The sequence below is a fragment of the Salmo trutta genome, chromosome 5, assembly GCF_901001165.1.
Source record: "Salmo trutta chromosome 5, fSalTru1.1, whole genome shotgun sequence".
Taxonomy (NCBI): domain Eukaryota; kingdom Metazoa; phylum Chordata; class Actinopteri; order Salmoniformes; family Salmonidae; genus Salmo; species Salmo trutta.
The window spans coordinates 64,527,271-64,599,359 of record NC_042961.1 but is presented as its reverse complement, the minus strand read 5'-3'; the positions used below and the strand labels follow the sequence as shown (position 1 = coordinate 64,599,359).

Genomic DNA, 72,089 nt, shown 5'->3' with positions numbered 1-72,089 from the left:
AAAAGGGAGTCCTTTGTTCCAGGAACTTTCAACAGAACAAAACATTATGTCAATAAAACCAGACATTTGAATGTGATTGCCATCAACCGAAGTGTGGAAAATGAGTACAGTTGTCGATATTGTTTGTCATTAAAAGGTAAATGAGGAAGTTGTAACGGAAACATTGTAACTTGAAGAGTTTTCATGATGTTTACATGCTGTACGTTGTGTAGAGAATGTTTTTGTAAAGACAAACTGTGAATTGAGTTGTCTTAACCAGATCCTGGTAAGTTCTGAAGATCTTGCCCTGTGACGAGCTACACCCTAGGGTACCTAAAGACGGGAACGCCCTTTGTGACCTGAGGGTATAAAGCATTTGGGTTAACAATTAACATACCAGACTAGAGACCACACGCTGCAGCCTGGGTCTTATATTAGTCAACCCCAGAAATTCAACACTTAACCCCTACTCAACAGCCAGTGTAATCCCGTGGCGCGATATTCAAATACCTTAGAAATGCTATTACTTCAATTTCTCAAACATGACTATTTTACACCATTTTAAAGACAAGACTCTCGTTAATCTAACCACACTGTCCGATTTCAAAAAGGCTTTACAACGAAAGCAAAACATTAGATTATGTCAGCAGAGTACCCAGCCAGAAATAATCAGACACCCATTTTTCAAGCTAGCATATAATGTCACATAAACCCAAACCACAGCTAAATGCAGCACTAACCTTTGATGATCTTCATCAGATGACAATCCTAGGACATTATGTTATACAATACATGCATGTTTTGTTCAATCAAGTTCATATTTATATCAAAAACCAGCTTTTTACATTAGCATGTGACTAGCATGTGACTGGCATTCCCACCGAACACTTCGGGTGAATTTACTAAATTACTCACGATAAACTTTCACAAAAAACATAACAATTATTTTAAGAATTATAGATACAGAACTCCTTTATGCACTCGCTATGTCCGATTTTAAAATAGCTTTTCGGTGAAAGCACATTTTGCAATATTCTGAGTAGATAGCTCGGCCATCACAGGCTAGCTATTTTGACACCCACCAAGTGTGGTACTCACCAAACTCCGATTTACTATTAGAAAAGTTTGATTACCTTTGCTGTTCTTTGTCAGAATGCGCTCCCAGGACTTCTACTTCAATAACAAATGTTGGTTTGTTTCAAAATAATCCATAGTTATATCCAAATAGCAGCGTTTTGTTTGTGCGTTCAAGACACTATCCGAAGGGTAAAGAAGGGTGACGCGCCCGACGTGTTTCGTGACAAGAAATTTCTAAATATTCCATTACCGTACTTCGAAGCATGTCAACCGCTGTTTAAAATCAATTTTTATGCTATTTTTCTCGTAAAAAAGCGATAATATTCCGACCGGGAGTCTCATTGTCCTCAGATCGACCACTTACAAAATGCGCTAATGTTTTTCAGCCAGGGCCTGCAAAGCCACCATTCATCGTTCTGGCGCCTTCTGAGAGCCTATGGGAGCGTTAGAAAATGTCACGTTATGCCAGAGATCCCCTGTTTTGGTTAGAGATGATCAAGAAGGCCAAGAAGTAGTCAGAGAGAGCGCTTCCTGTTTGGAATCTTCTCAGGTTTTGCCTGCCAAATGAGTTCTGTTATACTCACAGACACCATTCAAACAGTTTTAGAAACTTTAGGGTGTTTTCTATCCAAATCAAACAATTATATGCATATTCTAGTTACTGGGCAGGAGTAGTAACCAGATGAAATCGGGTACGTTTTTTATCCGGCCGTGCAAATACTGCCCCCTATCCCCAACAGGTTAATATCCTCTCTCTCTCCTACGGTTGAGTAGCTGTATCTACAAATATCTGTATCAAGCCGGTTATTCTCTCCAAGGAATTTCATTTTTACGCTGGAAACCCCTAAATGGCTGATTAGCTCTTCAGAAGATGGTAACTCATTAAACAAACTTATTCCGTGGTGCCCCTAGATTCCTAATGAGTTAATTATTATTTGATTAATTTAACAAATTAATAATTTAACCTCTTGGGGCTAGGGGGCAGTATTTTCGTGGCTGGATGAAAAACATACCCAATTTGAACAGGTTACTACTCTGGCCCAGAAACTAGAATATGCATATTATTAGTAGATGTGGTGTCACACTTCTTCGTCTGAAGATACAGAGAAATCATCGTCGAAAAAAGTGGACCAATACACAGCGGGGTTATGTGTACTCATCTTCTTTTTATTATGGATAAGAAGGCAAACCGAAAACAAAACACGTACACAGGAATAACACAACAACGACAACTAACAGGCTTGTAAGGCACAAAGCTATACACAGCAATTAATCTCCCACAACTCACCAACCCAAACGCATACCTATATATAGGACTCTCAATCAGAGGCAACTAGAAACACCTGCCTTCAATTGAGAGTCCAACACCCAAACATAAACATAGAAAACTAAACTATACAGAATGTAGAAATACAAACCTAGAATATACCCAAAACCCAGAACTAACAAGTCAAACACCCTAATGCACAACAAACCACATAAAACAAATACCCTCCTGACCAAACTACAATTACAAATAATCCCTAATACTGGTCAGGACATGACATGTGGATAGAAAACACTCTGAAGTTTCTAAAACTGTTTGAATGGTGTCTGTATGTATAACAGAACTCATATGGCAGGCAAAAACCTGAGAAAAATACAAGCAGGAAATGAAAATCTTGTGGCTGTACTATTTTCAAGTCATTGCCAATGGAACACACAGTGAGTTAGGACTCAAATAGCAATTCCTAAGGCTTCCACTAGATGTCAACAGTCTTTAGAAAGTTGTTTGAGCCTTTTGCGGCAAACACAGACCGAAGGAGAACGCTGTTGAAACAGGTCACTGAGAAAACCACTTCAGTTCATAGGGTGCGTTCATGTGAGAGGATACCTGTGTTCCAAAGCTTTTTTCAAGACATAGGGTCCGGTTGAAATATTACTGAAGCTTCACGTTCTAAAGGCCCTAAAGTTTGATGCTATACAACGTTTGACAAGTTTGAACGAACGTAAATCGATTTTTTTTTAAACTTTTCATCGTGAAATTTTGGGCGCGCTTCCTACATTTGGAGTAGCTAACTGAACGCGCGAACAACAAGGAGCTATTTGGACATAAATTATGAACTTTATCGAACAAAACAACATTTGTTGTGGACCGGGGATTCCTGGAAGTGCCTTCTGATGAAGATTATTAAAGGTAAGTGAATATTTATAATGCTATTTATGCGTTTAGATGACTCCAAGATGGCCGGTGTCTATAATTGCATGCTGTTTTTTTCTGAGCGCAGTACTCAGATTATTGCAAAGTGTGCTTTCCCAGTAAAGTTATTTTGAAATCTGTCAACGCGATTGCATTCAGGAGATGTTAATCTATAATTCTTTGAATAACAGTTTAATATTTTATAAACGTTTAGGAATAGTATTTTTGGAGATTGTTGTGCTGATTCACCGGCAGTTTTGGGGGAAATATATTGCAAAAAAAAAATAAAGGGAACACTTAAACAACACAATGTAACTCCAAGTCAATCACACTTCTGTGAAATCAAACTGTCCACTTAGGAAGCAACACTGATTGACAATAAATTTCACATGCTGTTGTGCAAATGGAATAGACAACAGGTGGAAATTATAGGCAATTAGCAAGACACCCCCAATAAAGGAGTGGTTCAGCAGGTGGTGACCACAGACCACTTCTCAGTTCCTATGCTTCCTGGCTGATGTTTTGGTCACTTTTGAATGCTGGCGGTGCTTTCACTCTAGTGGTAGCATGAGACGGAGTCTACAACCCACACAAGTGGCTCAGGTAGTGCAGCTCATCCAGGATGGCACATCATGTTTATCTTTAAAATGATGTAAAATAGTTGATTGTTTGAGAAATTGAAATTATTAGATTTTTGCTGTTTTGAATATGGCATCATGTATCTTGTCAAGCTACCGGGATCCGAACGGGAAGGGGTGTCCCCAAGAGGTTTTAATGTAGTAGGTAATTATTCGATCAATAGCAGTCACCACGGTATTGATTATAACGTCAAGAAGGGATGGAACTCACACCACTCTACTGGCTACTCCGTCAGTAGTCTACTGTTTCCTCCTCTAGGGGATCTCAGTGTGTCAGAACAGGAAGGAGGAGGAGGGTCTATAAGTCTATAACTGGAGATCACAGTCTCACTCAGCATCAAGACAGGATGGAACTCACACCACTCTGCTGGCAGCTCTGTAAGTACTCTCTACTCTCTCTCTGTTTGTGTGGTGTCTTTGTCGCGACAGGTGAGATGGAACACATCTGTCTTATGCTCTGTTAATATCTCTATAGTTTAATATCTGTATTGTTAATATCTATATATTATTTAATATCTGTGAAAGATTAGTGGGATCTGTGTGGGTAGCTGGACAAGTAGGATGACTGACACTGAGGGTGAACAGGTGATCCCGGGTCAGGTGACAGAGGAATGGATGAGACTGAGGCAGGAATTCCTTTAACCATAAAGTGGTATATTTACTGAGTAGTTTGTCGGTACTGCATAACAAAGGAAACAGAATAACATGTATCCAATCAAATTCAAATAGGAAAGTCAAATCATAACAATCATTGTCATTATTAACAGAATGAGGTAATTCAGCAATAAGGTTCCATAGGAATTCAATATGAAGCAATATGAAGAGTCATTTAGGATCATAACCATTCACCATAATCATGAGTGATAATGCAAATAAATAGATCAGTTATTCAATCTATAATCTCCATCAATTTGATATCAGAATTGATCAATTCAGCAAATTATTACATTTCATATTTCATCCTTCTAGGTTAGTCTTAATATGTACACATATTTTCACTATATTTTAACCATATATCAATGTTATAATTGGCCTGTGATGATCTGTAGGGCAGTGATCATTTCCATTTAAATAACACTATAGGTTTGAATCTCCAAGTCAAGCCTCTATCCTGATCACAACAGATAGTTCAGATGAAAGGCAAAATATTCGGTGGATTTACGTTGATTCTTGGACTCCTAGAATGTCTGCATTAGACGGAGTTAAGGAAGAGAACTCAGTGAGGTCAGGTGATGGCGATTTCCTCCTTTTATTGAGTTGAGATCTGTCGGACAGTTCCACCTGATCTAATTAAAGCGCCTCTGACCCAGCTGAGCAAGTGGCCATGAATTAAAGGACGATTCCAACAACTCCATGGGCCTTTATACAATCTGTATGGTCTAATATTTATATAGTTTAATATCTGTATGGTTTAATATCTATATGGTTTAATATCTATATGGTTTAATATATATATGATTTAATATCTGTATAGTTTAATATCTGACTGGTTTAATATTTGTATGGTTTAATATCTGTATGGTTTAATATCTGTATGGTTTAATATCTGTATGGTTTAATATTGATATAGTTTAATATCTATATGGCTTAATTTCTAAATGGCTTAATATTTATATAGTTAAATATTTATATGATTTAATATCTATATAGTTTAATATCTGTATGGTTTCATATTTATATCGTTTAATATCTATATAGTTTAATAACTGTAGTTTAATATCTATGTCGTTTAATATATGTATAGTTTAATATCTATATGGTTTAATATCTGTATGGTTTAATATCTGTATGGTTTAATATCTATATGGTTTAATATCTATATGGTTTAATATCTATATGGTTTAATATCTATATTGTTTAATATCTATATAGTTTAACATCTGTGTAGTTTAATATATGTAAGGTTTAATATTTAAATGGTTTAATATCTATATAGTTTATTATATCTATGGTTTAATATCTATATGGTTTAATATCTATATAGTTTAATAACTGTAGTTTAATATCTATGTCGTTTAATATATGTATAGTTTAATATCTGTATGGTTTAATATCTGTATGGTTTAATATCTATATGGTTTAATATCTATATGGTTTAATATCTATATTGTTTAATATCTATATAGTTTAACATCTGTGTAGTTAAATATGTAAGGTTTAATATTTAAATGGTTTAATATCTATATAGTTTATTATATCTATGGTTTAATATCTATATGGTTTAATATCTATATAGTTTCATATCTATATCGTTTATTATATGTATAGTTTAATATGTAAATGGTTTAATATCTATATAGTTTGATATCTATATAGTTTAATATCTACAGTTGAAGTCGGAAGTTTACATACACTTAGGTTGGAGTATAAAAACTCGTTTTTCAACCACTCCACACATTTCTTGTTAACAAACTATAGTTTTGACCAGTCGGTTAGGTCATCTACTTTGTGCATGACACAAGTAATTTTCCAACAATTGTTTACAGACAGATTATTTCACTTAAAACTCACTGTATCACAATTCCAGTGGGTCAGAAGTTTACATACACTAAGTTGACTGTGCCTTTAAACAGCTTGGAAAATTCCAGAAAATGATGTCATAACTTTAGAAGCTTCTGATAGGCTAATTGACATCATTTGAGTCAATTGGAGGTGTACCTGTGGATGTATTTCAAGGCCTACCTTCAAACTCAGTGCCTCTGCTTGACATCATGGGAAAAATCAAAAGAAATCAGCCAAGAAAAAAAATTGTACACCTCCACAAGTCTGGTTCATCCTTGGGAGCAATTTCCAAATGCCTGAAGGTAGCACGCTCATCTGTACAAACAATAGTATGCAAGTATAAACACCATGGGACCACGCAGCCATCATACCACTCAGGAAGGAGACGCGTTCTGTCTCCTAGAGATGAATGTTCTTTGTGTGAAAAGTGCAAATCAATCCCAGAACAACAGCAGAGGACCTTGTGAAGATGCTGGAGGAAACAGGTACAAAAGTATCTATATCCACAGTAAACGAGTCCTATATCAACATTACCTGAAAGACCGCTCAGCAAGGAAGAAGCCACTGCTCCAAAACCGCCAGAAAATGGGGACAAATATCATACTTTTTGGAGAAATGTCCTCTGGTCTGACCAAGACAGATGAAACAAAAGTAGAACTGTTTGGCCATAAACACCGTGTTTGGAGGAAAAAGGGGGAGGCTTGCAAGCCGAAGAACACCATCCAAACCATGAAGTACGGGGTTGGCAGCATCATGTTGTCAGGATGCTTTGCTGCAGGAGTGACTGGTGCACTTCACAAAATAGATGGCATCATGAGGATGGAAAATTATGTGGATATATTGAAGCAACATCTCAAGACATCAGTCAGGAAGTTAAAGCTTGGTTGCAAATGGGTCTTCCAAATGGACAATGTCCCCAAGCATACTTCCAAAGTTGTGGCAAAATGGCTTAAGGACAACCAAGTCAAGGTATTGGAGTGACCATCACAAAGCCCTGACCTCAATCCTATAGAAAATGTGTGGGCAGAACTGAAAAAGCATGTGCGAGCAAGGAGGCCTACAAACCGGACTCAGTTACACCAGCTCTGTCAGGAGGAATGGGCCAAAATTCACCCAACTTATTGTGGGAAGCTTGTCGAAGGCTACCCGAAACGTCTGACCCAAGTTAAACCATTCAAAGGCAATGCTACCAAATGCTAATTGAGTGTATGTAAACTTCTGACCCACTGGGAATGTGATGAAAGAAATAAAAGCTGAAACAAATCATTCTCTCTACTATTATTCTGACATTTCACATTCTTAAAATAAAGTGGTGATCCTAACTGACCTAAGACAGGGAATTTTTACTAGGATTAAATGTCAGGAATTGTGAAAAATGGGATTTAAATGTATTTGGCTAAGGTGTATGTCAACTTCTGACTTCAACTGTAGGTAGAGGTAAAATGACTAAGCATGGATAATAAACAGAGAGTAGCAGCAGCGCAAAAATATGGATGGTGTGGGGACAATAGTCCAGGTAGCCATTTGATTAGCTGTTCAGGAGTCTTATGGCTTGGGGGTAGAAGCTTTTAAGAAATATTTTGGACCTAGACTTGGCACTCCGGCACTCCTTGCCGTGCGGTAGTAGAGAGAACAGTCTTTGACTATGGTGGCTAGAATCTTTGGCAATTTTTAGGGCCTTCCTCTGATACCACCTGTTATAGGTCCTGGATGGCAGGGAGCTTGGCCCTAGTGATGTACTGGGCCGTACGCACTACCCTCTGTAGCGCCTTGTGGTCGGCGGCCAAGCAGTTGCCATACCAGGCAGTGATGCAAACGGTCAGGATGCTGTCGATGGTGCAGCTGTATAACCTTTTTAAGAATCTGAGGACCCATGCCAAATCTTTTCAGTCTCCTGAGGGGGAATAGGTGTTGTCGTGCCCTCTTCACGACTGTCTTGGTCTGTTTGGACCATGATAGTTTGTTGGTGATGTGGACAAAAAAATAATATCTGTGGTACAGGTCAGTGTTTACATCATGTACCATAGTGATAGTTCTCTGTATGTTTCAGTGTTTACATCATGTACCATAGTGATAGTTCTCTCTGTGCGTTTCAGTGTTTACATCATGTACCATAGTGATAGTTCTCTCTGTGCGTTTCAGTGTTTACATCATGTACCATAGTGATAGTTCTTTCTGTGTGTTTCAGTGTTAACATCATGTACCATAGTGATAGTTCTCTCTGTGTGTTTCAGTGCTGTTGAGTACACTGGTATACTGTAGCCTCGGACAAGGTGGAGGTGAGTACATTTCTCTATATTCATCACCTGTTCTATAATAGTATCATTTATCTATATTCATCACCTGTTCTATAATAGTAACATTTGTCTATATTCATCACCTGTTCTATAATAGTAACATTTCTCTATATTCATCACCTGTTCTATAATAGTAACATTTCTCTATATTCATCACCTGTTCTATAATAGTAACATTTATCTATATTCATCACCTGTTCTATAATAGTAACATTTATCTATATTCATCACCTGTTCTATAATAGTAACATTTCTCTATATTCATCACCTGTTCTATAATAGTAACATTTCTTCCTGGTCTCTTCATTGGTTCTTCATGTCTCCAGTCCTTATTCTCTTAGTATAGAAGGTTCCATAATGGATCTCCACCTGTTCTAGCTGCTCTCACCTGCAACACATCACAGGGTAGAAAGTGTTACTCTGTGATGTGAGATACAGACTCATATAGCTACATAATGACTATAACTCCATACAGACTCATATAGCTACATAATGACTAACTCCATACAGACTCATATAGCTACATAATGAGTATAACTCCATACAGACTCATATAGCTACATAATGACTATAACTATAACTCCATAAAGACTCATATAGCTACATAATGACTATAACTCCAACCCTGTGGGGATGTCACTAATCAGGTCTACAGTACAACAATAGGGCAGTGATCAGGTCTACAGTACAACAATAGGGCAGTGATCAGGTCTACAGTACTACAATAGGGCAGTGATCAGGTCTACAGTACAGCAATAGGGCAGTGATCAGGTCTACAGTACAACAATAGGGCAGTGATCAGGTCTACAGTACTACAATAGGGCAGTGATCAGGTCTACAGTACAACAACAGGGCAGTGATCAGGTCTACAGTACAACAACAGGGCAGTGATCAGGTCTACAGGACAACAACAGGGCAGTGATCAGGTCTACAGTACAACAATAGGGCAGTGATCAGGTCTACAGTACAACAACAGGGCAGTGATCAGGTCTACAGTACTACACTAAGGCACTAATCAGGTCTACAGTACAACAATAGGGCAGTGATCAGGTCTACAGGACAACAATAGGGCAGTGATCAGGTCTACAGTACAACAATAGGGCAGTGATCAGGTCTACAGTACAACAACAGGGCAGTGATCAGGTCAGGGCAATGGTCTGACACCAACTCTCTATTTCTCTCTCTCCCCTCTCTCCTCTCTCTCCCCTCTCTCCTCTCTCTCCCCTCCCTCAATGTAAATAGTCTGGTAGCCATTTGATTAACTGTTCAGCAGTCCAATAGTTTGGGAGTAGAAGCTGTTCAGGAGCCTTTTAGTCCCAGACTTGGTGCTCCAGTACTGCGTGTGGTAGCAGAGAGAACAGTCTATGACTTGGGTGGCTGGAGTCTTTGACAATTTGAAGGGCCTTCTTCTGACACTGCCTGGTATAGAGGTGCTGGATGGCAGAAAGCTCAGCCACATTGATGCACTACCCTTGCGGTTGGAGGCCAAGAAGTTGCCATAGCAATGATGCAGGATTTAGGATCACCGTGGCAGATGTGTTGTTGCCTCACCACATGGGATCGGCCTGTCAGGAATTCTGGTCATGGTCATGGGTGCACCTCAGCCACGCTCAAGGTCCTAAACGACGTCGTAACTGCCATCGATAAGAAACAATACTGTGCTGCCGTGTTCATTGACCTGGCCAAAGCTTTCGACTTTATCAATCACCACATCCTCATCGGCAGACTCAATAGCCTTGGTTTCTCAAATGATTGCATTGCCTGGTTCACCAACTACTTCTCTGATAGAGTTCAGTGTGTCAAATCGGAGGGCCTGTTGTCCGGACCTCTGGCAGTCTCTATGGGGGTACCACAGGGTTCAATTCTTGGGCCAACTCTTTTCTCTGTATACATCAATGATGTCACTCTTGCTGCTGGTGAGTCTCTGATCCACCTCTACGCAGACGACACCATTCTGTATACTTCTGGCCCTTCTTTGGACACTGTGTTAACAACCCTCCAGACGAGCTTCAATGCCATACAACTCTCCTTCCGTGGCCTCCAACTGCTCCTAAATACAAGTAAAACTTAATGCATGCTCTTCAACCGATCGCCGCCTGCACCTGCCCGCCTGTCCAGCATAACTACTCTGGACGGTTCTGACTTAGAATATGTGGACAAATACCTAGGTGTCTGGTTAGACTGTAAACTCTCATTCCAGACTCACATCAAACATCTCCAATCCAAAGTTAAATCTAGAATTGGCTTCCTATTTCGCAACAAAGCATCCTTCACTCATGCTGCCAAACATACCCTCGTAAAACTGACCATCCTACCAATCCTCGACTTTGGCGATGTCATTTACAAAATCATCCCGCTCCTCCGCTCTCTCCACTGGCTTCCAGTTGAAGCTCGCATCTGCTACAAGACCATGGTGCTTGCCTACGGAGCTGTGAGGGGAACGGCACCTCCATACCTTCAGGCTCTGATCAGGCCCTACACCCAAACAAGGGCACTGCGTTTATCCACCTCTGGCCTGCTGGCCCCCCTACCTCTGAGGAAGCACGGTTCCCGCTCAGCCCAGTCCAAACTGTTCGCTGCTCTGGCACCCCAATGGTGGAACAAGCTCCCTCACGACGCCAGGACAGCGGAGACAATCACCACCTTCCGGAGACACCTGAAACCCCACCTCTTTAATAACCTCTCTGGGCTAGGCGGGACGAATTCGTCCCACGTACGTAACAGCCAGTTGAATCCTGTGGCGCGATTTTCAAAACCTTTGAAATGCTATTACTTCAATTTCTCAAACATATGACTATTTTACAGCTATTTAAAGACAAGACTCTCGTTAATCTAACCACACTGTCCGATTTCAAAAAGGCTTTACAACGAAAGCAAAACATTAGATTATGTCAGCAGAGTACCCAGCAGGAAATAATCAGACACCCATTTTTCAAGCTAGCATATAATGTCACAAAAACCCAGAAGACAGCTAAATGCAGCACTAACCTTTGATGATCTTCATCAGATGACACACCTAGGACATTATGTTATACAATACATGCATGTTTTGTTCAATCAAGTTCATATTTATATCAAAAACCAGCTTTTTACATTAGCATGTGACGTTCAGAACTAGCATACCCCCCGCAAACTTCCGGGGAATTTACTAACAATTTACTAAATTACTCACGATAAACGTTCACAAAAAGCATAACAATTATTTTAAGAATTATAGATACAGAACTTCTCTATGCACTCGATATGTCCGATTTTAAAATAGCTTTTCGGATGAAGCATATTTTGCAATATTCTAAGTACATAGCCCAGCCATCACGGGCTAGCTATTTAGACACCCGGCAAGTTTAGCCTTCACCAAAATCACATTTACTATAAGAAAAATGGTCTTACCTTTCCTGTTCTTCATCAGAATGCACTCCCAGGACTTCTACTTCAATAACAAATGTTGGTTTGGTCCCAAATAATCCATCGTTATATCTGAATAGGGTCCTTTTGTTCGTGCGTTCCAGAAACTATCCGAAATGGTAAATAACGGTCGTGCGCATTGCGCATTTCGTGACAAAAAATGTCTAAATATTCCTTTACCGTACTTCGAAGCATGTCAACCGCTGTTTAAAATCAATTTTTATGCAATTTATCTCGTAGAAAAGCGATAATATTCCGACCGGGAATCTGCGTGTCTGTAAGAAGAGGGAAAAACAGAAAGACGGGGGCGGACCGTGCATGCGCCTAAAGCCCTTTGTCCCCTGATAGACCACTTAGCAAAAGCGCTCGTGTGTTTCAGCCAGGGCTTTGAATTACGTCATTCAGGTTTTTCCCGGGCTCTGAGACCCCATTGGAGCTGTGGGAAGTGTCACGTAACAGCTAAGATCCTGACTCTTCAATAAACAGAGACAAGAAGAACGACTCCTTGTCAGACAGGCCACTTCCTGCATGAAACCTTCTCAGGTTTTTGCCTGCCAAATGAGTTCTGTTATACTCACAGACACCATTCAAACAGTTTTAGAAACTTTAGGGTGTTTTCTATCCATATGTAATAAGTATATGCATATTCTAGTTACTGGGTAGGAGTGGTAACCAGATTAAATCGGGTACGTTTTTTATCCGGCGGTGTAAATACTGCCCCCTAGCCCTAACAAGTTAAGGAATACCTGGGATAGGATAAAGTAATCCTTCTACCCCCCCCCCCTTAAAAGATTTAGATGTATTATTGTAAAGTGGTTGTTCCACTGGATATCATAAGGTAAATGCACCAATTTGTAAGTCGCTCTGGATAAGAGCGTCTGCTAAATGACTTAAATGTAAATGTAAAATGTAAACAAAATAGCCTCTCATACCCTACTCAACAAGCTGGATGCAGTCTATCACAGTGCCATCCGTTTTGTCACCAAAGCCCCATATACCACCCACCACTGTGAACTGTACGCTCTCGTTGGCTGGCCTTTGCTTCATAATCGTCGTCAAACACACTGGCTCCAGGTCATCTACAAGACCCTGCTAGGTAAAGTCCCCCCTTATCTCCGCTCACTGGTCACCATAGCAGCACCCACCCGTAGCACGCGCTCCAGCAAAGTCCCCCCTTATCTCCGCTCTCTGGTCACCCCCAAAGCCAATTCCTCATTTGGCCATCTCTCCTTCCAGTTCTCCGCTGCCAATGACTGGAACGAACTACAAACATCTCTGAAACTGGAAACACTTATCTCCCTCACTAGCTTTAAGCACCAGCTGTCAGAGCAGCTCACTGATCACTGCACCTGTACATAGCCCATCTATAATTTAGCCCAAACAACTACCTCTTCCCCTACTGTATTTATTTATTTTATTTATTTTGCTCCTTTGCACCCCATTATTTCTATTTCTACTTTACACTTTCTTCTACTACATATCTACCATTCCAGTGTTTTACTTGCTATATTGTATTTACTCTGCCACCATGGCCTTTTTTGCCTTTACCTCCCTTATCGCACCTCATTTGCTCACATTGTATATAGTCTTATTTTTCTTCTGTATTATTGATTGTATGTTGTTTTACTCCATGTGTAACTCTGTGCTGTTGTATGTTGTCGAACTGCTTTGCTTTATCTTGGCCAGGTCGCAATTGTAAATGAGAACTTGTTCTCAACTTGCCTACCTAGTTAAATAAAGGACTTGTTCTCAACTGGCCTACTTGACCTCCGGTGGAGGTCCTGATGAACCCCGTCCAGATAAAGCATCCGGGGTGAAAAAGTTGAGCGAGAGAAAACATAAAAATAAAATAAAAATATAAAACAGTAATTAAAAAGTAAAAAACCTAAAGTTGGCGAAGTGACAAAGCACGCAGCACGTAAACAAGTCCAAAAGTTTAATTCATTATGCTACAGAAAACCTTTCCTAAGTTACTACTAAAAGAGATGTCTAATTCATTATGTTACTGTAACAGCTGTCGTAGAGAGGGGACCAAAGCGCAGCGTGTTGCTCATGATGAATATTTATTATAACTCAAAACACTACAGGAAAAATAACAAAGAGGGAAAACGAAAGCACACAGTTCTGTCATAAACTACACAGAAGACAACAACCCACTAAACACAGGTGGAAAAAACCCCTACTTAAGTATGATCTCCAATTAGAGACAACGAGGACCAGCTGCCTCTAATTGGAGATCACCCCCAAAAAACAACAACATAGAAATAGAAAAACTAGAACCTAAACATAGAAATCGAAAACATAGAACCTAAACATATATATATACAAAACATAGAAAAACACAAAACACCCCCTGTCACGCCCTGACCAACTCTACCATAGAAAATAACATCTTACTATGGTCAGGACGTGACAGTTACAGAAAACCTTTCCTAAGTTACTACCTACCTTTTTTATCTAGGTGTAATAAAGCCTTGTCTCCAGATCTCAGGATAACCTACCCTCATCACCAGGTTAAACAGCTAGAGAATAGCCTCTCTCTGCTGTGTTTCAGCATCTCTGTTAGAATATAAAGCCTTGTCTCCAGATCTCAGGATAGTATCCTACCCTCATCACCAGGGTAAACAGCTAGAGTATACTAGAGTAATCTCTCTCTCTCTCTCTCTCTCTCTCTCTCTCTCTCTCTCTCTCTCTCTCTCTCTCTCTCTCTCTCTCTCTCTCTCTCTCTCTCTCTCTCTCTCTCTCTCTCTCTCTCTCTCTCTCTCTCTCTCTCTCTCTCTCTCTCTCTCTCTCTCTCTCTCTCTCTCTCTCTCTCTCTCTCTCTCTCTCTCTCTCTCTCTCTCTCTCTCTCTCTCTCTCTCTCTCTCTCTCTCTCCTCTCTCTCTCTCTCTCTCTCTCTCTCTCTCTCTCTCTCTCTCTCTCTCTCTCTCTCTCTCTCTCTCTCTCTCTCTCTCTCTCTCTCTCTCTCTCTCTCTCTCTCTCTCTCTCTCTCTCTCTCTCTCTCTCTCCTCTCTCTCTCTCTCTCTCTCTCTCTCTCTCTCTCTCTCTCTCTCTCTCTCTCTCTCTCTCTCTCTCTCTCTCTCTCTCTCTCTCTCTCTCTCTCTCTCTCTCTCTCTCTCTCTCTCTCTCTCTCTCTCTCTCTCTCTTCCAGCCTGTCTTACTGTCAGTCCTGACAGATCTCAGTTCTTTAAATATGAGTCTGTCTCTCTGAGCTGTGAGGTTCAGGGGAACTCTGCTGGATGGAGACTGAAGAGACACAAAGTCTCTGGGGAGCGTTCAGATTGTGGAGGAAACTGGGGAATACCACAAGGGTCTTCATGCATTGTGTCACTAATACCATCAGACAGTGGAGTGTACTGGTGTGAGTCTGGGTCTGGAGAACACAGCAATGCTGTCAACATCACAGTACCTGGTATGTCCACAAACACCATCTACTAACATTATAGTGTTTAGTGGTTCATCTGGTTTCAGAGAGCTGATGTTATGTTTATATATTATATACAGCTGGAGCTGTGATCCTGGAGAGCCCTGTTTATATATGATGTTTATATATTATATACAGCTGGAGCTGTGATCCTGGAGAGCCCTGTTTATATATGATGTTTATATATTATATACAGCTGGTGCTGTGATCCTGGAGAGACCTGTTTATATATGATATACAGATGGAGCTGTGATCCTGGAGAGCCCTGTTTATATATGATGTTTATATATTATATACAGCTGCTGCTGTGATCCTGGAGAGCCCTGCCCTTCCTGTGACTGAGGGAGATTCTGTGACTCTGCACTGCAGATATCAGGGAACTCCCTCTGACCTCACAGCTGATTTCTACAAAGATGGATCCCTCATCAGGACTGAGACTACAGGAGAGATGACCATCCCTGCAGTATCCAAGTCAGATGAAGGACTCTACAAGTGTACCAACTCTAAAGGAGAATCACCAGAGAGCTGGATGACTGTGACAGGTGATAATATGAGAAACCTTGACATTCAGATTATCTGGTCCTTCTTTACACCGACATCAAGAGTGAGACATTACATTCATAATAGTTCTTATAATCTCTTCAATAGAAGTAATTCATACTAGAATATTTAATATTAGTCATCTAGGTACATTAATACAGATCACAGTTTCTAACTATTTCCTGTGTTGTTTTCTCTTGTGTTTTTTTTTCAAGATAGGGGCTCTACCTCATCCTCCTCTCCTCCCCCTCCTCTCCTCCTCCCTCTGTCTGTCTCTGGGTTGGTGGCTGCTCTCTCCATCTCTCTGATCATTCTACTGGTCCTGTTCTGCAAGAAGAGGAACAAACATGTAGCAGCTGAACCCAGAGATGTTACGTATGCTGACGTTAGAATCACACAGGACCCAGAACCCAGGAGAAGGAGAGGTGTACACACACACACACACACACACACACACACACACACACACACACACACACACACACACACACACACACACACAGTACAGTGTCTTTAACCCATTGTCTCGTCTCCTCCAGAGAAGTCTCCAGGAGCTGATCCAGTCTACTCTGCAGTGAAGACCTCCAACACCACAGGTACTGTAGTACTGTATAACACTATAACACCACAGGTACTGTAATACTGTATAACACTATAACACCACAGGTACTGTAATACTGAATAACACTATAACACCACAGGTACTGTAATACTGTATAACACCACAGGTACTGTAATACTGTATAACACTAACACCACAGGTACTGTAATACTGTATAACACTACAACACCACAGGTACTGTAATACTGTATAACACTACAACACCACAGGTACTGTAATACTGTATAACACTACAACACCACAGGTACTGTAATACTGTATAACACTACAACACCACAGGTACTGTAATACTGTATAACACTATAACACCACAGGTACTGTATAACACCATAACACCACAGATACTGTAATACTGTATAACACTATAACACCACAGGTACTGTATAACACTAACACCACAGGTACTGTAATACCATATAACACTATAACACCACAGGTACTGTAGTACTGAATAACACTAAAACACCACAGGTACTGTAATACTGTATAACACTATAATATAACACTTCAACATACAGCTGTTCCAGTCTGTGTTAATATCCTCTCTCTCTCCTGTGTTGAGTTCCAGGTGGATCTGGTCCAGTCTGTGTTAATATCCTCTCTCTGTCCTGTGTTTTGTTCCAGGTGGATCTGGTCCAGTCTGTGTTAATATCCTCTCTCTCTCTCTCCTGTGTTTTGTTCCAGGTGGATCTGGTCCAGGTGATGTGACCTATGCTGACATCAACCACACAGAGAAGAGAAAACACAACAGGAGGAGAGGTAGGAAGAAGGGAGAGACCAACAACACTCCCCTCATCTTTCTGAAGTAAATAATATGTTTTTACCGTGTATTTAACAATAGTTTTAACCTGTTTATATGTTTCTTTCAGAGAACGTCGTTCCAGACCCTGTCTACTCAGCAGTGAAGACAGACAGACAGAGATACAGGTCAGAAGGCCGTTCCAGACCCTGTCTACTCAGCAGTGAAGACAGACAGACAGCGATACAGGTCAGAAGATCGATCCAGTCCCTGTCTACTCAGCAGTGAAGACAGACAGACAGACAGACAGACAGCGATACAGGTCAGAAGATCGATCCAGTCCCTGTCTACTCAGCAGTGAAGACAGACAGACAGACAGACAGACAGACAGACAGACAGACAGACAGACAGACAGACAGACAGACAGACAGACAGACAGACAGACAGACAGACAGACTCAATGATGATGATGAAAAGTAGAGATCATGGCAGCCATTTTGTGCCAGAGGGCTCAGCAACACCCATCAGTTTCTGTGCATAGTGTAGAGAATCATTGTACCATCAAAACCACTGTGAAATATGTATTCTATAACCAAGAATATTGTTGTTTCAGCTGTTTCTAAAATATGCAAAAACAAAACATAAGGGAACGTATATCATTGCTCACATAGAACAGATCTACTGCTACTTAGACATGCTTTAAAGTATAATTACAGATCTATAACACACATTTCTATGTGAATTTTGTCAGGTCGCCCCAAAAATAACATATTGCCGGTTTAACTAATTAAATCTATGTGTCCTATAGGTAGAGATGTATCTGGATCCAGGGACGTAATGTACAGACTGAGGTAGGTCCATATCACTGTATCACTAACCCTAATGTACAGACTGAGGTAGGTCCAGATCACTGTATCACTAACCCTAATGTACAGACTGAAGTAGGTCCAGATCACTGTAACACTAACCCTAATGTACAGACTGAGGTAGGTCCAGATCACTGTATCACTAACCCTAATGTACAGACTGAGGTAGGTCCAGATCAGTACTATGTTGTGTTATGAATGATGTAGCATGTTGTGTTATGAATGATGTAGCATGTTGTGTTTGTTATGAATAATGTAGCATGTTGTGTTTGATATGAATGATGTAGCATGTTGTGTTATGAATGATGTAGCATGTTGTGTTATGAATGATGTAGCATGTTGTGTTATGAATGATGTAGCATGTTGTGTTTGATATGAATGATGTAGCATGTTGTGTTATGAATAATGTAGCATGTTGTGTTATGAATGATGTAGCATGTTGTGTTTGATATGAATGATGTAGCATGTTGTGTTTGATATGAATGATGTAGCATGTTGTGTTATGAATGACGTAGCATGTTGTGTTATGAATGACGTAGCATGTTGTGTTATGAATGACGTAGCATGTTGTGTTATGAATGACGTAGCATGTTGTGTTTGATATGAATGATGTAGCGTGTTGTGTTTGATATGAATGATGTAGCGTGTTGTGTTTGTTATGAATGATGTAGCGTGTTGTATTTGTTATGAATGATGTAGCATGTTGTGTTTGTTATGAATGATGTAGCGTGTTGTGTTGTGAATGATGTAGCGTGTTGTGTTGTGAATGATGTTGCATGTTGTGTTTGTTATGAATGATGTAGCGTGTTGTGTTATGAGTGATGTAGCATGTTGTGTTTGTTATGAGTGATGTAGCATGTTGTGTTATGAGTGATGTAGCATGTTGTGTTATGAGTGATGTAGCATGTTGTGTTATGAATGATGTAGCATGTTGTGTTATGAATGATGTAGCATGTTGTGTTTGTTATGAATGATGTAGCATGTTGTGTTTGTTATGAATGATGTAGCATGTTGTGTTTGTTATGAATGATGTAGCATGTTGTGTTTGTTATGAATGATGTAGCATGTTGTGTTATGAATGATGTAGCATGTTGTGTTTGTTATGAATGATGTAGCATGTTGTGTTTGTTATGAATGATGTAGCATGTTGTGTTTGTTATGAATGATGTAGCATGTTGTGTTGTGTTATGAATGATGTAGCATGTTGTGTTTTATGGATGATGAAGAATGTTGTGTTTGTTATGAGTGATGTAGAATGTTGTGTTGTGTTATGAGTGATGTAGCGTGTTGTGTTATGAATGATGTAGCATGTTGTGTTTGTTATGGATGATGAAGAATGTTGTGTTTGTTATGAGTGATGTAGAATGTTGTGTTATGAGTGATGTAGCGTGTTGTGTTATGAATGATGTAGCATGTTGTGTGTGTTATGAATGATGTAGCATGTTGTGTGTGTTATGAATGATGTAGCATGTTATGTTTGTTATGAATGATGTAGCATGTTGTGTTGTGTTATGAATGATGTAGCATGTTGTGTTTGTTATGAATGATGTAGCATGTTGTGTTGTGAATGATGTAGCGTGTTGTGTTGTGTTATGAATGATGTAGCATGTTGTGTTTGTTATGGATGATGTAGAATGTTGTGTTTGTTATGAGTGATGTAGCATGTTGTGTTATGAATGATGTAGCGTGTTATGAATGATGTAGCATGTTGTGTTTGTTATGAATGATGTAGCATGTTGTGTTATGAATGATGTAGCATGTTGTGTTTGTTATGAATGATGTAGCATGTTGTGTTATGAATAATGTAGCATGTTGTGTTTGATATGAATGATGTAGCGTGTTGTGTTTGTTATGAATGATGTAGCGTGTTGTGTTATGAATGATGTAGCATGTTGTGTTTGTTATGAGTGATGTAGCATGTTGTGTTATGAATGATGTAGCGTGTTGTGTTATGAATTGTGTAGCATGTTGTGTTTGTTATGAATGATGTAGCATGTTGTGTTATGAATAATGTAGCATGTTGTGTTATGAATGATGTAGCATGTTGTGTTATGAATGATGTAGCATGTTGTGTTTGTTATGAATAATGTAGCATGTTGTGTTTGATATGAATGATGTAGCATGTTGTGTTATGAATGATGTAGCATGTTGTGTTATGAATGATGTAGCATGTTGTGTTATGAATGATGTAGCATGTTGTGTTTGATATGAATGATGTAGCATGTTGTGTTATGAATAATGTAGCATGTTGTGTTATGAATGATGTAGCATGTTGTGTTTGATATGAATGATGTAGCATGTTGTGTTTGATATGAATGATGTAGCATGTTGTGTTATGAATGACGTAGCATGTTGTGTTATGAATGACGTAGCATGTTGTGTTATGAATGACGTAGCATGTTGTGTTATGAATGACGTAGCATGTTGTGTTTGATATGAATGATGTAGCGTGTTGTGTTTGATATGAATGATGTAGCGTGTTGTGTTTGTTATGAATGATGTAGCGTGTTGTATTTGTTATGAATGATGTAGCGTGTTGTGTTTGTTATGAATGATGTAGCGTGTTGTGTTGTGAATGATGTAGCGTGTTGTGTTGTGAATGATGTTGCATGTTGTGTTTGTTATGAATGATGTAGCGTGTTGTGTTATGAGTGATGTAGCATGTTGTGTTTGTTATGAGTGATGTAGCATGTTGTGTTATGAGTGATGTAGCATGTTGTGTTATGAGTGATGTAGCATGTTGTGTTTGTTATGAATGATGTAGCATGTTGTGTTTGTTATGAATGATGTAGCATGTTGTGTTTGTTATGAATGATGTAGCATGTTGTGTTTGTTATGAATGATGTAGCATGTTGTGTTATGAATGATGTAGCATGTTGTGTTTGTTATGAATGATGTAGCATGTTGTGTTTGTTATGAATGATGTAGCATGTTGTGTTTGTTATGAATGATGTAGCATGTTGTGTTTGTTATGAATGATGTAGCATGTTGTGTTTGTTATGAATGATGTAGCATGTTGTGTTGTGTTATGAATGATGTAGCATGTTGTGTTTTATGGATGATGAAGAATGTTGTGTTTGTTATGAGTGATGTAGAATGTTGTGTTGTGTTATGAGTGATGTAGCGTGTTGTGTTATGAATGATGTAGCATGTTGTGTTTGTTATGGATGATGAAGAATGTTGTGTTTGTTATGAGTGATGTAGCGTGTTGTGTTATGAGTGATGTAGCGTGTTGTGTTATGAATGATGTAGCATGTTGTGTGTGTTATGAATGATGTAGCATGTTGTGTTTGTTATGAATGATGTAGCATGTTATGTTTGTTATGAATGATGTAGCATGTTGTGTTGTGTTATGAATGATGTAGCATGTTGTGTTTGTTATGAATGATGTAGCATGTTGTGTTGTGAATGATGTAGCGTGTTGTGTTGTGTTATGAATGATGTAGCATGTTGTGTTTGTTATGGATGATGTAGAATGTTGTGTTTGTTATGAGTGATGTAGCATGTTGTGTTATGAATGATGTAGCGTGTTATGAATGATGTAGCATGTTGTGTTTGTTATGAATGATGTAGCATGTTGTGTTATGAATGATGTAGCATGTTGTGTTTGTTATGAATGATGTAGCGTGTTGTGTTATGAATAATGTAGCATGTTGTGTTTGATATGAATGATGTAGCGTGTTGTGTTTGTTATGAATGATGTAGCGTGTTGTGTTATGAATGATGTAGCATGTTGTGTTTGTTATGAGTGATGTAGCATGTTGTGTTATGAATGATGTAGCGTGTTGTGTTATGAATTGTGTAGCATGTTGTGTTTGTTATGAATGATGTAGCATGTTGTGTTATGAATAATGTAGCATGTTGTGTTTGATATGAATGATGTAGCGTGTTGTGTTTGTTATGAATGATGTAGCGTGTTGTGTTATGAATGATGTAGCATGTTGTGTTTGTTATGGATGATGTAGAATGTTGTGTTTGTTATGAGTGATGTAGAATGTGTTATGAATGATGTAACGTGTTGTGTTATGAATGATGTAGCATGTTGTGTTTGTTATTAATGATGTAGCATGTTGTGTTTGTTATGAATGATGTAACATGTTGTGTTTGTTATGAATGATGTAGCATGTTGTGTTTGTTATGAATGATGTAGCATGTTGTGTTTGTTAAAACCTGTTGAGGACCCATGACCGGTATTGGGATTCATTGTCAAGTGACCATGGCAGGGAATTCAGAACTGCAAGAGTCTAATCATTTCAAATACTCAAACAATCAACTATTTTCCTCCATTTGAAAGATACACATCTCCTAAATCCAACCACATTGTCCGATTTCAAAGAGGCTTGACGGAGAATGCATAAAGTTAGGTTATGTTAGGAGAGTACATTGAAAATAGCTGTGTGTAATGTTTTGTCAATTCAAAGACGGGCATCACCAAAAGCAGAAAACCAGCTAAAATGATGCACTAACCTTTGACAAACTCCATTAGATGACACTCCTAGGACATTATGTTATACAATACATGCATTTTTTGTTCCATCAAGTTCATATTTATATCCAAAAACAGCATTTACAGTCGCGGTGAAATTCAGAATTTTTTTCGCCTCAAATGCTTCCTTGAATTCAGCGTTACAATTTACAAAATTACTATTCGAAAACATTGGTAAATTATAATATTGTCATTCAAAGAATAATATATTATCATCTCGTAAATGCTACCGCATGGCCAGATCTCAAAATAACTTTACTGGGAAATCACATTTTGCAATAAACGGGGTACAATGCTAAGAACAATAGGCTAGGCTATACAGTTAGCATCATCTAATATCGATAATGAAATTGTTAATATCCCCTTACCTTTGATTATCTCCATCAGAAGGCACTGCCAGGAATCCCAGGTCCAGAACAAATGTGGTTTCTTTTGACAAAGTTCATAATTTATGTCCAAATAACACCAAGTAGTTAGCGTTCATTAGGCTCCCACAAAACGTAGGGCGGGGGGAGTAAAGTCACGACGAAAAGTAAAAAAAAATCTAGTAAATAATCTATTTACGTTCGTTCAAACATGCCAAACGTTATTTAGCATCAATCTTTTGGTCCATTTTTAACGTGAAACATCAGTAATATTTCAACCCGACCTCTCCTGTGTCTAGAAAAACGTTTATGAAAAATCTCTCTTCTCACATGCATGCGCAGGCGCGAAAAATTAAGTGACGACATCCCAGGGATGTCAACTTCCCTGCATTCTAATTCGGTCTCTGTTCATCATAGAACTTTATAAAGATAATGGAAGCCGTAGGAAGTGCGAAATGAATCCTTTGTCACTGTGTGATCTTAACAATGACTCAAATTAGAACAGCCACAAAATTCTCATTTTTTTGGTTCTATTTTTCTCAGGTTTTTGCCTGCAATATGAGTTTTGTTATACTTACAGACACCATTCAAACTGTTTTAGAAAATTCAGAGTGTTTGCTATCCAAATCTGTTAATACTATGCATATCCTAGCTTCTGAGTTGGTGTAGGAGGCAGTTAAAAATGGGCACATATTCTTTTTTCTCAATACTGCCCCCTAGCCCCAACAGGTTTTAATAATGATGTAGCATGTTGTGTTATGAATGATGTTGTGTTGTGTTATGAATGATGTAGCATGTTGTGTTATGAATGAGGTAGCATGTTGTGTTTGTTATGAATGATGTAGCATGTTGTGTTATGAATGATGTAGCATGTTGTGTTATGAATGATGTAGTATGTTGTGTTATGAATGATGTAGCATGTTGTGTTATGAATGATGTAGCATGTTGTGTTATGAATGAGGTAGCATGTTGTGTTTGTTATGAATGATGTAGCATGTTGTGTTATGAATGATGTAGTATGTTGTGTTATGAATGATGTAGCATGTTGTGTTATGAATGATGTAGCATGTTGTGTTTGTTATGAATGATGTAGCATGTTGTGTTTGTTATGATTGATGTAGCATGTTGTGCTATGAAGGATGTAGCATGTTGTGTTTGTTATGAATCATGTAGCATGTTGTGCTATGAATGATGTAGCATGTTGTGTTTGTTATGATTGATGTAGCATGTTGTGTTTGTTATGATTGATGTAGCATGTTGTGTTATGAATGATGTAGCATGTTGTGTTTGTTATGAATGATGTAGCATGTTGTGTTTGTTATGAATGATGTAGCATGTTGTGTTTGTTATGATTGATGTAGCATGTTGTACTCTGAAGGATGTAGCATGTTGTGTTTGTTATGAATGATGTAGCATGTTGTGTTTGTTATGAATGATGTAGCATGTTGTGTTTGTTATGAATGATGTAGCATGTTGTGTTTTGTGAATGATGTAGCATGTTGTTTGTTATGAATGATGTAGCATGTTGTGTTGTGAATGATGTAGCGTGTTGTGAATGATGTAGCATGTTGTGTTTGTTAATAATGATGTAGCATGCTGTACCATCTCTTCTGAACTAGTCTGTCTGTCTCACTTTCACACCCAGAGGTTTTGTATCTGAGAGTCAAACACACAAGCCACTACACCCAGAGGCCTAGCTGGTAGCATTTAGCATTGTGTGGTTGTGTTGTGTGTTACATGTCTGTGTGAGAAAGAGAGAGAGATCAAATCAATTTAAATCAAGCGTCATTTATACAGCACATTTCAGACATGGAATGTAACACAATGTGCTTCAAAAGAATAACAATAAAAACAGAACGACTAAAAAGCACCCTAAGGAAAAGCAAAGCTAAAAATATGTTTTAAGATCTCTTTTAAATATGTCCACAGTTTCGGCCCCCCTCAGGTTCTCTGGCAGGCTATTCCAGAGGCTGGGGGCATAGTAACTAAAGGCTGGGGGCATAGTAACTAAAGGCTGGGGGCATAGTAACTAAAGGCTGGGGGCATAGTAACTAAAGGCTGGGGGCATAGTAACTAAAGGCTGGGGGCATAGTAACTAAAGGCTGGGGGCATAGTAACTAAAGGCTGCCTCTCCATGTCTCTTGGCCCTAGGCTTTGGGATAGTTAAAAGGCCAGAGGACCTGAGGGACCTACTGGGTACATAACTTAAAAGAATGTCTGACATGTATTGGGGTCCACGATCGTGGATTGATTTAAAACCAATAGAATAATCTTAAAATAAGTTCTAAAACTCAGACAGTCAGTGCAGAAACCTTAAAATCGGTGTAATGTGTTCTCTCCGTCTGGTCTTGGTCAGTACCCTGCAGCATTCTGTATGTTTTGCAGTTTACCAAAGGCTTTCTTGGATAGACCAGACAGGAGAGCATTACAGTAGTCAAGCCTGCTTGTAATAAAAGCATGGCTGAGTCTCTCTGTATCAGCCTGAGAGAGAAACGGCTGCACCTTGGCAATGTTCCTCAGGTGGTAAAAAGCTATTTTGGTCACATTCCTAATGTGTGATTCGAAATAACAACTAGGTTTTTTACCTGGTGTTTTAATCTTTATTGCCCGTGAATTAAAATGTGCGGCCAGATTCTCTCTCTGTGCCTTGGCTCCAACAATAAGTACCTTGGTCTTGTCTTGCTTTAGCTGGAGGAAGTTGTGAACCATCCAAGTATTTAAATCACTAATACAGTCTAAAGATTTATCCGTGGAGATAAAATCCAATGAAATGTAAAGTTGTGTATCGTCTACGTAGCAGTGAAAATCAATGCTGTGCTTTCTGATAACCCTGCCAAGGTGTTACATATATTAACTAGACAGTACAGGACTGATAACCCTGCAAAGGGGTAACATATATTAACTAGACAGTACAGGACTGATAACCCTGCCAAGGGGTAACATATATAAACTAGACAGTACAGGACTGATAACCCTGCCAAGGGGTAACATATATTAACTAGACAGGACTGATAACCCTGCCAAGGGGTAACATATATTAACTAGACAGTACAGGACTGATAACCCTGCCAAGGGGTAACATATATCAACTGGACAGTACCGGACCCAAAATAGAACATTGTGGAACGCCACATGTGACATCATAGTCAACAGTGTCGAATGCATTACTTAAATCCAATAGTACAAGAACAGAGAACTGTTTAGCATCTGTGTTGGCTTGGTTCTCTATGGTGTAGACGGTCAGGGTGTGACTAGGGGGTGTTCTAGTATGTCTATTTCTATGTTGGTCCTAATGTGAGAGGCAGCTGTTTATCGTTGCCTCTGATTGGGGATCATATTTACGTAGCCATTTCCCCACCTGTGTGTTGTGGGATATTGTTTGTGTTTAGTTGCCTGTGCGCATGTCTGCACGTTTCGTTATTGTTTTGTTTGTTTGACAGCGATTAAAAATATGTGGAATTATACTCACACTGCGCCTTACGAAACTTGTGACATGGCTCTAAGATAAGTTACCACTTTCTCTAAGACTGTCTCTGTGCTGTGGTGGGCACGAAAACCAGATTGGAATTTTTCAAAAATACAGTTGACACTTAAAAAAATGATTTTGCCGTTTGAACACCAACTTATTCAGAATTCTCCTTAAGAGGGAAAATAAATCCATAGTGCCTTAGTGTGGTTTAGGCTAGTACACATATCATCAAACTTCTAGTCAGATCTTGACTGATACCCAGTCCAATGTTGGTCATCTTATCTCTGAAATATGCTGTAAACACATCACATTTAGATGGCTGTGGTTATGGGTGGGCCCAGTAGAAAGCCCCTTGGTAATAACCAGGTCCAGAGTATGGCTGTGGTTATGGGTGGGCCCAGTAGAAAGCCCCTTGGTAATAACCAGGTCCAGAGTATGGCTGTGGTTATGGGTGGGTCCAGTAGAAAGCCCCTTGGTAATAACCAGGTCTATTTTATGGCTGTGGTTATGGGTGGGCCCAGCAGAAAGCCCCTTGGTAATAACCAGGTCCAGAGTATGGCTGTGGTTATGGGTGGGCCCAGTAGAAAGCCCCTTGGTAATAACCAGGTCTATTTTATGGCTGTGGTTATGGGTGGGCCCAGTAGAAAGCCAGTAGAGCCAAATGGTAATAACTGGTTCCATTTAAACAGTATAACATGTTGCTCTGGTCTGGTGGCTGACATTTAAACAGTATAACATGATGCTCTGGTCTGGTGGCTGACATTTAAACAGCATAACATGATGCTTACAGCTGAGAGCATTATAGTAGCTTTATGTGAACAACATCACCCATAGTTAAACACCAATGTCCCTTTGTCACACACAGATGTGACCCGTTTCAGGAAACTAGGCGTACAACTGAAAGCATTAGTAAAAATAGAGGCTGTCTGTAGACCCCACCACATATAGATACTTATCAGAGCAGGAGATCTGTGTCTGAGGTTATAGCTGTATGTGAACAACATCACCCATTGTTAAACACCTCTGTCCCTCTGTCACACATTTTACATGTATTTTTATATATTTTTGTCATTTAGCGACTTACAGTAGTGAGTCATTTAGCAGATGCTCTTGTCCAGAGCGACTTACAGAATTGAGCGGATACATTTTTGTACTTTTCTAAGCACCAGTCTCTACAAATTGAGCCACACAGGACACACATGCAGAGAAACAAAAACACACACAAACACACCCACACAGAGACCCACACAGAGACCCACACAGAGACCCACACACACACACACACCCTTACTACTTACAGTAGTGAGTCATTTAGCAGACGCTCTTGTCCAGAGAGACTTACAGTAGTGAGTCATTTAGCAGACGCTCTTGTCCAGAGCGACTTACAGTAGTGAGTCATTTAGCAGATGCTCTTGTCCAGAGAGACTTACAGTAGTGAGTCATTTAGCAGATGCTCTTGTCCAGAGAGACTTACAGAAGTGAGCGGATACATTTCTGTACTTTTCTAAGCACCAGTCTCTACCAACTGAGCCACACAGGACACACATGCAGAGAAACACACACACGCACACACACACACATGCACAGGCCCAGACATGTACCTCCCTCTCCTTCCCTTTGCTGACTGTTGCAGCAGGTCTATTTTAGTCTGAATGGGAACGTACAGTTGAAGTCGGAAGTTTACATACACTTAGGTTGGAGTCATTAAAACTCGTTTTTTAACCACGCCACACATTTCTTGTTAACAATTTATAGTTTTGGCAAGTCCGTTAGGACATCTACTTTGTGCATGACACAAGTAATTTTTCCAACAATTGTTTACAGACAGATTATTTCACTTATAATTCATTGTATCACAATTCCAGTGGGTCAGAAGTTTACATACACTATTGGAGGATTACCTGTGGATGTGTTTCAAGGCCTACCTTCAAACCCAGTGCCTCTTTGCTTGACATCATGAGAAAATAAAAATAAATCAGCCAAGACCACAGAAACAAAATTGAAGACCTCCACAAGTCTAGTTCATTCTTGGGAGCAATTTCCAAATGCCTGAACGTACCATGAAGCCGTCATACCGCTCAGGATGGAGACGCATTCTGTTTCCTAGAGATTAATGTACTTTGGTGCGAAAAGTGCAAATCTATCCCAGAACAACAGCAAAGGACCTTGTGAAGTTGCTGGAGGAAACAGGTACAAAAGTATCTATATCCACAGTAAAACGAGACCTATTGTAATGACCGTCGTCGCAATGAGACCAAGGTGCAGCGGAGGATGTGTTCATCATAAAGGATTTTAATAAACGAATGAACACTACAAACAAAACACGAAAAGAAACGACAGCCAAACAGTCCTGTCAGGATTAACACAAACCTAGACAGAAAAGAATCACCCACATCCCCAAAGGAAAAACAGGCTGCTTATGTATGACTCTCAATCAGCAACAACGATCTACAGCTGTTCCTGATTGAGAGCCACACACGGCCTAACCAAAGAAACAAACCAACATAGAAAAATAAACATAGAACGCCCACCCATGTAACACCCTGGCCTAACCAAAATAGAGAACAAAAAAAACCTCTATGGCCAGGGCGTTACACCTATATCGATATAACCTGAAATACCACTCAGCAAGGAAAAAGCCACTGCTCCAAAACCGCCATAAAAAAGCCAGACTATGGTTTGCAACTGCACATCGGGAAAAAAATCGTACTTTTTGGAGAAATGTCCTCTGGTCTGATGAAACAAAAATAGAACTGTTTGGTCATAATGACCATAGTTTTGTCTGGAGGAAAAGGGGGAGGCTTGCAAGCCAACGAACACCATCCCAACCGTGAAGCACGGGGGTGGCAGCATCATGTTATGAGGTTGCTTTGCTGCAGGAGTGACTGGTGCACTTCACAAAATAGATAGCATCATGAGGTAGGAAAATTATGTGGATATATTGAAGAAACATCTCAAGACATCAGTCAGGAAGTTAATTAACCTCTTACATCTAGACATTCCGTTAGCGGAACACCTGCTCCAATAGCCAATGATGGGCGTGGCGCGAATTACAAATTCCTCAAAAATACAAAAACTTCAATTTTTCAAACATATGCAAAACATTAGATTATGTCAGCAGAGTACCCAGCCAGGAATAATCAGACACCCATTTTTCAAGCTAGCATATAATGTCACATAAACCCAAACCACAGCTAAATGCAGCACTAACCTTTGATGATCTTCATCAGATGACAATCCTAGGACATTATGTTATACAATACATGCATGTTTTCGGTGAAAGCACATTTTGCAATATTCTCAGTAGATAGCCCGGCATCACAGGGCTAGCTATTTAGACACCCAGCAAGTTTAGCACTCACCAAAGTCAGATTTACTATAAGAAAAATGTTATTACCTTTGCTGTTCTTTGTCAGAATGCACTCCCAGGACTTCTACTTCAATAACAAATGTTGGTTTGGTCCCAAATAATCCTTTGTTATATCCAAATAGCGGCGTTTTGTTCGTGCGTTCAAGACACTATCCGAATGGTAAAGAAGGGTGACGAGCACGACGCATTTCGTGACAAAAAATGTCTAAATATTCCATTACCGTACTTCGAAGCATGTCAACCGCTGTTTAAAATCAATTTTTATGATATTTTTCTCGTAAAAAAGCGATAATATTCCGACCGGGAATCTTCGTTTAGGTAAAAAGACGAAAGAAAATAAAGCATGGGGTCGACTCGTGCAAGTCCATTGTCCTCTGATCGGCCACTTACCAAAGGCGATAATGTATTTCAGCCAGAGGCTTCCTCGATATCATTCAGCTTTTTCCCGGGTTCTGAGAGCCTATGGGAGCCGTAGGAAGTGTCACGTTACAGCAAAGATCCTCAGTCTTCAATAAAAAGAGCCAAGATGAACAACAACTTGTCAGACAGGCCACTTCCTGCATGGAATCTTCTCAGGTTTTTGCCTGCCATATGAGTTCTGTTATACTCACAGACACCATTCAAACAGTTTTAGAAACTTTAGGGTGTTTTCTATCCAAAGCCAATAATTATAATCATATTCTAGTTTCTGGGCAGGAGTAATAATCAGATTAAATCGGGTACGTTTTTTATCCGGCCGTGAAAATACTGCCCCCTAGCCATAACAGGTTAAAGCTTGGTCGCAAATGGGTCTTCCAAATGGACAATGACCCCAAGCATACGTCCAAAGTTGTGGCAAAATGGCTTAAGGACAACAAAGTCAAGGTATTGGAGTGGCCATCACAATGCCCTGCCATCAATCCTATAGAAAATGTGTCGGCAGAACTGAAAAAGTGTGTGCGAGCAAGGAGGCCTACAAACCTGACTCAATTACACCAGTTCTGTCAGGAGGAATGGGCCAAAATTCACCCAACTTATTGTCGGAAGCTTGTGGAAGGCTACCTGAAACGTTTGATCCAAGTTAAACAATTTAAACAACTAAATAATAATTGAGTGTATGTAAACTTCTGACACACTGGGAATGTGATGAAAGAAATAAAAGCTGAAATAAATCATTCTCTCAACTATTATTCTGACATTTCACATTCTTAAAATAAAGTGGTGATCGTAACTGATCTAAGACAGGAACGTTTTACTGGGATTAAATGTCAGGAATTGTGAAAAACTAAGTTTAAATGTAGTTGGCTAAGGTGTATGTCAACTTCCGACTTCAAATGTACGTATTCTGTATGATGTACATTCAGAGTTCTAAACACTTAAAAGACCAGTCAAACACCTGATTGAATCAGTCATTATAATTGGACTCTATGTTGGGGTGTATAAATGTATCTAACTACACATTAAACACTGAGACCTTTTGGGGTGTATAAATGTATCTAACTACACATTAAACACTGAGACCTTTTGGGGTGTATAAATGTTCCAGTGGTGTTGATGGTCTTCACTGTAGTAGACTGGATCAGCTCCTCTGTCCCTCACTCATCTCTCTCTCCTCTCTCTTTACCTAGTGACCCTGTTCATCAGAACGTCATGGTGGGTGGAAAAAGATCCTCTCTTCAGCTGCGGTGAACAACCACAACCCTGTCAGTCCATCTCTTTACTTCTCATTTCTCTTATCTTCTCTCTCCTCCCTTCCCTTTTCACACCAACACACATATCTTTAGACGCTGCAGCCTTGACCGCCATCAACAGCATCAGCAACAGAGAGGTGTGAAGTTTCCACAACAGAGTTAGAGTTAGTTTATCATGTACTTCTCTTTAGTTATGCTGCAGCCTTGACCTCCATCAACAGAGTTAGAGTTAGTTTATCATGAGACCATACAGACACCACTGACTGGAACTATCAACAACAAGAGTTAGTTTATCATGAGAACATACAGACACCACTGACTGGAACTATCAACAACAAGAGTTAGTTTATCATGAGAACATACAGACACCACTGACTGGAACCAGCTGACAGTATCAGTTGTAAAGGCTTCATTACTACTAACAGAAGGAAAGTTGTAGTGTTATGTCCATGATGTAATGTCATTGTGTGTGTTTACCTTGAGCAACACCATTGTATGGTTGCTAACTTGTCAAATTAAGCTTCCTAAAATTTGTTAGAAAATGTGTCAGTGTCACAACTATACTAATGTCACATCCTGACCATAGTAAGATGTTATTTTCTATGGTAGAGTAGGGCAGGGCGTGACAGGGGGTGTTTTGTGTTTTTCTATGTTTTGTATTTCTATGTTTAGGTTCTAGTTTTCTATTTCTAAGTTTTGTTGGGGGGGATGATCTCCAATTAGAGGCAGCTGGTCCTCGTTGTCTCTAATTGGAGATCATACTTAAGTAGGTTTTTTTTCCACCTGTGTTTTTGGGTAGTTGTCTTCTGCTTAGTTTTCTGTACCTGACAGAACTGTGTGCTTTTGGTTTCTCTTTGTTATTTTTTCTTTAGTGTTCTGAGTTAAAATAAATATTCATCATGAGCAATCAACATGCTGCACTTTGGTCCCCTCTCTACGACAGCCGTTACAGTCAGTTTGTCACTTTCATGAGTTTAGAGTAATAACATGTTCCACTACTGAAGACATTGTCTCTAATCTAGGTTGGAGTAATAACATGTTCCACTACTGAAGACATTGTCTCTAATCTAGGTTGTGCCTTTACATTTATAGAAAATGTACAACTAAGGAAGAATGTTTCACTTCTCTTTTTGACTTCTCTAACCCAAAACCCCAACCTGGTCTCATTGGTCTGTTTCACAAGCATTCCCCAAAGTCGATATTGTGCCTCTGGGTTTAGAAATGTCTGGTGGGTATTAGCACCAAGAGAGAAGGTTTGAATCCTAAGCAACCTGCCAACACATTGTTTGAAGTAAAATAGACCAACATAGCTACCGTAGTAGGTGAAATCTGTGTGTTGGAAAACCTTGGTAGAGCATGGGTGTAGAAGGCATTGTAGTGCTCACGTGAATTTCCTTTCTTTGACATTATGCTCACAATGCAAATAGTCCAGGAAGCCATTTGATTACATGTTCAGGAGTCTTAAAGCTAGGGGGTAAAAACTGTTGAGAAGCCTTTTTGTCCTAGACTTGGCACTCCGGTACTGCTTGCATTGCGGTAATAGAGAGAACAGTCTATGACTGTGGTGGCTGGGGTCTTTGACAATTTTTAGGGCCTTCCTCTGACACCGCTTGGTGTAGAGGTCCTGGATGGCAGGAAGCTTAGCCCCAGTGATGTTCTGGGCCATACGCACTACCCTTTGTAGTGCCTTGTGGTAAGAGGCCGAGCAATTGCCGTACAAGGCAGTGATGCAACCAGTCAGGATGCTCTTGATGTTGCAACTGTAGAACCCTTTGAGGATCTCAGGACCCATGCCAAATCTTTTTAGTTTCCTGAGGGGGAATAGGCTTTGTCGTGCCCTCTTCACGACTGTCTTGGTGTGTTTGGACAATTCTAGTTTGTTGTTGATGTGGACACCAAAGAACTTGAAGCTCTCAACCTGCTCCACTACAGCCCCGTCGATGAGAATGGGGGCTTGCTCGGTCCTCCTTTTCCTGTAGTCCACAATCATCTTCTTAGTCTTGGTTACGTTGAGGGATAGGTTGTTATTCTGGCACCACCAGGTCTCTGACCTCCTCCCTATAGGCTGCCTCGTCGTTGTCGGTGATCAGGCCTACCACTGTTGTGTCGTCTGCAAACTTAATGATGGATTTGGAGTCGTGCCTGGCCATGCAGTTGTGGGTGAACAGGGAGTACAGGAGGGGACTGAGCACACACCCCTGGGGAGCTCCGGTGTTGAGGATCAGCGTGGCAGATGTGTTGCTACCTACCCTCACCACCTGGGGGCGGCCCGTCAGGAAGTCCAGGATCCAGTTGCAGAGGAAGGTGTTTAGTCCCAGGATCCTTAGCTTAGTGATGAGCTTTGAGGGTACTATGGTATTGAACGCTGAGCTGTAGTTAATGAATAGCATTCTTACATAAGTGTTCCTTTTGTCCAGGTGGGAAAGGGCAGTGTGGAGTGCAATGGAGATTGCATCATCTGTGGATTTGTTTGGACGGTATGCAAATTGGAGTGGGTCTAGGGTTTCTGGGATAATGGTGTTGATGTGAGCCATTACCAACCTTTCAAAGCACTTCATGGCTACGGACCTGAGTGCTACGGGTCTGTAGTGATTTAGGCAGGTTGTCTTGGTGTTCTTGGGAACAGGGACTAAGGTGGTCTGCTTGAAACATGTTGGTATAACAGACTCAATCAGGGACATGTTGAAAATGTCAGTGAAGACACCTGCCAGTTGGTCAGCACATGCCCGGAGCACACATCCTGGTAATCCGTCTGGCCCCACAGCCATGTGTATGTTGACCTGTTTAAAAGGTCTTACTCACGTCGGCTACGGAGAGCGTGAACACAGTCTTCCGGAACAGCTGATGTTCTCATGCATGCCTCAGTGTTGCTTGCCTTGAAGCGAGCCTAGAAGTGGTTTAGCTCGTCTGGTAGTCTCGTGTCACTGGGCAGCTCGCGGCTGTGCTTCCCTTTGTAGTCTGTAATAGTTTGCAAGCCCTGCCACATAAGACGAGCTTCAGAGCAGGTGTAGTATGATTCAATCTTAGCCCTGTATTGACGCTTTGCCTGTTTGATGGTTTGTCGCAGAGCATACCAGGATTTCTTGTAAGCTTCCGGGTTAGAGTCCCGCACCTTGAAAGCGGCAGCTCTACCCTTTAGCTCAGTGCGAATGTTGCCTGTAATCCATGGCTTCTGGTTGGGGTATGTAGGTACAGTCACTGTGGGGACGACGTCCTTGATGCACTTAGTGATAAAGCCAGTGACTGATGTGGTGTACTCCTCAATGCCATCGGAAGAAACCCGGAACATGTTCCAGTCTGTGATAGCAAAACAGTCCTGTAGTTTAGCATCTGCTTCATCTGACCACTTTTTTTTATAGACCGAGTCACTGGTGCTTCATGCTATAATTTTTGCTTGTAATCAGGAGGATAGAGTTGTGGTCGGATTTACCAAATGGAGGGCGAGGGAGAGCTTTGTACGCATCTCTGTGTGTGGAGTAAAGGTGATGTAGAATTTTCGCAAAAGTAAAAGTTGTCAAAATATACATTTTATAAATACAGATACACAAAAAAACGACTTAAGTAGTACTTTAAAGTATTTTTACTTCAGTAATTTACACCACTGGACTTAAAAGGAACATTGTTACACATGATAACCTTGTGTAACAATATTGAAACTGTATTGCCACCTAGTGGACACCAAGAGGAACTACACCACACACACAAACACAATAACCTTAAAACAGATGCTTTATATTGTTCTTTTTTATTAGCTAAATATGTCCAATCAAGGAGACATTTCAAAAGTCGGAATGTAAAGCACAAACGCCTGGAAAGTTCTTCAAAAGCAGCTGTAGTGAGTGAAGTATCTTGAGGTTACCTGAAATAGGTCAATAACATCTTCAACGCAGACATAAGTTACCTGCTATATTTGGGCAACAGGATTAACACAGAGAGAACTTGACAAAATACATTGTATGTTTCTGTAGTACCGGTAGGCTGTTGTGTACAAGCCACCTAGCTAATAAAATATTGGAGCTAGCAGTCATTTAGTTACATTTTAACCAAAGCAATAGAGTTCACCGGCAAATGCAGACACACCAGAAATAATAACTAAACCAACGAACAAGAATTGCTTGTAGGCGACCAGAATGAGGACAGACATGTTTCTAAATAAATGTTGTCCGTGTAAAAAAGTAATTAAACAGCCCACTCCCTGCCTGGTATCTTATTCTGCTGCTATACAACTTTGTATGGGTTGTTTGTTGGCAACCTTGTTATTTACAAAGTTTTTTGTAGCAGATTCCTGTTGGAGGAAGGCACATACAGAGGGGGAGAACGTTGTCACCGCAGGACCCTGAGATGGCGGAAGCTGAAGTGTCGTTTGAAGCAGAAAGAGCGTCGAGTACAGTTGGCTAGAAAGATAAGTAGACAACAGTGAAGTCCAACAATGGAACAAAAAGGGCTAAAATTGTTGTGTAAAATGAGTCTGATTAATCACTCCATGTTGGAATACGTTTTTTTGGATAAAGATGTTTATTTGGGAAACCCTTTGAAGTCACGAGGATGGTGAAGAAGTTTTGGGAAAGTGGAAGAAGTCTATTACTAGCCTGTTCAACCTCTCTTTCGTATCGTCTGAGATTCCCAAAGATTGGAAAGCTGCCGTGGTCATCCCTCTCTTCAAAGGGGGAGACACTCTGGACCCAAACTGCTACAGACCTATATCCATCCTGCCCTACCTTTCTAAGGTCTTCGCAAGCCAAGTTAACAAAAAGATCACGGACTTTTTCGAATACCACCGTACCTTCTCAACTATGCAATCTGGTTTCAGAGCTGGTCATGGGTGCTCCTCAGCCACGCTCAAGGTCCTAAACGATATCATAACCACCATCGATAAAAACAGTACAGTGTAGCCATATTTATTGACCTGGTGTCACGTCCTGGCCAGTATAAGGGTTAATTGGTATTGTAGTTTGGTCAGGACGTGGCAGAGGGTATTCGTTTTATGGTATTCGGGGTGGTGTGTTTGTTGTAGGGGATTTGATTTGTGTATTCCGGGGTTTTTGGGCACTGTTCCTTGTTATGTATGTCTATGATTGATCTAGCTGTTGTATATCTATGTGTGGTCAATTGGGGTTGGGACTCAATTGAAGGCAGGTGTTGTCCATTTGCCTTTGATTGAGAGTCCCATATATTAGGGTGTGTTTGTATGTGTCTTTTGTGGGAGATTGTTGTGTGCACTGCGTTTGTTTGAGCCTGCCACACTGTTGCCGTTGTGAGTTTTGTTTTTCTTCAAGTGGATACCTTACCTGTTTTTATCAGGAATAAACATGAGTGTCCACAATCCCGCTGCATTTTGGTCCTCCTTTCCTCAACACAACGAAATACGTGACACCTGGCCAAGGCTTTAGACTCTGTCAATCACTGCATTCTTATCGGCAGACTCAATAGCCTTGGCTTCTCAAATGACTGCCTCGCCTGGTTCACCAACTACTTCTCAGATACTTCTCAGATAGAGTTCAGTGTGTCAAATCGGAGGGCCTGTTGTCCGGTCCTCTAGCAGTCTCTAGGGGGGTGCCACAGGGTAGGGGGCAGGGGGCAGTATTGACACGGCTGGATAAAAAACGTACCCGATTTAATCTGGTTATTACTCCTGCCCAGTAACTAGAATATGCATATAATTATTGGCTTTGGATAGAAAACACTCAAGTTTCTAAAACTGTTTGAATGGTGTCTGTGAGTATAACAGAACTCAAATGGCAGGTCAAAACCTGAGAAGATTCTGTACAGGAAGTACCCTGTCTGACCATTTCTTGGCCTTCTTTGCCATCTCTATCCAAAACAAAGGATCTCTGCTGTTACGTGACACTTCCTACGGCTCACATGGGCTCTCAGAAGGCGGCAAAAAGCTGAATCGTGGCTTTGCAGGGTCTGGCTGAAAAAAAGTAACGCTTTTGGGTAGTGGCTGGTTACAGTACTGTGAGACTCAGGCGCGTGCCCGCGTCGACCGAATGCTTTGTTTTCTTTCCTCTGTTTACCTAAACGCAGATTCCCGGTCGGAATATTATCGCTTTTTTACGAGAAAAATGGCATAAAAATGGATTTTAAACAGCGGTTGACATGCTTCGAAGTACGGTAATGGAATATTTAGAATTTTTTTTGTCACGAATTGCGCCATGCTCGTGACCCTTATTTACACTTCGGATAGTGTCTGGAATGCACGAACAAAACGCCGCTATTTGGATATAACGATGGATTATTTTGGACCAAACCAACGTTTGTTATTGAAGTAGCAGTCCTGGGAGTGCATTCTGACGAAGACAACATAGGTAATCAAACTTTTGTAATAGCATACCCCCCTCACATAAACCCAAACCACAGCTAAATGCAGCACTAACCTTTGATGATCTTCATCAGATGACACACCTAGGACATTATGTTATACAATACATGCATGTTTTGTTCAATCAAGTTCATATTTATATCAAAAAACAGCTTTTTACATTAGCATGTGACGTTCAGAACTAGCATACCCCCCGCAAACTTCCGGTGAATTTACTAAATTACTCACGATAAACGTTCACAAAAAACATAACAATTATTTTAAGAATTATAGATACAGAACTCCTCTATGCACTCGCTATGTCCAATTTTAAAATAGCTTTTCGGTGAAAGCACATTTTGCAATATTCTAAGTAGATAGCCCAGCCATCACAGGCTAGCTATTTTGACACCAACCAAGTTTGGCACTCACCAAACTCCGATTTACTATTAGAAAAGTTTGATTACCTTTGGTGTTCTTCGTCAGAATGCACTCCCAGGACTTCTACTTCAATAACATATGTTGGTTTGGTCCCAAATAATCCATAGTTATACCCAAATAGCGGCGTTTTGTTCGTGCGTTCAAGACACTATCTGAAGGGTAAATAAGGGTCACGTGCCCGACGCGTTTCGTGACAAAAAAATTCTAAATATTCCATTACCGTTCTTCGAAGCATGTCAACCGCTGTTTAAAATCAATTTTTATTCCATTTTTCTCGTAAAAAAACGATAATATTCCGACCGGGAAAGCGTGTTTACGTTCAAAGAGAGAAAATAAAAACATCTCGTGCCCTCGTGCACGAGCCCCAGTCTGATGGTCCTCTGACCGGCCACTAACCAAATGCGCTGTTTTTCAGCCAGGGGCTGCCTCGATATCATTCAGGTTTTTCGCGGGTTCTGAGAGCCTATGGGAGCCGTAGGAAGTGTCACGTTACAGCAAAGATCCTCAGTTTTCAATAAACAGAGCCAAGAAGAACAAGAACGTGTCAGACAGGCCACTTCCTGTAAGGAATCGTCTCAGGTTTTTGCCTATGAGTTCTGTTATACTCACAGACACCATTCAAACAGTTTTAGAAACTTTAGGGTGTTTTCTATCCAAAGCCAATAATTATATGCATATTCTAGTTACTGGGCAGGAGTAGTAACCAGATTAAATCGGGTACGTTTTTTATCCGGCCGTGCAAATACTGCCCCCTATCCCCAACAGGTTTTAAGTTAGTTTCACTATTACGCATGGATTTTACATTTTGGGGTTTCAAACCGTCAATTTGGTGGCGACAATACACACTGGGGACATGAGCAGAACTCTGGAAGGGGAAAATGGAGTCCCTAGAGAAAGCAAGTCCAAGATGGGTGTCAGGGATGGAGCAGCAGTATTAACATAAGGAGACGTGAACGTGGAAAACGGTGAAGATGAGTTGGGAAAAGAGAGGGAGAAGAGGTCTAAGAGAGGGAGGGAAGAAGAGGGGGAGCTTAAGGCGTATAAAAATGGTGGAAAAAAGGGAGATGGTTTGTTAAAGAAGAATGGTAGGAAGTGTGAGCAGAGGGAGCTGAAGACAGGAGGAGAAATGGAAGTGAATGAGGGTGAAGTACCGGAGGTGGTCGGTGTAGTAAAGTTATCAGAGACCGAGGCACCAAGGATCAGGAAAAAGATGAGTCTGTGACAGTAGGAGTGAAGTTTATGGAAAAAGTGGACTCTTGCCTTTTGGCTGATCCATTTGTGGTTTCACGGTGGGTGAGAAAAGAGTTGGGTCATGTGGAGTCGGTGAGGGTAACCAGAAGTGGTCTAGTGATAATTGTTTGTGTTTCTGTTAGGCAGAGGAAGAATGCGCTCAAAGTAAAATGAATGAGGGCAAGAAATGTGAATTGTTTCTTTCTCAAGAAAAGGGCACCAATGAAAGGAGTGATAACTGGGGTAGCAGTAAATAGAAAAGTTGACCAGCTGAGGGGAAAGAGGCCCGGTGTATGTGATGCTCGTCGTTTGATGCGACGCAGACAGGGTGGGGAGAGTGGGGAAACAGAAGAGTCATTGTCTGTTATTTTGATGTTGAGTGTTTGCCTGACAAAGTGAAGTTAGGATATATAAGTTATCCTGTATGAGCGTATGTTCCGAATACATTACGATGTTACAGGTGTCCAGCTGATGGGCAGGTGGCAGCAGTGTGTAGGAGGGAGGGTCCAAGGTGTGAGAAATGTGCAGAAGGGCACGAGACAAAGGAATGTGTAGCATCGGGTTAAGTAGTGGTATGTGTTAATTGTAGGGGTGCCCATGGAGCTGGGGATCATAAATGTCCCGTGAGAGAAAGGCAGGTTGAGGATTCCAGGGTTATAGTAGCGCAGAAGTTGTCATATGCTGAGGCAGTGAAGAAAGTATAGGAAGATGGGTCAAGGGGGAGGAGTGGTGAGAGTAGTAGAGATATACCAGTACAGAGGGATAGGGCAAAATGTGAAATACGTTTCAGTAAGATTGGATTTATAGCAATGGTTATCAACTGTACAGCAGGGATGGATCTGAAGTCTCAGGAAATAGAGGTTGTGGTGGCAGCTGCAGAGAGGTATTTGGGTGTGTGGGAGACTTGACAATAGAAAGAGTAACAGGGTGTGTTAAGTGCTGATGTCCCATCCTTTCAGGGTGATGGCATCAGGTAGGAATAAATACATTTAATTAGTGGAGTAGGGGGGTGTTAATTTTATTCTATATAATTTTTAAATTAGTGAGTATAGTGTTAGATGGTAGGGTATTTATTCAGTACATTTTTTCTTTTTCAAGTAAAGTATAAGGGAGTTGTACTCCAGGCTAGTAGGTGGCGGTAATGCAACAAATTGGATGCCAACCGCCGTTAAACCTCAGAAGAAGAAGATTGTTGGGAACGTCATTAGACGGAAGAGGAAATACGTCATTAGACGGAAGAGGAAGGAAAGTGTGTTTGAAACTAAAGTCGCTAGTAACAACCAGCATCAAACGTAACATTGCTTGTCAAAATGGATATCATTTCTCGTTATGGTTTGCATTTATGCTGGCTTTGCTTCTGCTGTCTTTCTACAACATCCGAAGGTGGGTTGTTCACACCATCGCTTAGCTAGCTTCAGAAAGCTCAGCTACCTAGCTAGCTAAGTTAGCTAGTAAACAAAATGTAAGCTGGCTAGCAAAGATACATCCTGAAGTGATATAACGTTGTTAGCAATACGATGTGAAGTTCTATGGTGTTATTCTCAACTTGCTATCATCTTAGATCATCCAGATGCAGGTTTATGTAGCTAACGTTAACTAGTTAACTGGGTCAGCATGTCTTTACGTTAACAAGTTAACTGGGTCAGCATGTCATTACGTTAACTAGTTAACTGGGTCAGCATGTCATTACGTTAACTAGTTAACTGGTAATGTTGACATTATGGTCAACTGTGGCTCCCGAGTGGTGCAGCGGTCTAAGGCACTGCATTTCAGTGCGTCACTACAGACCCTGGTTCGGTTCCAGGCTGTATCACATCTGGCCGTGTTTAGGAGTCCCAGAGGGTGGCGCACAATTGACCCAGCGTCGTCCGGGTTTTAGCCCGTGTAGGCCGTCATTGTAAATAAGAATTTGTTCTTAACTGACTTGTCTAGTTAAATAAAGGTTACAAAAACATGAGAATTTCCGGTGACACAGTAGCCAGCTAGCTCTGCAGACCCTGTTCTACTTCAGTAGCCAGCTAGCTCTGCAGACCCTGTTCTACTTCAGTAGCCAGCTAGCTCTGCAGACCCTGTTCTACTTCAGTAGCCAGCTAGCTCTGCAGACCCTGTTCTACTTCAGTAGCCAGCTAGCTCTGCAGACCCTGTTGTACTTCTAGGAAACCTGCTGTTAATTGCATGTTGTTTTTAAAAAATATATATATTTCACCTTTATTTAACCAGGTAGGCCAGTTGAGAACAAGTTCTCATTTGCAACTGCGACCTGGCCAAGATAAAGCAAAGCAGTTCGACACATACAACACAGAGTTACACATGGAATGAACAAAACATACAGTCAATAATACAGTAGAAAGAAAACAAAAAGTCTATATACAGTGAGTGCAAATTAGGTAAAATAAGGGAATTAAGGCAATAAATAGGCCATGGTGGCAAAGTAATTACAGTATGGCAATTAAACACTGGAATGGTAGATGTGCAAAATATGGAATGTGCAAGTAGAGATACTGGGGTGCAAAAGGAGCAGAATAAATAAATACAGTATGGGGATGAGGTAGGTAGATAGATGGGCTGTATACAGATGGGCTATGTACAGGTGCAGTGATCTGTGAGCTGCTCTGACAGCTGGTGCTTAAAGCTAGTGAGGGAGATGGGAATCTCCAGCTTCAGAGGTTTTTGCAGTTCATTCCAGTCATTGGCAGCAGAGAACTGGAAGGAAAGGCGACCAAAGGAGGAATTGGCTTTGGGGGTGACCAGTGAGATATACCTGCTGGAGCGCGTGCTACGAGTGGGTGCTGCTATGGTGACCAGCGAGCTGAGATAAGGCGGGGCTTTACCTAGCAGAGATTTGTAGATAACCTGTAGCCAGTGGGTTTGGCGACGAGTATGAAGTGAGGGCCAGCCAACGAGAGCATATAGGTCGCAGTGGTGGGTAGTGTATGGGGCTTTGGTGACAAAACGGATGGCACTGTGATAAACTGCATCCAGTTTGTTGAGTAGGGTGTTGGAGGCTATTTTATAGATGACATCGCCGAAGTCGAGGATCGGTAGGATGGTCAGTTTTACGAGGGTATGTTTGGCAGCATGAGTGAAGGATGCTTTGTTGCGAAATAGGAAGCCGATTCTAGATTTAATTTTGGATTGGAGATTCTTAATATGAGTCTGGAAGGAGAGTTTACAGTCTAGCCAGACACCCAGGTATTTGTAGTTATCCACGTATTCTAAGTCAGAGCTGTCCAGAATAGTGATGCTGGATGGGCGGGCAGGTGCGGGCAATGATCGGTTGAATAGCATGCTTTTTTTTTTTGCGTTTTAAGAGCAGTTGGAGGCCACGGAAGGAGAGTTGTATGGCTTTGAAGCTCGTCTGGAGGTTAGTTAACCTCTCTGGCGCAGGTGGGACGAATTCGTCCCACCTACGTAACAGCCACTTGAATCCAGTGGCGCGATTTTTGAATCGTTTGAAATATTATTACTTCAATTTCTCAAACATATGACTATTTTACAGCTATTTAAAGACAAGACTCTCGTTAATCTAACCACACTGTCCGATTTCAAAAAGGCTTTACAACGAAAGCAAAACATTAGATTATGTCAGGAGAGTGCCCAGCCAGAAATAATCAGACACCCATTTTTCAAGCTAGCATATAATGTCACAAAAACCCAAACCACAGCTAAATGCAGCACTAACCTTTTATGATCTTCATCAGATGACACACCTAGGACATTATGTTATACAATACATGCATGTCTGTTCAATCAAGTTCATATTTATATCAAAAAACAGCTTTTTACATTAGCATGTGACGTTCAGAAAAAGCATACCCCCCGCAAACTTCCGGGGAATTTACTAACAGTTTGCTAAATTACTCACAATAAACGTTCACAAAAAGCATAACAATTATTTTAAGAATTATAGATACATTACTCCTCTATGCACTCGATATGTCCGATTTTAAAATAGCTTTTCGGATGAAGCACATTTTGCAATATTCTAAGTACATAGCCCAGCCATCACGGGCTAGCTATTTAGACACCCGGCAAGATTAGCCTTCACCAAAATCATATTTCCTATAAGAAAAATGGTCTTACCTTTCCTGTTCTTCGTCAGAATGCACTCCCAGGACTTCTACTTCAATAACAAATGTAGGTTTGGTCCCAAATAATCCATCGTTATGTTCCATCAGCGACGTTTTGTTCTTGCGTTCTAGACACTATCCCAATGGTAAATCACGGTCACGAGCATGGTGCAGAACGCGACAAAAAATTTCTAAATATTCAATTACCGTACTTCGAAGCATGTCAACCGCTGTTTAAAATCAATTTTTATGCCATTTATCTCGTAGAAAAGCGATAATATTCCGACCGGGAATCTGCAATAAGCTAAACAGCCGAATGAAAATACTCCACGGGGTCGAATCGCGCATGCGCCTCATTCCATTGTCACCTAATGGGACACTTGGAAAAGGCGATAATGTGTTTCAGCCTGAGGCTGCCTCGTCATCGTTCAGGTTTTTCCCGGGTTCTGAGAGCCTATTGGAGCCTAGGAATTGTCACGTTACAGCTAAGATCCTTACTCTTCAATAAACAGAGGCAAGAAGAACGACTCCTTGTCAGACAGGCCACTTCCTGCATGAAACCTTCTCAGATTTTTGCCTGCCATAGGAGTTCTGTTATGCTCAGACACCATTCAAACAGTTTTAGAAACTTTAGGGTGTTTTCTATCCAAACCTGAACAATAATATGCATATTCTAGCTTTAGTTGACCGGGGTAGGGGTAGCCAGGTGGAAAGCATGGCCAGCCGTAGAGAAATGCTTATTGAAATTCTCAATTATAATGGATTTATCGGTTGTAACAGTGTTTCCTAGCCTCAGAGCAGTGGACAGCTGGGAGGAGGTGCTCTTATTCTCCATGGACGTTACAGTGTCCCAGAACTTTTTTGAGTTTGTGCTACAGGATGCAAATTTCTGTTTGAAAAAGCTAGCCTTTGCTTTCCTAACTGCCTGTGTATATTGGCTCCTAACTTCCCTGAAAAGTTGCATATCGCGGGGGCTATTCGATGCTAATGCAGAACGCCACAGGATGTTTTTGTGCTGGTCAACGGCAGACAGGTCTGGAGTGAACCAAGGGCTATATCTATTCCTGGTTCTACATTTTTTGAATGGGGCATGCTTATTTAAGATGGTGAGTAAGGCACTTTTGAAGAACAACCAGGCATCTTCTACTGTCGGGATGAGGTCAATGTCATTCCAGGATACCCCGGCCAGGTCGATTAGAAAGGCCTGCTCACAGAAGTGTTTTAGGGAGCGTTTGACAGTGATGAGAGGTGGTCGTTTGATCGCACACCCATTACGGATGCAGGCAATGAGGCAGTGATCGCTGAGATCTTGATTGAAAACAGCAGAGGTGTATTTGGAGGGCGAGTTAGTTAGGATGATATCTATGAGGGTGCCCATGTTTATGGATTTGGGATTATATCTGTTAGGGTCATTGAGGGCATCAAGCTTAGATTGTAGGATGGCCGGAGTATCAAGTGTATGAGTCTGTCCTCATTGCACGTCTGTTATTTGATGTCGCACCTCAAATGATGAGCTAGTGGACTGAGACCAGATGGGGGGGTGAAATAGGTGGTGACATGACAGTGTGTTATCAGTGGACTGAGACAAGATGGGGGGATGAAATAGGTGGTGACATGACAGTGTGTTATCAGTGGACTGAGACCAGATGGGGGGGTGAAATAGGTGGTGACATGACAGTGTGTTATCAGAGGACTGAGACCAGATGGTGAACTAAATGGAAGTCACAGGGTACATCCCACATAGCAGCCTATTCCCTATAAAGAGCACTACTGTTGACCAGGAGTCTGATCAGCAGCAGTTCACTATGTAGTTGACAGGGTGCGATGTGGGACACAGCCAGAGTGTTCTCTCATGACCTGTGCTCTCTGCTAACTAACTACACTGAACATATAAATGTGCTAACACATATAAATGTGCTAACCTCTGTATCTCTGACCTACACACAGTAGTGTCTACACATTAGACCTCTGTATCTCTGATCAGTAGTATCAAATTATTTGTCACATTCTCCGAATACAACAGGTGTAGTAGACCACTGTTCCCCAGGCGGCGAAGACGTGGATGTTGATTAAGGCAGCCCCCTCCGCACCTCTCTGATTCATAGCGGTTAAATGTGGAAGACACATTTCAGTTGAATGCATTCAGTTGTACAACTGACTGGTATCCCCCTTTCCCTTACCGTGAAATGCTTACTTACAAGCCCTTAACCAAAAATGCAGTTCAAGAACTGCTAAATAAACTAAAGTTAAAAAAATGATAAAGTAACACAAAATAACAATAACAAGCTATATTTTTATTTATTTATTTATTTCACCTTTATTTAACCAGGTAGGCAAGTTGAGAACAAGTTCTCATTTACAATTGCGACCTGGCCAAGATAAAGCAAAGCAGTTCGACAACATACAAAAACACAGAGTTACACATGGAGTAAAACAACATACAATCAATGATGCAGTAGAAAAAAAATAAGACTATATACAATGTGAGCAAATGATGTGAGATAATGGAGGTAAAGGCAAAAAAATGCCATGGTGGCAAAGTAAATAAAGTATGGCAAGAAAAAAACACTGGAATGGTAGATTTGTAGTTTGAAGAAAGTTAAAAGTTAAAATATAAATATAAATAATATGGTGCAAAGGAGCAAAATAAATAAAATAAATAAATACAGTAGGGGAAAAGGTAGTAGTTTGGGCTCAATTAAAGATGGGCTATGTACAGGTGCAGAGATCTGTGAGCTGCTCTGATAGCAGGTGCTTAAAGCTAGTGAGGGAGATAAGTGTTTCCAGTTTTAGAGATTTTTGTAGTTCGTTCCAATCATTGGCAGCTGAGAACTGGAAGGAGAGACGACCAAAGGAGGAGTTGGCTTTAGGGGTGACCAGAGAGATATACCTGCTGGAGCGCGTGCTACAGGTGGGTGCTGCTATGGTGACCAGTGAGCGGAGATAAGGGGGGACTTTACCTAGCAGGGTCTTGTAGATGACCTGGAGCCAATGTGTTTGGCGACGATGATGAAGTGAAGGCCAGCCAACGAGAGCATACAGGTCGCAGTGGTGGGTTGTATATGGGGCTTTGGTGACAAAACGGATGGCACTGTGATAGACTGCATCCAGCTTGTTGAGTAGGGTATTGGAGGCTATTTTGTAAATGACATCGCCGAAGTCGAGGATTGGTAGGATGGTCAGTTTTACGAGGGTATGTTTGGCAGCATGAGTGAAGGATGCTTTGTTGCGAAATAGGAAGCTAATTCTAGATTTCACTTTGGATTGGAGATGATTGATGTGAGTCTGGAAGGAGAGTTTACAGTCTAACCAGACACCTAGGTATTTGTAGTTGTCCACAAATTCTAAGTTAGAACCGTCCAGAGAAGTGATGCTGGATGGGCGGGCAGGTGCAGGCAGCGATCGGTTGAAGAGCATACATTTAGTTTTACTTGTGTTTAGGAGCAGTTGGAGACCACGGAAGGAGAGTTGAATGGCATTGAAGCTCGTCTGGAGGGTTGTTAACACAGTGTCCAAAGAAGGGCCAGAAGTATACAGAATGGTGTCGTCTGCGTAGAGGTGGATCAGAGATTCACCAGCAGCAAGAGCGACATCATTTATGTATACAGAGAAAAGAGTTGGCCCAAGAATTGAACCCTGTGGTACCCCCATAGAGACTGCCAGAGGTCCAGACAGTAGGCCCTCCGATTTGACACACTGAACTCTGTCAGAGAAGTAGTTGGTGAACCAGGCGACGCAATCGTTTGAGAAACCAAGGCTACTAAGTCTGCCGATGAGGATGTGGTGATTAACAGAGTCAAAAGCTTTGGCCAGGTCAATGAATACGGCAGCACAGTAATGTTTCTTATCGATGGCGGTTACGATGTCGTTTAGGACCTTGAGCGTGGCTGAGGTGCACCCATGACCAGCTCTGAAACCAGATTGCATAGCGGAGAGGGTGCGGTGGGATTCAAAATAGTCGGTAATCTGTTTGTTGACTTGGCTTTCGAAGACCTTAGAAAGGCAGGGTAGGATGGATATAGGTCTGTAGCAACTTGGGTCAAGAGTGTCACCTCCTTTGAAGAGGGGGATGACAGCAGCTGCTTTCCAATCTATGGGAATCTCAGACGACACGAAAGAGAGGTTGAACAGGCTAGTAATAGGGGTTGCAATAATTTCGGCAGATAATTTTAGAAAGAAAGGGTCCAGATTGTCAAGCCCAGCTGATTTGTAGGGGTCCAGATTTTGCAGCTCTTTCAGAACATCAGCTGAATGGATTTGGGAGAAGGAGAAATGGGGGAGGCTTGGGCGAGTAGCTGTGGGGGGTGCAGTGCTGTTGAATGCAGTAGGGGTAGTTAGGTGGAAAGCATGGCCAGCCGTAGAAAAATGCTTATTGAAATTCTCAATTATAGTGGGCTTATCGGTGGTGACAGAGTTTCCTATCCTCAGTGCAGTGGGCAGTTGGGAGGAGGTGTTCTTATTCTCCATGGACTTTACAATGTCCCAGAACTTTTTAGAGTTGGAGTTGCACGAAGCAAATTTCTGTTTGAAAAAGCTAGCCTTGGCGTTTCTAACTGCCTGTGTGTATTGGTTTCTAACTTCCCTAAAAAGTTATATATACAGGGGGGTACCGAGTAAATACGTGGGGGTACAGGTTAGTCGTAATTTGTACATGTAGGTAGGAATAATGCATAGATATTAAATGGCGAGTAGCAGCAGTGTAAAAACAAAGGGGGGGGGGGGGGGTTGTCAATGTAAATAGTCGGGAATCTTGGTCCTAGTGATATACTGGGCGGTACGCACTACCCTCTGTAATGGCTTACGGTCAGATGCCAAGCAGTTGACATACCAGGTGCTGATGCAACCGGTCTGGATGCTCTCGATGGTGCAGCTGTATAATTATCTTAGGATCTAGGGACCCATGCCAAATCTTTTCAGTCTCCTGAGAGGGAAAATATGTAAATGGGGGCCTGTTCGGCCCGCCTTTCCCTGGGAGAGACACTGCCCGGTCTCTGACCTCCCTATAGGCTGTCTCATCGTTACCACTTGTGTCGTCAGCAAACTTGATGATGGTGTTGGAGTCGTGTTTGGCCACGCAGTCGTGGGTGAACAGGGACTACAGGAGGGTACAAAGTACACACCCCTGGGGGGCCCAGTGTTGAGGATCAGCATGGAGGATGTGTTGTTGTCTACCCTTACCACCTGGGGGTAGCCTATCAGGAAGTCCAGGATCCAGTTGCAGAGGGAGGTGTTTAGTCCTAGGGTCCTTAGCTTAGTGATGAGCTTTGTGGGCACTATAGTGTTGAACACTGAGCTGTAGTCAATGAACAGCATTCTCACGTAGGTATTCCTTTTGTCCAGGTGTGAAAGGGCAGTGTGGAGTGCAATTGAGATTGCGTCATCTGTGGATCTGTTGGGGCTGTATGCGAATTGGAGTGGGTCTAGGGTTTCCGGGATGATGGCGTTGATTGATGTGAGCCATGACCAGCCTTTCAAAGCACTTCATGGCTACTGACGTGAGTGCTACGGTCTGCTTGAAACATGTAGGTATTACAGACTCTCAGGCAGAGGTTGAAAATGTCAGTGAAGACACTTACCAGTTGGTCTGCGCATGCTTTGAGTACATGATCTGGTAATCCGTCTGGCCCTGCGGCTTTGTGAATGTCTAAATATCTTGCTCACATCAGCTACAGAGAGCATAATCACAGCCGTCCAGACAGCTGGTGCTCTCATGCATGCTTCAGTGTTGCTTGCATCAAAGCCAGCAAAAAAGGCCTTTAGCTCGTCTGGTAGGCTCGCGTCACTGGGCAGCTCGCGGCTGGGTCTCCCTTTGTAGTCCGTAATAGTTTGCAAGCCCTGCCACGTCCGACGAGCGCCAAAGCCTGTGTAGTAGGATTCAATCTTAGTCCTGTATTGACGCTTTGCCTGTTTGATGGTTCGTTTGAGGGCTTAGCGGGATTTCTTATGTGCGTCCTGCTCCTTGAAATCGGCAGCTCTAGTCTTTAACTCGGTGCGGATGTAGTCTGTAATCCATGGCTTCTGGTTGGGATATGTACGTACGGTCACTATGTGGACGATGTCGTCGATGCACTTCTTGATGAAGCCGGTGACTGAGGTGGTATACTCCTCAATGCCATTGAATCAGTGTCTATACATCTGTTCTTTTGAGTTTTGATGTTGTATCTCTGACCAGTAGTATCAGGGTGTCTTTTCTTTAGATCCAGAATGGCTCTATCTGTATCAGTATCTGGACAATATATTGTCTCATGTTTTTGGTTTTAATCTTGGTCGACTGAGTTATCTGTTCTTTCGACCTTTCAATTTCTCAGAATTTTTAAATGTGAGTGTGTGTGTGTGTGTGTGACACCCTATGTGTTTTAATAAAATCAACTATAGGCATTGAGCTCGTCTGATGCTTTAAACTCTCCGGGTATGTGGGACAAAATCGTCCCGCACTGTTCAACAGCCAGTGAGAAATCAGAGCGCCAAATTTAAAACCACAAAATCTCATAATTCAAAGTTCTCAAACATAGGATTATATTTTACACCATTTTATAGATACACTTCTCCTGAATCGAACCACGTTGTCCGATTTCCAAAAGTCTTTACAGCGAAAGCAAAACATTAGATTATGTTAGGAGAGTACATAGACAAAAGTAACCACACAGCCATTTTCTAATCAACTAGCATGCATCACAAATACCCAAAACACAGCTAAATGAAGCACTAACCTTTGACAATCTTCATCAGATGACACTCCTAGGACATCATGTTACACAATACATGCATTTTTTGTTCTATCAAGTTCATATTTATATCCAAAAACAGCATTTTACAGTGGCGCGTGAAGTTCAGAAAATATTTAGCCTCCAAAACTGCCGGTGAATCAGCACTACAATTAACAAAAATACTATTCAAAAACCTTGATAAAATATTAAACTGTCATTCAAAGAATTATAGTTTAACATCTACTGAAAGAATGTAACCGCATTGCCAGATTTCAAAATAACTTTACTGGGAAATCACACTTTGCAATAATCTGAGTACTGTGCTCAGAAAAATACACTAGGCGATACAGATACCCACCATGTTGGAGTCATCGAAAATATTAAATGGCATTAGAAATATTCCCTTACCTTTGATGATCTTCATCAGAAGGCACTTCCAGGTATTCAACAAATGTTGTTTTGTTTGATAAAATTCATAATTTATGTGCAAATAGCGCCTTGTTGTTCACGCGTTCAGTAAGCTACTCAAAATGTCGTAAGCGCGCCGAAAATGTGACGATGAAAGTTTTTATATTTTTTATTTATGTTCGTTCAAACATGTCAAACGTTGTAAAACATCAATCTTTAGGGCCTTTAGAACGTGAAGATTCAGTAATATTTCAACCGGACGGTTCCTGTGTCTAGAAAAACGTTTTGGAACGTGGAGCAACCTCTCGCGTGAATGCGCGTCTCCTCCCCGGGGTCACCAGCTTCTCAGCCTTCTCATTCAGTCTCTGTTCATTGTAGACGCTTCAAATAACTTTCTAAAGACTGTTGACATCTAGTGGAAGCCTTAGGAAGTGCAAAATGAACCCTAACTCACCGTGTGTTCGATTGGCAATGACTTGAAAGGACTACAAGCACCAGAATTCTCACTTCCTGCTTAGATTTTTCTCAGGTTTTTGTCTGCAATATGAGTTCTGTTATACTCACAGACACCATTCAAACAGTTTTAGAAACTTTAGAGTTTTCTTTCCAAATCTACTTATATATACTTTGTGCATGACACAAGTCATTTTTCCAACAATTGTTTACAGACAGATTATTTCACTTATTCACTGTGTCACAATTCCAGTGGGTCAAAAGTTTACATACACTAAGTTGACTATGCCTTTAAACAGCTTGGAAAATTCCAGAAAATGATGTCATGGCTTTAGAAGCTTCTGATAGGCTAATTGATGTAATTTGAGTCAGTTGAAGGTGTACCTGTGGATGTATTTCAAGGCCGACCTTCAAACTCAGTGCCTCTTTGCTTGACATCATGGGAAAATCAAAAGAAATCAGCCAAGACCTCAGATAAAAAATGTGTAAAAAAAATTGAAGACCTCCACAAGTCTGGTTCATCCTTGGGAGCAATTTCCAAATGCCTGAAGGTACCATGTTCATCTGTACAAACAATAGTACGCAAGTATAAACACCTAGGGACCACACAGCCGTCATACCGCTCAGGAAGGAGACGCGTTCTGTCTCCTAGAGATGAACGTACTTTGGTGCGAAAAGTGCAAATCAATCCCAGAACAACAGCAAAGGACCTTGTGAAGATGCTGGAGGAAACAGGTACAAAAGTATCTATATCCACAGTAAAACTAGTCCTATATCGACATAACCTGAAAGGCCGCTCAGCAAGGAAGAAGCCACTGCTCCAAAACTGCCATAAAAAAGCCAGACTACGGTTTGGAACTGCACATGGGGACAAAGAATGTACTTTTTGGAGAAATTTCCTCTGGTCTGATGAAACAAAATGGAATAATAACTGTTTAGCCATAAAGACCATCGTTATGTTTGGAGGAAAAAGGGGAGACTTGTAAGCCGAAGAACACCATCCCAACCATGAAGCACGGGGGAGGCAGCATCATGTTGTGGGGGTGCTTTGCTGCAGGAGGGACTGGTGCACTTCACAAAATAGATGGCATCATAAGGACGGACAATTATGTGGATATATTGAAGCAACATCTCAAGACATCAGTCAGGAAGTTGAAGCTTGGTCGCAAATGGGTCTTTCAAATGGACAATGACCTCAAGCATACTTCCAAAGTTGTGTCAAAATGGCTTAAGGACAACAAAGTCAAGGTATTTGAATGGCCATCACAAAGCCCTGACCTCAACCCTGTAGAACATTTGTGGGCAGAAAAAGCATGTGCAAGCAAGGAGTCCTGCAAACCTGACTCAGTTACACCAGCTCTGTCAGGAGGAATGGGCCAAAATTCACCCAATTTATTGTGGGAAGCTTGTGGAAGGCTACCCAAAACATTTGACCCAAGTTAAACAATTTAAAGGCAATGCTACCAAATACTAATTGAGTGTATGTATACTTTTGACCCACTGGGAATGTGATGAAAGAAATAAAAGCTGAAATAAATCATTCTCTCTACTATTATTCTGACATTTCAGATTCTTAAAATAAAGTGGTGATCCTAACTGACCTAAGACGGGGAATTTTTACTAGGATTAAATGTCAGGAATTGTGAAAAACTGAGTTTTTAAATGTATTTGTCTAAGGTGTATGTTAACCTCTGACTTAAACTGAGGGCAGAGCGATAGTTGTTCTCGCTAGGGACTGGAACTGGAGAATCTATTCATAATGTTCATAACATATTTACTTGAATCGGTTCTCCTACTGCCTCCGAACTCTGGTTCGTTAGAGAAACAAAATAATGGGCAATCTTCCAGAAGTTTCCGTTGGTAGCAAAACGCAGCCAGCCATGTAGATGATTTTGGAGGACTTTTACCAGACTGACTGGTCTTCCAACCTGGTGCGTTTGTGACTCAACTGAAAAATATGCTCTTATTAAAACACAATTGAGGGAATTGATATTTGAGTCAGAAAAAGGATACTCATATGATAGGTAAGAGAGATATATATATATATATATATATATATATATATATATATATATATATATATATATATATATATAGACAAACCTTGCCAACTGACAATCTCTTAGAAAGAAAATACAAACTATTGGAACACAGACTTCAAAATATCTGATATTGGCACAAGAGGGAGGGAGTGTTGGAACATAACTAACAAAAATGTACGCTTAATCCAGTATGAACTAATGTATAGAATGTATTATATGATACACAATTCAAAATGTTTACAGCACAATGGCAGTGTCATGTCTTACGTGTAAAACTAATAATGACTAAATAATTAATCCCTTCTGGAAGTTATGGGCGGAGTTAGAAAGTTGGCCTGCAGAAGTTTTATGATGTAAGTTTACTTTTAATGTGTCTTTCTTCATATTTCAAGACATGGCATATGAGGGTGCGGTGAGATACCCAAATCTGAACTCCTCATGAGGGGCCGCAGGAAGATGTTGAGAGAGAGTTTATTTGCTGTCAGCTGGAGTAATAAAGGCCTAGTTCACTGATTTGTAGAAGGAAAAAAACAACGACCGACTGGAGTAGAAGGTAACATGATGTATCTAATTTAAAACATTTGGGCGAGAAACAGAGAGAAACAGATTAGTGCAGTTTTGAGGCCATATGTGTTACAAGCAGTGGCGATTTTAGCATGTGAATCTTGGTGGGGCAAAAACAATATAATTAAGAGGGACAAAATAGACCAAATTATTAGTGTGTGGCACATGGGCTGCTAACAGCTAACAGCTACCAACATACATACACTTAGTATTACTTTCTTAGCTACAGTAGACATATCTCCCTGGCATCTTTTATGCAGCAGCATATAATACATTTTGGACTCCCCTTGTTGGGCTGTGCTCACTTGAACAGGAAGGTGGCGTGGCGGTCCTTCGTGGGCAAATGTCGTCATTTTGTCAACAAAGTCTGGTATTCTCTGGATTTGGAGGCTTTATTAACTCAATGATGTTTGTATTTATTTTTGACATTGTGTGCAAACTGATATGTGACACATTAATGCCAAAATAACATGCAAAACAACAACAGAAAATGAGAGAGAGCCCCATCTGCCCTGAATGACGGGTCACCACTGGTTACAAGCACTGGAAAACTCCAAGGTATGAGGGATGTTGTTGTGAGACAAACGGGATGGGTATAGTGGTAGTGGTGGTAGTAGTAGTGGTGGTGGTGGTGGTAGTAGTAGTAGTTATAGATGAGGTGGGAACATGCAGATCTTAGCAGGTGTGATGTCATTGATGTTTGTTGAAATTTCTCTCAATAATCCACCACCGATTTTCAGATCAAATGAACATTGGCAACATCAGGAAGTAGCATTAGCCACCCTAGCACGGTGGTGGGAATTATTTATATTGACAGTACACGTTTTTTCACCGAGCCATTAAAATCTCGTTAAGGAGAAAACTAACACCTTCGCATCCTGAATAGAGGATGTTTGATGTATGAACCTGTCGCGGGGGGACAAGCGTATTACCGGCTGGTCTGACTGCATTCCACCTAGAGGTAATACGAGATCAGGAAGAACTAAACCCTCTATGGTTCTTGGCGCAAGGGAAGTTTGTCAGTGTTCAGAATCATTCTGTTTTGATCGGAGTGATTGTTGAGGTTTATCTAACAAATGTAGACGTTAATGCTGTAACTAGTTGTACGTTTTCAGTGAAAATCAAGCCCTGTGCTTTAGCTGTCACCCTGATATTCGCTACATCCTTCGCTGTGTCCCGGTGTTGTGCTGCCAGCTTGCCGTTCATGCTCCATATGTTTTGGTAAGGAAAATAAGTTGGAAAAAGTTAACGCCAGCGACATAATGATTTCACTTATTTTTTATTTTATGAGTTCCCAATTGTCTTGAATGCAGCAGTATATACCTACAGCATGTATATACATATAACGTGCATGTCACTGACATCCAGATGGTGAATACTGTAATTATTTCTCCCTTCAATATAAACAACTTCTTGTTTTTACAATTCACTATCGCCCAGCTGTTGAATCTGTTCTAATTTGGTGTTCATTCTCCACGGATCAGTCTGCTCTGTTGGGTAAAATAGTAGTATTTTGTGAGCACGTGAGTCTGTTCACGACAAATACAAAATTTGCTACTAAGTACTAAACTCTACTATATTACCATGCTAAACTTCTTTTGAAAAGTTTTATACAACATTTAGACTATTTGGTCTTAAAGATATTCACTCTGATTTTGTTTTTTCAGGTCAGGTTCAGGTTGTTGCTCCAATGTCCAGGGTTCATGCCGTAGCGGGTGGTGATGTCATCCTTCCTTGTTTCCTGAAACCCACTATGAATGCTGCGAGCCACACAGTGGAGTGGCTCAGACCAGACTTGAAGCCAAAAGAGGCGCATTGTTACCGCGACCATCGTGACTCTGAAGAGGACCAGAATCCTTCCTACAAGAGAAGGACGTCACTGTTTAAAGAAGAACTGAAGAACGGCAACGTCTCATTGAAACTAACAGGAGTTACTCTCTCTGATGCTGGAAACTACACCTGCTTCATTCCAACAGTGAGCAGGACTCAGAAACCTGTCGTTCAACTCTTGGTCGGTGAGTCATGTAAATACTAGTGTACACATCAGATGTTATTTTTCTCTGTCAAGTACAATGTCTTATCCTTATTTATATAAATGATCAAAATTGCATTTTCCTCCGCGCTTCATAAAGGTGTTACTATGTCATCAGCACATTTTCATTGAGATTATCAAAATGTCAAATCTATTTTTCATAGATAACAAAAAACATCCCCCAAGACCATCACGATCAAGTGAGTTTCCAAAAAGCAAAATGACTAACACCCAGTGGACCATTAAGAAACAGTAATATTAACACCCATTAAGAAACAGTAATATTAACACCCATTAAGAAACAGTAATATTAACACCCATTAACCTCTACGGGCCACGGGGGCAGTATTGAGAATTTTGAAAAAAATATGTGCCCATTTTTAACTGCCTCCTACACCAACTCAGAAGCTAGGATATGCATATTATTAACACATTCGGATAGAAAACACTCTGAATTTTCTAAAACAGTTTGAATGATGTCTGTAAGTATAACAAAACTCATATTGCAGGCAAAAACCTGTGAAAAATAGATTTAAAAAAATGAGAATTTTGTGACTGTACTATTTAGTGTCATTGTTTTAAAGATACCACAGTGAGAAAGGATTCAGTTCGCAACTCCTACTGCTTCCACTAGATGTCAACGATCTTTAGAAAGTTGTTGGAAGCATCTGTCATGAATACAGACCGAATTAGAATGCTTACAAGTTGACACGTCATCACTTCATTTTTTGCGCCTGCGCATGAATCTGAGAAGAGTGTCTTTGTCATAATCGTTTATTCTAGACACTTGATAGGTTGTGTGAAAATATTACTGATGTTTACTGATGTTTCACGTTAAAAATGGACCAAAAGATTAATGCTAAACAACGTTTGACATGTTTGAACAAACATAAATAGATTATTTACTAGGTTTTTTTTAGCTTTTCGGCGTGACTTTACACTGCCCACCTCATTTTGTGGGAGCCTACTGAACGCTAACTATTTGGACATAAATTATGAACTTTATCAAAAGAAACCACATTTGTTCTGGACCTGGGATCGCTGGCAGCGCCTTCTGATGAAGATAATCAAAGGTAAGGGGATATTTAGAATGTTATTATCGATATTAGATGATGCTAATGCTAACGGTATAGCTTAGCTTAGCTTATAGCTTAGCTTATGTTGTTAGCATAGTACCCAGTTTATAGCAAAATGTGATTTCCCAGTAAAGTTATTTTGAGATCTGGCCATTCGGTAGCAATTACGAGATGATAATATATTATTCTTTGAATGACAATATTATAATTTACCAATGTTTTCGAATAGTAATTCCGTGATTTGTAATGCTGGATTCACTGGGAGCATTCGAGCCGAAAAAAATTCTGAATTTCACCGTGACTGTAAATGCTGTTTTTGGATATAAATATGAACTTGATGGAACTAAAAATGCATGTATTGTCTAACATAATGTCCTATGAGTGTCATCTGATGCAGATTGTCAAAGGTAAGTGCATAATTCTAGCTAGTTTTCTGTCTGTTGATGCCCTTCTTTGAATTGGCTAAACATTACACGCAGCTATTGTCAATGTACTCTCCTCACATAACCTAACTTTATGCATTCTCCGTAAAGCCTCTGAAAATCGGACAGCGTGGTTAGATTTAGGAGATATATCTTTCAAATGGAGGAAAATAGTTGATTATTTGATTATTTGAAATGATTACTCTTGCAGTTTTGAATTCCCCACCATGGTCACATGACAATGAATCCCAATACCGGGATAAGATCCTGGCCTCAACAGGTTAAGAAACAGTCATATTAACTAATGGGTGTTAGTATTACTGTTTCTTAATGGGTGTTAATATTAGTGTTTCATAACTTCTATGGAATAAGTGGGACGCTACCCCCACTATCAACAGCCAGTGAAATATCAAGGGCGCCACATTTGAAAACTATTAAATGTCATAATTCAAATTTCTCAAACATACAACTATCTTACACCCTTTGAAAGATAACATCTCCTTAATCTAACCACGTTGTCCGATTTCAAAAAGGCTTTACGGCAAAAGCATAAAGTTAGATTATGTTAGGACAGTACATTGAAAATAGCTGTGTGTAATGTTTTGTCAATGCAAAGACAGGCTCACCAAAAGCAGAAAACCAGCTAACATTATGCACTAACCTTTGACAATCTACATCAGATGACACTCCTAGGACATTATGTTATACAATACATGCATTTTTTTGTTCTATCAAGTACATATTTATATTCAAAAACAGCATTTTACATCGGCGGTGATGTTCAGAAAATATTTTCCGTCATATACCGCCAGTGAATCAGCACAACTAATAAAAAAATTACTATTCGAAAACATTGGTAAAATATAATATTGTCATTCAAAGAATTATAGATTAACATCTCGTGAATGTAACCGCATTGCCAGATTTAAAAATAACTTTACTGGGAAATCACACTTTGCAATAAACGATGGTACTACAGAAAAATAGGCTAGGCGATACAGGGTAGCGCCATCTTGGAGTCATCTAAAATCAAATATAGTATTGTAAATATTCACTTACCTTTGATTATCTTCATCAGAAGGCACTTCCAGGGATCCCAGGTCCACAACAAATGTTGTTTTGTTCGAAAAAGCTTGAAAAAAAGAAAAAGCTCATAATTTATGTCCAAATAGCTCCTTCTTGTTAGCGCGTTCCGAAGGCTACTCCAAATGTACGAAGCGCGCGGAATATGTCGCGACGAAAGTACAAATAAAAAATATTTACGTTCATTCAAACATGTCAAACGTTGTATAGCGTAAATCTTTAGGGCCTTTTTCAATCAGAACTTCAATAATATTCAAGGCGGACGATTGCATTGTCTTATAAAACGTTTCGGGACGAAAGAGTCCCCACATGCATGCGCGTCACAGTAGTATAGGCCATCCGCTTATGACAAACTTTCCAGGCTTCTCATTCGGTCAGTTTTTACCGGAGAAGACTCAAACCACTTTGTAAAGACTGTTGACATCTAGTGGAAGCCTTAGTGGAAGCCTTAGGAAGTGCTACATGAATCCTAACTCACTGTGTGTTTCATAGGAAAGCCTTGAAAGTGATTCCACACATCAGATTTCTACTTCCTGTTAGGATTTGTCTCAGGGTTTTGACTGCCATATGAGTTCTGTTATACTTACAGACACCATTCAAACAGTTTTAGAAACTTCAGTGTTTTCTATCCAAATCTAATAATACTATGCATATCCTAGCCTCTGAGTTTGTGTAGGAGGCAGTTTAATATGGGCACATATATTTTTCACAATTCTCAATACTGCCCCCTAGCCCTAACAGGGTATGTGGGACGAAATCGTCCCACCTAGTCAACAGCCAGTGGAATCGAGTGGCGCGATATTCAAATACCTTAGAAATGCTATTACTTCAATTTCTCAAACATATGACTATTTTACACCATTTTAAAGACAAGACTCTCGTTAATCTAACCACACTGTCCGATTTCAAAAAGGCTTTACAACGAAAGCAAAACATTAGATTATGTCAGCAGAGTACCCAGCCAGAAATAATCAGACACCCATTTTTCAAGCTAGCATATAATGTCACAAAAACAAAACCACAGCTAAATGCAGCACTAACCTTTGATGATCTTCATCAGATGACACTCCTAGGACATTATGTTAAACAATACATGCATGTTTTGTTCAATCAAGTTCATATTTATATCATAAACCAGCTTTTTACATTAGCATGTGACGTTCAGAACTAGCAAACATACCGAAAACTTCCGGTGAATTTACTAAATTACTCACGATAAACGTTCACAAAAAAACATAATTATTTTAAGAATTATAGATACAGACCTCCTTTATGCAATCGCGGTGTCTGATTTTAAAATAGCTTTTCGGCAAAAGCACATTTTGCAATATTCTGCGTAGATAGCTCGCCATCACGGGCTAGCTAATTTGACACCCACCAAGTTTGGCGTTCACTAAACTCAGAATTACTATAAGAAAAATTGGATTACCTTTGCTGTTCTTCGTCAGAATGCACTCCCAGAACTTCTACTTCATCCACAAATGTTGTTTTGGTTCAAAATAATCCATAGTTATGTTCAAATATCCTCTGTTTTGTTCTTGCGTTCAAGACACTATCCGAACGGTGACGCGCGGACGCGTATCGTGACAAAAATATTCAAAATATTCCATTACCGTACTTCGAAGCATGTCAAACGTTGTTTAAAATCAATTTTTATGCGATTTTTCTCGTAAAATAGCAATAATATTCTGACCGGGAGTCGTTGTTTTTGTTCAAAGAAGAAAATGGACTCTTCACGTGCACGCGTGCGCCCGTCTCATTGTTCTCAGATCGACCACTATCCAAATGCGCTACTGTTTTTCAGGCAGGGGCTGCAAAGTCATCATTCAATGTTCTGGCGCCTTCTGAGAGCCTATGGGAGCCTTAGAAAGTGTCACGTTACAGCAGAGATCCTCTGTTTTCAATAAAGAGAGTGTAGAAGCCCAAGAAATGGTCAGAGAGGGCACTTCCTGTAAGGAATCTTCTCAGGTTTTTGCCTGCCATATGAGTTCTGTTATACTCACAGACACCATTCAAACAGTTTTAGAAACTTTAGGGTGTTTTCTATCCAAATCAAACAATTATATGCATATTCTAGTTTCTGGGCAGTAGTAATAACCAGATTAAATCGGGTACGTTTTTTTATCTGGATGTGAAAATACTGCCCCCTACCCTAGAGAGGTTAATGGGTGTTAATATTACTGTTTCTTAATGGTGTTAATATTACTGTTTCTTAATGGGTGTTAATATTACTGTTTCTTAATGGTCCACTGTGTTTTAGTTAATATGGTCCCGTGTGGTTCAGTTGGTAGAGCATGGTGTTTGCAACGCCAGGGTTGTGGGTTCGATTCCCACGGGGGACCAGTACGGGAAAAAAAATGTATGAATTGTCGCTCTGGAAAAGAGCGTCTGCTAAATGACTAAAATGTAAATGTAATTTCTGTTTCTCAATGGGTGTTAATATTACTGTTTCTTAACACCCATTAAGAAACAGTAATATTAACACCCAGTAGACCATTAAGAAACAGTAATATTAACACCCATTAAGAAACAGTAATATTAACACCCATTAAGAAACTAATATTAACACCCATTAAGAAACAGTAATATTAACACCATTAAGAAACAGTAATATTAACTAACACATAGTGGACCATTAATATTAACACCCATTAAGAAACAGTAATATTAACACCCATTAAGAAACAGTAATATTAACACCATTAAGAAACAGTAATATTAACTAACACATAGTGGACCATTAATATTAACACCCATTAAGAAACAGTAATATTAACTAACACATAGTGGACCATTAATATTACTGATATGGCTTTTTCTTTGCAACTCTGCCTTGAGAACAAGGAATGAATTCATTCATATTCATAACAGGAATCTCGCCCCTGTGTTAACTTTAATCTTTGCAGGCCCTGGATCTCTGCCAGTCCTCTCTATTGAAGGAACTAAGGGTAGTGGGCTGGTCCTGAGGTGTGAGTCCGAAGGCTGGTACCCTGAACCTGAGCTGGAGTGGTTTGACAACAATGGAGCCATCCTCCCTGCTGCTGGACCTACAGAGACTGAGACTGACACCGAGGGTTTCTACACTGTGAGACGAAATGTCACCATACAGCAGACTGACAACAACTGGTTCACCTGTAGAGTTCAACAGCAGAACATCACCAGAACGAAGCACATTCGCATTCCTGGTGAGGGATCTGTTTTGAAAAGATTATTGAATTTACAATTGGAAGTTTTTGAAAATGTTTTATGAAATTATTATTTTGTTTGCACCACGCTGCCAATGTTCTTTCATAGATTAGCAATCTGGAGGTCCAAACCAATCAATTGGTATGATAGTATGTAATGGGTTCTACATGGCTTCTGTGTTTCAGATGACATCTTTCCCAAGCCGTGCCAGTCCTACTGGACAGTTGGGCTTTGTCTGGCAGTGGGAGCTGCAGTGGGAGCTGCAGTAGCCGCGCCAATGGGACATGTGGTTGGATATCGACGTGCGAAACGTCACTGGGCGACAGGTGAGGCATCTCTAACCGTTCAGAGATGTTCCAATGCTTTCATCACAATATTGTGAGCTTTAGTTCAATCACTCCACCTTAATTACCTCTATTCTATGACAAACAGATTTGTAAAATCACTCCTTCCCAAATCAATAGCTTTTCAGTGTTGGGACTGTCTACATTTAATTCAGGTGGGCTGTATATGTGTGTTTGCAAGGCTCCCGGGTTCTTAATCTCTGTCTGTTCTTGTAGGTGAAACCGAAGATCCTGAAATTCTATGAGGTATGTGTGCCCAACATATTGATAGTTCAAATATCAAAATATTTAACATATTGATGTAGAAAGCTGACTACATTTTAAGTTTGCGCTAACTGGCCTTTTCTTAATCACCCTCTCATTCTATTATTGCAGTGCCGTTGAAAGGGAACCCCTCAGGAGAGCTGAGATGAGGCTCAAGGCAGGAGAGACGCTGATGCCAGCAGCCCTCCTGTTTCCGTCCTACTTCGCACCTTTTCCCTGTCGGACTTGAGATTCGAACCGGTGACCCGTCGAAGCACAGATCTGGGGAAGGGTATTATGAAAAACAAGATTCTCTGGTCTGATGAAACCAAGATTGAGCTCTTTGGCCTGAATGCCAAGCGTCATGTCTGGAAGAAACCAGGCACCATCCCTACGGTGAAGCATGTTCATGGCAGCATCATGCTGTGGGGATGATTTCAGCGACAGGGTGAATAGTCAGGATAGAGGGAAAGATGAACAGAGCAAAGTCTTTGATTAAAAACCTGCTCAGGACCTCAGAACAACATGTCGAAGTCAATCTGAAGGCGTTACATTCCAGGCCAGATATGAATGAATGATCTTAATTTGAAGCCTGTAACTGAATCTGTCAAAAAAGAAATGATCCTCATGTTAGGGAGGGATTTAGGTCTTCAAGGAAGGGTGCTTTTCATCTATTGACATTCCCAAATCCACTTCCTGTACCTTTAGATAGGCTATTATACAACTTCATATGGAAAAAGAAGCCACATAAGATAAAAAGCAATGAACAAAAAGCACAACAGGGTTTGTGATGGCCGTCTAAATGTCTTAGACTTTGCTCTCTTCAACTGTCCAAAAGTCAACTGGGCTAAAAGGCACTTAAAAAATCCTCAGTTTCTGGAATATTGTACCTCATTTTGTTTTTCAGAAGCTCAGAGGGCTTCATTTTTTACTACAATGTCCCTATATTAAACTTCCTGTGAAATTGGCAGCTTTTCACAAGCAGGCTTTAATGTGCTGGGCTTTGCTGTATAATCATAACTTTTCACCTCATAAATGTTTTATATGGAATAATGGGTCGATATTACATAGAAACAAAATGTTATTTTACCGTAACTGGTTCTCTGAAAACATTGTCCTTGTCAGCCAATTAGTTAGTATTAGAAGGAATCTATTTATGCGGAGAGAATTTATGGAAAGATACAACTTTGAGGTTTCAAGCAAGGAATATGACGCTGTTATTAAAGATATACCTAGTGGGATAAAAACTTTATTTCAGATTAATGAATATTTTGGAATATCTATTGTAAGCGATATCCAGGTGAATGGCATAGGTCTACTAGATACGAAATTCAACAATTGTTTATTAATTAAGGGATATTTTCTACAGGAAGTCTATTCCCTCTGCGATATTTTGTTGGGCTTCATCGTTTGATGTAAACTGGCGCCGTGCTTGGCTCACTCCACACAGATTTATGGTGACCAATAAAGTAAAGGAGATGTAAAACAATATCTTGGCCTCTAATTGCATACAACCATTGATATTACTAAGTTTGACATATTATTTTACTACACTGATTCCACAATTGAACATAAATCTCTTTATTTTATTAGGAAAATGTTTCATACACAAATCAAAATTCATGAAGAAAAAGCCCCTTATCTTAATTTTTTTATCTGATGTGGAAAACTATTTAGTCTTTAAAACGTATACAAAACAAAATGTCAAAAAAATGTATTCGCTATATGTCTGTATTTGATATAATGTGGAATAGTTTTATAAATTTTTTTGGAATCCCTCTGGCTGTTATGTTTATGTTTTGCATGTTACTGTTAATAATAAAAATAAAAAATAAACCAAGGCAAAGTAAAAATAAATTAAGAAAAACACACTTTCTTTCCTTTTCCGTGTAATGACGTTACCAACAATCTTCTTCTGAGGTTTAACGGCGGTTGGCATCCAATTTGTTGCATTACCGCCACCTACTAGCCTGGAGTACAACTCCCTTATACTTTACTTGAAAAAGAAAAAAAATGTACTGAATAAATACCCTACCATCTAACACTATACTCACTAATTTCAAAATTATATTAAATTAAATTAACACCCCCCTACTCCACTAATTAAATGTATTTATTCCTACCTCATGCCATCACCCTGAAAGGATGGGACATCACCACTTAACACACCCTGTTACTCTTTCTATTGTCAAGTCTCCCACACACCCAAATACCTCTCTGCAGCTGCCACCACAACCTCTATTTCCTGAGACTTCAGATCCATCCCTGCTGTACAGTTGATAACCATTGCTATAAATCCAATCTTACTGAAACTTGTTTCACATTTTGCCCTATCCCTCTGTATTGGTATATCTCTACTACTCTCCCCACTCCTCCCCTTAACCCATCTTCCTCTACTTTCTTCACTGCCTCAGCATATGACAACTTCTGCACTACTATAAACCTGGAATCCTCAACCTGCCTCTCTCGCACGGGACATTTCTGATCCCCAGCTCCATGGGCACCCCTACAATTAACACATTCCACTACTTTCCCCAATACTACACATTCCTTTGTCTCGTGCCCTTCTGCACATTTCTCACACCTTGGACCCTCCCTCCTACACACTGCTGCCACACGCCCATCAGCTCGACACCTGTAACATCGTAATGTATTCGGCACATACACTCGTACAGGATAACTTATATATCCTAACTTCACTTTGTCAGGCAAAGACTCAACATCAAAACTCAAAATAACAGACAATGACTCTAATGTTTCCCCACTCTCCCCACCCTGTCTGCGTTGCATCAAACGACGAGCATCACATACACCGGGACTCTTTCCCCTCAGCTGGTCAACTTTTCTATTTACTGCTACCCCAGTTATCACTCCTTTCATTGGTGCCCTTTTCTTGAGAAAGAAACAATTCACATTTCTTGCCCCCATTCATTTTACTTCGAGCACATTCTTCCTCTGCCCAACAGAAACACAAACAATTATCACTAGACCACTTCTGGTTCCCCTCACCGACTCCACATGACCCAACTCTTTTTTCACTTCATGGTGACTCCCACTTCTTCCTTCTTGTAGTCTCTATATGTCCCTTTTCAGGCTCTGGGGCCTGAGAGGGTGGTGCGGCTCTAGGACCTGAGAGGGTGGAATGGCTTGTGCCAATATTCCATGTAACTCCTTCGCTGAGAAATCTTTCAGCCCCAGGAACCGCTCCGCCACATCCACAATGATTTCAATTTTCCTGGACCTTCTCTCCACCTTGGCAGTGCCATTAATCACCATAGCCATAAAAACCACAAAGTCCACCTTCTTAACCTTTACAATGTCTGCATCCTGCAGTGTAGGCCTATCCACTACCATGGGCTCTTCTGATGCACCATTCAACCCCTCTACCCTTTTCCCAGCTGCTGAAATGCTCTGGACAGCCCTGGCTTTGGCCACCTCATTCTGTTTCCCCCTTGTGGGGTGTTAGGAAGACGTGGCTTCATGGTTCCCACCACAATTACAACATGTCACATGTTCATCACTTTTATAACACATAATATGGTCCTTTCCACAACTTGGACATCTCGGCTTCTCCCTTCTGCCAACACTTGTTACATGACCTAAAGCTATACAATGATCCCACTGCGTTGGTCTTGGGATAAATGCTCTGCCTCTGTAGGTAATATACCCCAACTGCACTTGAGAGACTCCATATCATTAAACAAAAGAACAGATAAACTCTTCACTTTTTCTTCATTCGCCATGCGATTCATCCGACGTGCATCAATCCCTCCAGGAATATTTTTAATCTCTTCAACATCGACTTCCCACTAGACTCCAGATATTACCCCTTTGAGAGGTGCCCTTTTCCCAAGAAACACGACACTTCAAACTGGTGAGACGCAACACACATTTCTTCTGTTCCTCAGAAGCAAAAAAATCTAAACAAGACAGCCTCCAGTGATCCTCACTCTACCCAGAACTCTCTCCACCATTTTGGATACCTCAAATGGATTCCTCCAGATTGGTAATTGGTTCAGCTGCTCCTCATTTACAAACCGTACTCCTACAAGATACGAAGTGACATTCTCTTCTCTGTCTTCTCTACTTTGTTCCTTTTTCCTTTGTTTTGGACTCCACTTCTCCTTGATTCTACCGCCATTAGATTCAGACCTCATCATCCGCTTCCACCATCTTTTTCACCTGCGTGAATCTTCCCTCTTCTCCAGCCCAGACGGAGACAAATGTTTTGACCTACAACGCAACAATGATATGTGCATTCCGCCACCTACTGTACAGCTGGGTAATAAGGTTTTAAAAAATAATCCATACAAACTATCAGTAACGAAATGTTAAATCATCTTTTGTGTTTTAATCAGGTCCCTACACAGGCTCAGAAGGATCATGTGATGGAGGGACAGTCCTTGCAGTACTTCTGCCATTAAGTCTTGGAGGCCCAAAAACTTCTCGGCTTCAGATATAATGATGTCCAGATTCTTGGACTTCTTGGACACTTGTCCTGTGCAATTAATCACTGTGGATATAAATACTACAAAATCCACCATCACAATAGGTGTATCCAGATCACTTGATTGAAGTATAGCATTGGCAACTAGTTGTGGTTTATTGTAACCATATCTACTGTGTTGTTTGTGCATTTCTGTGATTATTTAGTTAGTAAATAAATGATTACAACAATTGATGTATGGATTATTCATAGTGAAGACTGGGTTCGTGCCGATAACTAACAGTTTACGACGTTTGGAATGAGACTAACGTGAGGTAAAGAATAATTCATTGATTTGATAAAATAACAGTCTTCGCTTTAATGAAAGAGGTAATGCAATGATGTTTAAAGTTAGAGAGGGAGACATAAGACTCCAGCTTCAGTGATTTTTGCAATTCGTTCCAGTCATTGGCAGCAGAGAAATTGTAAGGAAAGGCTGCCAAAGGAAGTGTTGGCTTTGGGGATGATCAGTGAGATATACCTGCTGGAGCGTGTGCTACGGGTGGGTGTTGCTATGGTGACCAGTGAGCTGAGATAAGGCGGGGCTTTACCTAGCAAAGACTTATAGATGACTTGGAGCCAGTGGGATTGGCGACAAATATGTAGCGAGGGCCAGACAACGAGAGCATACAGGTCACAGTGGTGGGTAGAATATGGGGCTTTGGTGACAAAACGTGATAGACAACATCCAGTTTGCTGAGTTGAGTGTTGGAGGCGATTTTGTAAATGACATCGCCGAAGTCACGGATCGGTGGGATAGTCAGTTTTACGAGGGTATGTTTGGCAGCATTAGCGAAGGATGCTTTGTACTATTAGGATGTATTCGTCTGCATGTTTTGACTGCCTTTGAGCCAGTGTGTTATAGAACAAAACACACCAACAAAACAGAGTTTTTGGGATATAAAGAGGGACTTTATCGAACAAAACAAACATTTATTGTGTAACTGGGACTCTTGTGATTGCAACCAGATGAAGATCTTCAAAGGTAAGTGTTTCATTTGATCGATATTTCTGACTTTCGTGACTCCTCTACTTGGTTGGAAAATGTTTGTATGCTTTTGTAAGCGGGGTGCTGTCCTCAGATAATCGCATGGTATGCTTTCGCCGTAAAGCCTTTTTGAAATCTGACACAGAGGCTGGATTAACTTCTCTGGGCTAGGTGGCACCAAATCGTTCCACCTACTTAACCGCCAGTTGAATCCTGTGGCGTGATTTTCAAATACCTTAGAAATGATATTACTTCAATTTCTCAAACATATGACTATTTTACAGCATTTTAAAGACAAGACTCTCGTTAATCTAACCACACTGTCCGATTTCAAAAAGGCTTTACAACGAAAGCAAAACATTAGACTATATCAGCAGAGTACCCAGCCAGAAATAATCAGACACCCATTTTTCAAGCTAGCATATAATGTCACATAAACCCAGAAGACAGCTAAATGCAGCACTAACCTTTGATGATCTTCATCAGATGACACACCTAGGACATTATGTAATACAAAACATGCATGTTTTGTTCAATCAAGTTCATATTTATATCAAAACAGCTTTTTACATTAGCATGTGACATTCAGAACAAGCATACTTCCGGGAATTTACTAACAATTTACTAAATTACTCACGATAAACGTTCACAAAAAGCATAACAATTATTTTAAGAATTATAGATACAGAACTCCTCTATGCACTCGATATGTCCGATTTTAAAATAGCTTTTTGGTGAAAGCACATTTTGCAATATTCTAAGTACATAGCCCAGCCATCACGGGCTAGCTATTTAGACACCCAGCAAGTTTAGCCTTCACCAAAATCAGATTTACTATAACAAAAATGTTATTACCTTTGGTGTTCTTTGTCAGAATGCACTCCCAGGACTTCTACTTCAATAACAAATGTTGGTTTGGTCCCAAATAATCCATCGTTATATCCAAACAGCAGCGTTTTGTTTGTGCGTTCTAGACACTATCCGAAATGGTAAATCAGGGTTACGAGCATGGCGCATTTCGTGACAAAAAATGTCTAAATATTCCATTACCGTACTTCGAAGCATGTCAACCGCTGTTTAAAATAAATTTTTATGCAATTTATCTCGTAAAAAAGCGATAATATTCCGACCGGGAATCTGCGTTTCGGGTAAATAGAGGAAAAAAAAGAAAGACGGGGGCGACCAGTGCATGCGCCTAAGCCCACTGTCCCCTGATCGGCCACTTGACAAAGATGATAATGTGTTTCAGCCTGGGGCTGGAATGACGACATTCAGGTTTTTCCCGGGCTCTGAGAGCCTATGGGAGCCGTGGGAAGTGTCACGTTACCGCAGAGATCCTTTGTTTTGGAAAGAGATGTCAAAGAAAGCCAATAAATGGTCAGACAGGCCACTTCCTGTAAAGGAATCTCTCAGGTTTTTGCCTGCCATATGAGTTCTGTTATACTCACAGACACCATTCAAACAGTTTTAGAAACTTTAGGGTGTTTTCTATCCATATCTAATAAGTATATGCATATTCTAGTTACTGGGTAGGAGTAGTAACCAGATTAAATCGGGTACGTTTTTTATCCGGCGGTGTAAATACTGCCCCCTAGCCCTAACAGGTTAACAATAAGTTAATCTTTAAGCCAATGTATAACACTTGTATTTTTTATGAATGTTTATTATGAGTATTTCTGTATTTTGAATTTGGCGCTCTGCAATTTCACAGGATTTTGTCTAGGCCTATCCCAAAGAGGTTTTAACACAGTGTCCAAAGAAGGGCCAGATGTATACAGAATGATGTCGTCTGCGTAGAGGTGGATCAGAGAATCACCAGCAGCAAGAGCGACATCATTGATATATACAGAGAAAAGAGTCGGCCTGAGAATTGAACCCTGTGGCACCCCCCTAGAGACTGCTAGAGGACCGGACAACAGGCCCTCCGATTTGACACACTGAACTCTATCTGAGAAGTATCTGAGAAGTAGTTGGTGAACCAGGCGAGGCAGTCATTTGAGAAGCCAAGGCTATTGAATCTGCCGATAAGAAAGCAGTGATTGACAGAGTCGAAAGCCTTGGCCAGGTAAATGAATAGGGCTACACTGTACTGCTTTTATCGATGGTGGTTAGGATGTCGTTTAGGACCTTGAGCGTGGCTGAGGTGCACCCATGACCAGCTAGGAAACCAGATTGCATAGTTGAGAAGGTACGGTGGTATTCGAAAAAGTCCGTGATCTGTTTGTTAACTTGGCTTGCGAAGACCTTAGAAAGGTAGGGCAGGATGGATATAGGTCTGTAGCAGTTTGGGTCCAGAGTGTCTCCCCCTTTGAAGAGAGGGATGACCACGGCAGCTTTCCAATCTTTGTGAATCTCAGACGATACGAAAGAGAGGTTGAACAGGCTAGTAATAGACTTCTTCCACTTTCCCAACACTTCTTCACAATCCTCGTGACTTCAAAGGGTTTCCCAAATAAACATCTTTATCCAAAAAAACGTATTCCAACAAGGAGTGATTAATCAGACTCATTTTACACAAATAACAAGGTTGCCAACAAACAACCCCTACAAAGTTGTATAGCAGCAGAATAAGATACTGGGCCGGGAGTGGGCTGTTTAATTACTTTTTTCACTGACAACATTTATTTAGAAAAATGTCTGTCCTCATTCTGGTCGCCTACAAGCAATTCTTGTTCGTTGGTTTAGTTTTTATTTCTGGTGTGTCTGCATTTGCCGGTGAACTCTATTGCTTTGGTTAAAATGTAACTAAATGACTGCTAGCTCCAATATTCTATTAGCTAGGTGGCTTGTACACAACAGCCTACTCGTACTACAGAAACATACAATGTATTTTGCCAAGTTCTCTCTGTGTTAATCCTGTTGCCCAAATAAATCAGGTAACTTGTGTCTGTGTCAAAGATGTTGTTGAGTTCTATTTAACATATGCTTTGACCCATTTCAGGTCACCTCAAGATACTTCACTCACTACAGCTGCTTTTGAAGAACTTTCCAGGCGTTTGTGATTTACATTCCGACTTTTGAATTGTCTCCTTTATTGGACATATTTTGCTAATAAAAAGAACAATATATAAAGCATGCATCTGTTTTAAGGTTATTGTGTTTGTGTGTGTGGTGTAGTTCATATTGGTGTCCACTAGGTGGCATTACAGTTTCAATATTTTTACACCAGGTTATCATGTGTAACAATGTTCCTTTTAAGTCCAGTGGTGTAAATTACTGAAGTAAAAATACTTTAAAGTACTACTTAAGTCGTTTTTTTGTGTATTTATATTTATAAAATGTATATTTTGACTACTTTTACTTTTGCTAAAATTCTAGTTCACCTGTACTCCACACACAGAGATGCGTACAAAGCTCTCCCTCGCCCTCCATTTGGTAAATCTGACCACAACTTTATCCTCCTGATTCCTGCTTACAAGCAAAAATTATAGCAGGAAGCACCAGTGACTTGGTCTATAAAAAAAGAGGTCAGATGAAGCAGATGCTAAACTACAGGACTGTTTTGCTATCACAGACTGGAACATGTTCCGGGATTCTTCCGATGGCATTGAGGAGTACACCACATCAGTCACTGGCTTTATCAATAAGTGCATTGAGGACGTCGTCCCCACAGTGACTGTACGTACATACCCCAACCAGAAGCCATGGATTACAGGCAACATTTGCACTGAGCTAAAGGGTAGAGCTGCCGCTTTCAAGGTGCGGGACTCTAACCCGGAAGCTTACAAAAAATCCTGCTATGCCCTGTGACGAACCATCAAACAGGCAAAGTGTCAATACAGGGCAAAGATTGAATCATACTACACCGGCTCTGACGCTCGTCTTATGTGGCAGGGCTTGCAAACTATTACAGACAACAAAGGGAAGCCCAGCCGCGAGCTGCCCAGTGACACGAGACTACCAGACGAGCTAAACCACTTCTATGCTCACTTCGAGGCAAGCAACACTGAGGCATGCATGAGAACATCAGCTGTTCCGGACGACTGTGTGTTGTCGCTCTCCGTAGCCAACGTGAGTAAGACCTTTAAACAGGTCAACATACACAAGGCTGCGGGGCCAGACGGATTACCAGGACGTGTGCTCCGGGCATGTGCTGACCAACTGGCAGGTGTCTTCACTGACATTTTCAACATGTCCCTGATTGAGTCTGTTATACCAACATGTTTCAAGCAGACCACCATAGTCCCTGTGCCCAAGAACACAAAGGCAACCTGCCTAAATCACTACAGACCCGTAGCACTCAGGTCCGTAGCCATGAAGTGCTTTGAAAGGTTGGTAATGGCTCACATCAACACCATTATCACAGAAACCCTAGACCCACTCCAATTTGCATACCGCCCAAACAGATCCACAGATGGTGCAATCTCTATTGCACTCCACACTGC

General features: G+C 40.6%; 1 protein-coding gene and 3 long non-coding RNA genes across 5 annotated transcripts; all 4 read left to right on the top strand.

Moving 5' to 3' along the window:
* The first annotated feature begins 16,300 nt into the window (after positions 1 to 16,300).
* On the top strand, positions 16,301 to 17,651 carry LOC115194793 (uncharacterized). Of its 2 annotated transcripts, XR_003878486.1 has the most exons (4): positions 16,301 to 16,466; positions 16,581 to 16,637; positions 17,348 to 17,422; positions 17,533 to 17,651. It is a non-coding gene; the product is annotated as an uncharacterized LOC115194793 (long non-coding RNA). The 2 variants fall into 2 exon arrangements; XR_003878487.1 differs by lacking the exons at positions 17,348 to 17,422; positions 17,533 to 17,651 and adding an exon at positions 17,226 to 17,246.
* A 554-nt stretch (positions 17,652 to 18,205) lies between these two features.
* On the top strand, positions 18,206 to 31,603 carry LOC115194813 (uncharacterized). Its single transcript, XR_003878509.1, has 2 exons — positions 18,206 to 18,253; positions 31,566 to 31,603. It is a non-coding gene; the product is annotated as an uncharacterized LOC115194813 (long non-coding RNA).
* Positions 31,604 to 40,815: 9,212 nt separating this feature from the next.
* LOC115194797 (uncharacterized) lies at positions 40,816 to 55,732 on the top strand. The gene is made up of 2 exons (XR_003878493.1): positions 40,816 to 40,983; positions 55,512 to 55,732. It is a non-coding gene; the product is annotated as an uncharacterized LOC115194797 (long non-coding RNA).
* Positions 55,733 to 56,018: 286 nt separating this feature from the next.
* Positions 56,019 to 62,535, top strand: LOC115195015 (butyrophilin-like protein 1). Its single transcript, XM_029754916.1, has 5 exons — positions 56,019 to 56,076; positions 61,364 to 61,642; positions 61,829 to 61,969; positions 62,204 to 62,233; positions 62,363 to 62,535. The coding sequence occupies exons 1-4, from the start codon at positions 56,019 to 56,021 to the stop codon at positions 62,230 to 62,232; spliced, it is 507 nt and encodes a 168-aa protein (XP_029610776.1). The 3' UTR covers position 62,233; positions 62,363 to 62,535.
* The last annotated feature ends 9,554 nt before the right edge of the window (positions 62,536 to 72,089 follow it).

Excerpts from the sequence above, each read along its gene's own strand:
- LOC115195015 (XM_029754916.1), top strand. The coding sequence starts at position 56,019 with ATGTCAAATCTATTTTTCATAGATAACAAAAAACATCCCCCAAGACCA. Across the intron at positions 56,077-61,363 it reads CCCAAGACCATCACGATCAA|GCCCTGGATCTCTGCCAGTC; the intron begins GTGAGTTTCCAA and ends TAATCTTTGCAG. Across the intron at positions 61,643-61,828 it reads GAAGCACATTCGCATTCCTG|ATGACATCTTTCCCAAGCCG; the intron begins GTGAGGGATCTG and ends TCTGTGTTTCAG.